The sequence below is a fragment of the Acomys minous genome (assembly GCF_964271855.1).
Source record: "Acomys minous genome assembly, chromosome: 8".
In the NCBI taxonomy this organism is placed as follows: domain Eukaryota; kingdom Metazoa; phylum Chordata; class Mammalia; order Rodentia; family Muridae; genus Acomys; species Acomys minous.
Genome location: NC_140489.1, coordinates 59,031,207 through 59,103,295, shown reverse-complemented (window position 1 = coordinate 59,103,295; position 72,089 = coordinate 59,031,207). Strand labels below are relative to the sequence as shown.

Sequence of the window (72,089 nt, the reverse complement as noted above, 5' to 3'; positions counted from 1 at the left end):
CACACTATTATCTCTAGTACTCTGTCAAGAGTAGAATGCTGTCTTGCCTTCAAAACCAGTGGGCATTTAGGGATACGGCCACTGTGAAAATAGAAAAATAGTCAAGTAAAAGGAGTACCTTGAAGTACCAATCATTTTGCAGAGTAAACAGACACTGATAGTACCGTTTGTACTAAGTATTTAGTTTTCATGGGAATGAATGCAAAAAGGGGGACAGTAAGGCTAGTGGCTAGTATTGGGTTGAGAAGTTGAAATTACAGGAATGGAATGCAAATAAAAAGGAGAACTACAGTGGCCAATTTGGAGGATAAGGAAGTTTTGGGTGAAGGTAGACTAAAAAGAGATGCAGAGATACGCTACTAGATAACGTAGAACAGCCCCATCTCTCAGCAGGGACCTTGCAAACCAGGCTACTCTGTGTTTTCTGGGAGAGGAAAGTGAAAAAAAAAAATCTAAGGGAAAATGAAAGAGTAAGAAGAGGTTGGAAGATACCTAGGGCAAGAACAGAATAGGATCGACCTGGCCTGCTGAGTTGACATTGAGTATTAAAGAAAGGAGAAATAGATGTAGGGAAGGAGAAAGAGCTAGGTGGTGATATAAGACATGAAAATTGCCTAGGCTCAATTGTTAGATTCCATTTCAGCATTCCCCGCCCCCCAGCTCCCAGAAGCCTGTCTCCCTTGAGAATTCCTCTGCAAAAGGCCTCCTGTTTTCCCTCTGAGTCTTCCACTAAATAATTAGGTTACATATTCAAGTCCAGCCCAAGGGGTATGTTTCACAGGTGGAATGTCAGATGCCACTCACAGCTCTGTGTGTTCCTTCAGGGTTCTGGCTGTTAATGGTGTTCTGACCCTATGCAGCAGCTCTCAGTGTCCCCAGCACAACTCGGAGCCCATGGGAAAGTTCTCTTGCAGACTTTGGTTCCTATCAGGTTTTCATCCTGTTGAACGTGCATGGAACTGATTCAAAGTTGGCTGTCTACAATTCTAGAAGTAGTTTGGTAGTCGGGTTTTGGTGCACAGTTCTGTGTTTAACACTTGCTCTGAGTTTCCTGAGGGTGTTGCTCAGGGAGGACCTTAGGCTGTTGAGCCACGAACACAGCAGAGTACCTTCTAAAAGAAACTTTGAAATAGTGTCTTCTATGACTTAAAAATATTCTCCATTAAACTGTGTGTTGCTAGAAATAGAAGTTGGAATTAATGGAAGTGGTATACAAACAAGTATTCAAGTCCTCGAGTGTTGTGAGGAAGCTGCCTATACAAAAGTGTTTCTGGTAAAGAACAGGCACACAGGGCCTGGGTATTCTAGAAAATTAAAGAACTGGCAATGTAGCAATCATAGCTACTACAAAATGGCAAAAGTGGAGACAATAGAAGACAGTGGCAAAGAGGAAAGGCTAGAAATAGATCTTGGTAGAGTTTGTTAGATCATAATAAGCATTCTGGGCTAACTCTAATTTTGATTAAAAAAAAAACCCTAGGAGAATTTTGAATAAAGGAGGAATATGATGCAATTGAAATATTTTGAAGATCACTAGGTTTGCTCTATGGATGGAGTATTGCTCAGTGAGGAGATCAGCTGGGCCCGGGAGTGGTCACGGTAAGAGGCAATGAAGACTCAGAGGTTGTTTTATTTGGTAACACAAGCAAACAAGAAGCACTGACTCTCAAAGCACCTTGTCATTTTGAACAAGCCTTTTATTGTCAACATTGTCCATACCTCCAAACCCTCATCTCTACACCTGCTGTAGGACAGGCCACTTGGGAGATACAGTTCTGTAATGGTGCTTTTTAACGCTGCAATTTGACTTCAGCAAACTCTGCTTCCATTAATTATTTTCAACAGTATATTTTAGTAAGTTCCACAGTCTTTCTGTTTAAGGTAATTTCTCATCTAGCTCCACAAATTACTTGGAATATATTATTGAATTAAATAGAGTATCTAGGTAGAAAGGCTGTTTATGGGCAGGGCATCGTTTATTGCACATAAGTGCCATTATTCATCATTATGCTCATTATAGTACAAAGGATTTATCTGCTTTTGACATCTTGCCCTTTAAAGTGACCCAATTTGGCTGCATGTGGAGGGTTAAGAGGAAGCACTGCCCATTTCTCTAATGATAGAGCTATAGACGCTAATGCACCATAAGCCGTTCTAGACAGCTACGGACAACTGAGTAGTACTTTTAAAGACTTTTAGAGGAAAATCTGAAAACATATCAAGTAAAAATGGAAGTTTACTTTATAATGAAAGACCTCTTACCTCCTGTTATTACCATCCTGGATGGGCAAAAATGGGAAGCATATTTTAATATGAATAGAATTTACACGTATGTGTTCATGGATAATTTCCCTAAGAGTCTCTGAGCAATGGAACACACATGCTATCACGCTATCATCACAGGTCTGAAGTTGACCTGAGGCATGAATTCAAGTTCTGGCTTAGTAGCCTCTTCTTAACGTTCTAACTGTTAGTTTATTAGTTATATATAATTAATGTATATATGCATAATGCATAATGTATACTTAATGCATATATACATTAATTATATGTAATTGCTAATACATATTAATTGCACAAATCAGTGCAGCCTATTATACTACGCTATTTCCATACATGCACTCACCATGACTGCTCATGCTTATCTAACATGGATATTAAATGGCTCTAGAGTTTCTTTTCCTTTAAAAAACAAAGGAAGTCAGTTACTAGTGGAAGGGTATCATAGTCATAGATGTGACTGTATTTCACAGCTGTGAAGGCTGACTGTACAGCTGTGGTCTCTAAAAGCGTTGTTATCAACATCTCCTGTCTGATGCTTATGCTGTTCCATAGGCTTATTTGGATCAGTGCTGAGGACCAAACTCAAGGCTTTGTACATGCCAGGCATATTCCTTGCCACTGAGCCCTACTCTAGTCCTTTAAAGGTTTTGGCAATTGTGTTGGTTTGGATGAAAATGGCTTCCATGGGCTCATATATCTGAGCATGTGTCCCCCAGTTGATGGAACTGCTTGAGAAGGATTAGGAGATGTTGCCTTGTTAGAAGAGTGTGTCACTGGAAATTTCAAAAGACTCTTGTGATATCCAGTGCTTTCCTCTGCCTTGTGGTTGTAGATCATGATATAAGCTCTTAATTGTTCCTTTTCTCTACCATCTTGGACTGTAACTGTCTGAAACCATAAGCATTTTAAATGCTTTTTAAAAATAAGTTTTCTTAGTCATGGTGTTTTATCAAAGTAATAGAAATGTAACTAATATGGTGGTGAAAATAGTGCTGATAAAACTGAGATTCACAACCTTGATATTTGTGTATTAAAAATAATCTACTAACTATTATTATGTAGTATTTGAGTAATGTTGGGGGCATGCATGTGCCACAGGATCTGTATAGAAGTCAGAGGGCAACATTGTGGAGTTGGTCCTCTTGTAACTTTATGTGGGTTCTGGGGATTGAACACACTATTAGGCGTATGCAGCGAGGAAGTACAGTAGAAACCATGGACAAATCCTGTTCAATGGTTTGCTTATAGGATTTTGCTTACCTAGCATTCTTATACAGCCCAGCACTATCTTCCCAGGGAACGGTGCTGCCCACAGTGGACCAGGACCTCATACATCAATTCAGAACACAATCCCCCTCAAGCATGCCCAAGGCCAGTTTGACTGGGTAATCTCTCAATTGAGGCTTCCTTCTTAGCTGAGTCTGAACTGTGCCAGGTGACAGTTAAAGCTAACTTAGAGCACTATTAGATCAGGGTTTTTGTTTACCTTTTTATTTTTTGCTTTTTGTCATTATTAAGGATTGAACTCAGGACCTCTTGGATACTGATTAAGTGCTCTACCAGTGAGCTACTGCTCCCAGATATTCCATTAGGTCAAATAGGATTAAGCCAACTACTCTTTTTTCCTGCAGTGCTAGGGGTTGAAACAGAGCCTTCCATATATTAAACAAGTATTGAACCACTAAAGTACACTATCTAGGCCCAAGAAATACAATTTTGAACATCCATTTATATGTCATAGTTTAATCATCCTTTATGGTTGCTGAGTTGAGTTTCTGACCTACATTGTTTTCTTTTTCTTTTCTTTTCTTTTCTTTTCCTTCTTCTTCTTCTTCTTCTTCTTCTTCTTCTTCTTCTTCTTCTTCTTCTTCTTCTTCTTCTTCTTCTTCTTCTCCTCCTCCTCCTCCTCCTCCTCCTCCTCCTCCTCCTTCTTCTTCTTCTTCTTCTCTTCTTCTTCTTTTTAGAGTACTTAACATTTCCAGCAGGATAAGTACACAGCTGACAAGCTTTTCCTTAAGCGTCAAAGGATCATTTTACTGGGCATAAAAATGTAAGTTGGTAAACTTTTCTTTTAACACTTTAAATATTTCATTCAACCTTTCTTATTTATGTGGCCTTGAAAAGGGCTTCAACACAGCCACGATCTTTTTTCTTCCATAGGTGAGGGAGGTATTTCTCTCTTGATGATGATGACGATCCACAGTGTTAGAGGTGAAATCCTACATGTTGCACATGCTAGGGAAGCCCGGTGTCATGGAGCTACAGGTCAAGTCTCTTTCGTTGTCTCCCCTTTGTTTTTCATTTATTGAAGTCCAGGTGTCATGTGTCTATGAGTAAATTTTTGGTAGTAGTATGACTTAATATTCTGTGGCCCTAGACCTTTGGCTTGGTATTTTTCATTGTGGAAATTTTCTGAGCTCTTATTGCTTTGTTTATTTGGTCCATTTTGTTTCTCTGTTCTCCTGCCATTCCCATGTAATGCTGCTTAGTTCTGAAATATTCTGTTCTATTCTGGTAAAACTATATGGCCCTTCTTATGTGAGACTGAGATGCCAAAGAAGGACAGAATTAGCTACTTGTCCTTCCTCAAGTCAGATAACACTTTAGAAGGGAAGATCCTTTTGAGAGGTGCCCTTCATTATGAAGAACAATTGGGTGAACAAAACAGTCTTCATACTTGAAAGCTTCGCAGGCAATCACTGTGACAACCCAGTGGGTCTCAGGAAGACAAAACGTGTAGAAATACAGAACCTCCCTCACCAGGGTCTAGTAGATTTTAAATTTCAAGCTAGTTCATGTCGAGAATCTAGTTCATAAGGCTCATAGTTCGAGTGTTGCTATGAGCACTATTCCTCATAAGTAGCAGTTGTGCTTATGGGTCCATTCTCTGTCCCTTCTGAAACAGTGGCTTGCTCAAGATTTCAGAGAGCTGATGGTTTTCAATGTGGTCACCATATTCTTACTGTGAGGGCAAAAGTAGCCACTTAAGGGCAAAAGTAGCTACCTGTATAGTCTTTCTGTATGTGAGAGTGGAAAATGTAAGTTTTCTGTGTGGATTTTATCCTAAGTACAATATGTAATATATAGGACTATGAAAATTAAACACAATCCTAACTTCATGACTTGAACTAGATACATATTTTAACCAATCCAGCAAAGCCTTACCAGTAAAGGGGAAGATAAAATTGAGAACATCTGAAGAGAAACCAAGTGTATTAGTTACTTATCTGCTGCTGTGAGAAGGAGCCATGAGCAAGGATGCTTGCAGAAGGAGGAGTCTGGGATTAGCTTTCCAGAGGGCGATGAGCATAATGAAAGGGAAGCGTGGCCGTGGGCCTCAGGCATGGTGGCTGGAGCAGGACGCTGACAGCGTACATCTTGAACCGTGAGCATGAAGCAGAACAAGATTGAGCTGGAAATACACTAGGGTTTTAATTCAAAGCCCACCTCTAGTGACACACTTCCTGCAGCAAGGCCGCACTTCCGAACTATCCCCAAACAGTTCCACCAACTGGGGGCCAACTGTTTAAATAGCAGAGCTCAAATGGCAAAGCAGTTTCTCTCTCAATCTGTCATACCAAGTAAATTTTATTTAGCATACAAAATAATGGCTGTCATATCTTCAGTTATCCTTGTACTTTGTTTACACCTGCCCTTTCTCCAAAGGGTCCTAAGCATTCATGTATGATATGATAGAAATCTGCATTTGAGAGGAGCCTGTGGTGTTAATCTTTTTCTTCAACTCTACATTGCCCTCTCTTATTTTCCCCTCATTTAAGATTTATTCTTGAACTCACATATCCCTCTTCTACGTGAGTGTGTGTGTGTGTGTGTGTGTGTGTGTGTGTGTGTTTGAGGGTGTAGGTTTTGATACTACATAAGAGGGAAAACATTAATCATTTCATTTTTTATCATTCTGGGCCTGGCTTATTTTGATTAACATGACCATCTCCAGCTTCATTCATTTTCCTGCAAATGACGTAATCTCATTCTTCATGGTTGAGCCAAGCTACAATGTGTACATCCATCATATTAACGCCATCCGTCCTTCTGTTGATAGGCATCCAGGCTGGTTCCACATCTTGGCTATTGTGAACCATGCTGCAATAAACACATGGTGTGCTGACTTAGGTTTTTTCACGTCTGTACCAGGGAGTGGTACAGCTGCATCATATGATACTTGTATTTTGAGTTTCCTCCTTACTTATTTCCATAGTATACTATCTGTATACAAATGGCCCTCTCCAGCCCATCTTTGCATTTGTTGTCATTTGTTTCCTTGATGATAGAGTTTCTGACTGAAGGGAATGAGAATCTCCATGTATTTTTTTTTATTTAAATGTCCCTAATAGTTAAGGATATGAAATAGTTTGTCAAATATCATTCCATTTGCTATTTCTCCCCTATTTTCCTTTATGGAAAGTCCTTGTCCATACCTAGATTTTGAACTTTTAAATCTATATTTTCCCCAGTATTTTCAGTTTCAGGACTTACATCAAACTCTTTGAATTGATTCTCAGATGGAATGAGATACAGGAATCCATTGCATTCTTCTATGTGTGGATACCTAGTCTGTTTTCTCACATTGTTAAAGACACTGCCTTCTCTGCAGTATTTGTCTTTGGCACTGTAGCTGAAGAGTCTTCTTTCTGGATCCTCTATTTTATTTATTTTCTTTTTAAATTTTTATTTAATTAATTTATTCACATTACAACTCAATTGTTATCCCATCACTTGTATCCTCCCATTCCTCCCTCCCTCCCACTTTCACCCTATTCCTCTCCCTTAGGTCTATGACCGAGGGAGATCTCCTCCCTCACTTTATGGTCATAGGCTATCAAGTCTCATCTTGGTAGCCTGCTTATTCTTTCTTTGAGTACTATCAGGCCTCCCCACCAAGGAGAGGTTGTCAAATATGGGGACCTTCTGTTTTCTATTTTATTCCACTGGTCTATGTGTCCATTTTTGTGTGGGTTCCATGAAGTGTTTTTTCCCCCTGTGGTTCTCACATTGTCCTGTTTTGTCAGGATTGATTGGGCTATCTGGAATATTTTGTGTTTCAATAAAATTTTTAGAATTATTCATGTTGTTTGAGAGTGTCTTTGGGTCATTTGGCCTTTACGTGTTGTTTTAAATTCACCTTCCCTACCAGGGGCTGTGCCTGGTCATTTGTGGATTTCTCCTTTTTGTTGGCCACCTCTTCCATTTCTCTGCATTTCTCATCTTTCCTATCACCTGTTTTATGATTTGTGATTCACATAAAGTCTTTCTGATTTTGGAATATCTTTCCTTTGCTGTCTTGACTCTTTTCATTCACTATGTCATATTTCTAATATGTCTAACCTGCCATACTACCCAGGTTGCCAGTACAACCAAATTTAAAATGTCAAATGAGTGGATCTGAGCCTTTTAGCATATGCTTGTAACCCCAGCAATAGGGAGCTGTGGTGGCTGTTCTTGGTTGTCAGCTTGGCTACATTTGAAATGAACTAAAATCCAATAGGTGGGCACATCTGTGAGGGTTTTTTTCTTAGTTAAAGCATTTAAAGTGGAAAGAACCACTTCCAATCCAGATGTTTGAGGTGACAAGATAAAGCTTTAATTCAGATCTTTTGAAGTAGGAAGATGCACCTTTAATCTGGACCAGACCGTCTCCTATCAGTCTATATAAAGGAAATGGAAGAAGGAAGCTTGCTTTCTGCCTGCTAGCTCTTACTCTCACTGCCAAGTCCATCCTTTCACTGGCATTAGAAAACACTTCTTTGGGATTCTACTGTACACTGAAGATGAGCCGAGACATCCAGCCTCATTTTTTTTTTTACTCTTTTTACTAGGTCCCAGCCTAGCTAAGAAACCAAGCAACTGGGTGGAGAGAAGTCCCCAGAATGAGAAAGAATCTTTGCCAGCTATATATCTACCAGAGGACTAATATTCAGAATATATGAAAAACAAACGAACAAACAAATGGATCACTTAAAAAATAGGCCCAGGAGTTTTCAAATTTTTTCTTGCTTTTAATAGCTGAATAATATTCCATTGCATAAATATGCCACAGTGCCTTTATTCATTCTTCAGTTGAGGGGCATCTAGGTTGTTTCCAGATTCTAGCTATTATGAATAAAGCTGCTATGAACATAGTTGAACAAATGTCCTTGTTGTATGGTGGAGCATCTTTCGGGTATATTCCCAGGAGTGATATACCTGGGTCTTGAGGTAGCACTATTCCCAATTTTTTGAGAAAGTGCCAGATTGATTTCCAAAGTGGTTGTATGGTTTGCACTCCCACCAACAATGGAGGAATATTCCCCTTCCTCCACATCCTGGCCAGCATGTGCTGTCACTTGAATTTTTGATCTTAGCCATTCTGATGGGTGTAAGATGGACTTTCAGAGTCATTTTATTTTGCATTTCCCTGATGTCTAAGGATGTTGAACATTTCTTTAGGCGTTTCTTGGCCACTCAATGTTCCTCTATTGAGAATTCTCTGTTTATCTCTGTACTCCTTTTTAGTTGGATTTTTCAAAAGAAGAAAAAATGATGGCTAAGAAACATATCAAAATTATTCATCACCCCTAACAATTAAAGAAACACAAATTTTAAAAAACTATGAGCTTGTATGTTTTATCAGTGAGGATGGCAAAGATCAACTGAACAATCAACAATAAAATCTATAAAAGCTACAGGGAAAAGGGAACCCACAGTCAGTGTTGGTGGAATTTCAAACTGGTACAGCCACCATGGAGAATTCTCTAAAAGCTAAAGACAAGTCTAAAAACACAAAGCCTAGCTAAGGCACACCATGGCACATGCCCAAATGACTTGACATCCTATTTCACAGATACTCAGCCATGTTTACTGATACTCTATTCACAAAAACTAGCAAGTGGAAACAACCTAAATATCCTTCAGCTGGCTGTGAAATACAATTCAGCTGAAACAAATAAAATAATAATCTTTGAAGGTAAATGAATGGAACTAGAAATGATCAGTTGAGTGAGGTAATCAAGAATCCAAAAGGCAAACATCATATGTTCGCTCTCATTGGAGGCATTTAATATCTAATCTTCAGACGTGAGTACATATTCTGGAGTAACTGTAGAAACCTGAAAAGCAAAATAGGACCATTGCCAGTGTAGAGCTGTGGGGAGCAATAGAAAGAGGAATAGCAGTGTATAAGTGACATTGCTGGCTGACTAAATTTAGGGTCACAGCTATAAACACCAAACAATGAACACCAGAAACTGGTATGTTGCTATCTTATGATGCAGTGAAACAATAACCTAAACAGCCTGGCAAAGAGTCTATAGAGTGTTTCTCAATACCTAAGGTATTGAGGCTAACAGAGAGTGATTTAAGGATGCATGTCTGGGCTAACAGTGATGACTTAAGCATGCATGTCTAGGCTAACAGTGATGGCTTAAGAATGCATATCTAGGCTAACAGAGGACTTAAGGATGCATGTCTAGGCTAACAGAGATGACTGAAGGATGCATGTCTGGGCTAACAGAGGACTTAAGGATGCATGTCTAGGCTAACAGAGGAGTTAAGGATGCATGTCTAGGCTAACAGAGAGAACTTAAGGATGCATGTCTGGGCTAACAGAGATGACTTAAGGATGCATTTCTAGGCTAACAGAGATGACTGAAGGATGCATGTCTAGGCTAACAGAGGAGTTAAGGATGCATGTCTGGGCTAACAGAGATGCCTTAAGGATGCATGTCTGGGCTAACAGAGATGATTGAAGGATGCATGTCTGGGCTAACAGAGATGCCTTAAGGATGCATGTCTGGGCTAACAGAGATGACTGAAGGATGCATGTCTGGGCTAACAAAGATGACTTAAGGATGAGTATCTAGCCTCTTTGTCTTTGCTAACTTTCTTAAGCTTTAGATATTTTGATAAACTGAGTCATACATGAACTACGGCATTCTTTTTTTATTAATTTATTCATATCACATCTCAATGGTTATCCCATCCCTTGTAGCCTCCCATTCCTCCCTCCCTCCCATTTTCCCCTTACTCCTCTCCCCTATGACTATGACATTCTTTAACAGTCCACTATAAAAGGACTAGAAAAGTAAAGTTACCAGTCTCCCTGTGGACTGTATTTATGATTTAAAGTTCTATTTTGATACTAAGGGAGTTTCAAATCAAAATTTGTAATCTTTTTAAAAGGCTAAACTTAACAAGGATAAAAATGTAAATCCTAATCTTATAAAAGCTACTAGCTTGTTGTAAACTGTTGAAAAAATAAGACTCACAAATTAATAATCAGTTACCTTATAAATGATCAAATCCTTTACTGTGTTCAGAACTATGCTTGTAGCCATGCTAAATATAAATGTAATTTATTTACAAGAACAAGTCTTATTTGGTCTTTTATACATATGTTTCAAGGTTAAACCTAAAACAAGTAATTAAAAACAATGTTTGTTTAGTATTGGATATACTTAATAGATGACTCTCAAAAAATGTCAGAGATCTTCCGAATATGGCATTTAAAATATTTAATTAAAAGTGTTTTGGGCCTAGAGAGATGGCTCGGTGGTTAAAAGCCCTGTATGCTCTTCCAAAGGTCCTGAGTTCAATTCCCAGCAACCACATGGTGGCTCATAACCACCTATACTGAGATCTGGTGCCCTCTTCTGGTGTGCAAGCTCACAATGCAGACAGAACACTATAAATAATAAATAAATAAATCATTTTTTAAAAAGTGTTTCAATGATAGACAGAGATGCCAGCTCCTAATGGCAACCCTAAGGTCTCCAAAGAAGTTGATGGGGCACAGATGCCACCTACATTGCAGTAATGCTAACCACTGGGCAAAGAACTGCCCCATGCTTTGCCCTACACCCAGGGCCTGCCCAAACATGGTCGGGTTGACTGGACTACTCTGCCTTGTCAAGGTGGGTCAGTTTTTCTAAATTCCTCTCCCAAAGGAACATCTCTCAAAACATCTGGGTCTGACAGCCAAAGGCCTGTGTCATCCTACACAGCAGTTGAAGATATAATGCTGTCCTATGTGACAGTCGAAGACCTATGACCTCTGCCCCCAATGAAATCATCGAGATCACGACAGGAGCCTAAGGTAATTGTCCAGATAGTTGGTAAACCTCTGTCATTTTAATCAATAAAAAGCCATGTCTCTTTCCTTCTCCTATAATTTATCATTCTCTTATCTCTGATAGTGTTGATGCTAATTGTAACTGTATCCACTTAGCAGCAGCTTCCTGGTAAATAAATATATAATCTCTTGATACAAAAGACAAACTCACAGAATGGTTTACCTTACGAAGAGGCTTCATATTAAAGGATAAGTGGATTTCAGATGTAACTTTTTACTATTCCTTTATTGAAAAAACCTTACTGTACTTTACCAACTGCTTGTGTCTTAAGATAAACAATTGGATATATAAAAGGCCAAGGATATAAAATAGTGGTTCTCAACTTGTAGGTTGAGACCCTTCAGGGATTGAATAACCCTTTCACAGGGGTTGACTAAAACCATCAGGAAACACAGATATTTACATTATAATCCATAATAGTAAAAAATGATAGTTATGAAGTAACAAAAATTAATTTTATGGTTGGTGAACTTTATTAAAGGATCAAAGCATTAGGAAGTTTGAGAACCACTGATATAAAAATCTTAAGTAAATTATGAGTCTAAAACATAATTTAAGATATATGAATACATTATAAGGATGTAAAAACAATTTAAAATAGAAGATGTTTAAGGTTTATTTCCCCCTTTATGCTTTTATTATACTAAGATTTCAAAAATTCTAAGTTTTAACATTAATCAATGACATTCTGATAATTTGGTAAAGCACTGACTACTATTATCAATCGCAGGTTCAAGATTTAAAATTTCTTCTGGTCGTCTTCTAAGTATAGGCTTAAAGATGCTTCTCATCATGGTCAAAACATCTCTTTCCAATCTACATATTCAACTCACTGTACAGAAAAATAATTTATGCATTTAAAACCCAAAGCCATAGCTTTTGCTGTGATTCAAGGGCATGAGTGTACTCTAGCTGTTTTACAGACACCTGGTATTTGCTTTTTATACAATATGGATTTCAGTACAGATTACAAATAATGGTAACATGAGCTTCTGGGAGTTGAAAAATCATACAACTTGGATCTACCTCTCATAGGTCAAATGGACTCCAGATAAGAACTCCTGTCAATCAACAGTCTAAGCTTCTCTGCCTATTTCCTATTCCTGAGGAGAAAGCTCTAAATATAAAAGTTTTCTTTAAGATCTTTAACTTCTGTCCCTAATCTACATCCTTCTTAGCAGAGTTCCATTTGGCTGGTAGACACCATGCAGAAATCAGCTGCAGACTACAAACTGCTCCAAAGGTGACTTACACCATGCCAGTCTCACATAATCTTCCAAAACTGGAAAGGCCTGGACTTGCTGAAAACTTATTTAAACCAGTCCAATTGGTGTGATGTCTCCTTGCTTCTTCAACTGAGTCAACAAACCTGATGCTTCTGATACATTGTCCTAATAATCCCTTCCTGGCCTTTGACTAACATTCCAGCCTCCCTGAGCCCTGACAATGGCATCCTAATTTCAGCTGAGAAGCAGTTACAAAGGATAACATATTGCCTCTTATCCTCAACTGAAGGCTGGAATGTTAGCCCAAAAGAGAACTCCCTAGCAAAGGGGACAAAGTGGCTACCTATAGTGCCTATTGACATACCGGGAGAAGGTAAGTACCTACTAAATAGTTCTACAGTATGATAGGGCACTCAGCCTGTTTTATATGAAAGAAAAAGATTTGTTCATTTCATACAAAAATTGGTATAATTTATGAAGGATCCATGTATATTTTGATGTATTTCAATTTTATCCCCACCCCCACCCCAGATAAAGAATGCTAAGACCGTTTAAGGATTTGACAGAGACACATGCGACAAGCTGGGAAATGATAAACAACCTGCCTCTATTTTGGGCTTGAAAGCTATCTTATAGTAAAGACAAAATAGATTTATATCTGTTTATGATTAGATCTGTTTCTCAAGGATTGGGTTATGACCCACATGTAGCCTTAAATACAAATGGTTCTGTACTTTTTGTTTCAAAATTGTTATACCCACCTTGTTATAACTACCTTGTTATGACCACCTTGTTATGACCACCTTGTTATGACTACCTTGTTATGACCACCTTGCAACCATGCCTTTGCTTCAGAAAGTTGCTATGATCTACGTGTTATGTTTATGTTCTGCTTCTGTGACCTCCTTCTATTTTCCTGCCAAAGCCCCCATTTGCAACCCCCCTATTCCTGAGCTATAAAAATGTTATCTTCCCAATGTCCAATGCTGATCTTTAGAGCCCTGCTCAGGAAGAGACTGCCTGTGTACATGAATAAAGAAGTTTTAATTTGGTAATGGTAATTTGGGTTGGTTGTTTTTCTCCTCAGATCTGTGGGATTACTGGAAACCCAGGGTAATGTCAGTATCTTAAAGCCCAGTTGTTAAATTTAATCATATAGCCACACTGTTGTTAAAGAAATTTCTACTTACATACAATCTGTATGTGACAAGTCATCTTGTATTTCTCATTTTTAGATTGATATCATTGTCTTTACTTTAGGTGAACAATTAATAACACTTCTTCAAAATTGGGTAATAACTGGATAAGTGATGGAGTGTGGCTTGGTACTCAAAGTTTACAAGTTTGATTTAAAGCTACATGATTATATGGTACTAATTTTCTTCAAAGATGTGTTTGCAAAATTTTTGTATGATTGGAATAATGGAAAGTTTTTTATCTTTTTGATGAAACATTATTTTTTATCTTCATTAATGCTTGAAGATTACAAGAAACAAGGCTGTACTCTGTAGCAAAAATGCTTGTTTCAGTTTTCTAGTGTAAATTGAGAGAAGTGAAAAAAACAGAAATAAGCATAAGAGGAGAAATATTAAAATTGAAGAGATACTGGACAATTTGTGGCTAGCCTCAACTCTTCCCTGCTGTTCTTCTTTAACTATAGCATTTTGTCTGCTTGCATGCTTGTTTTGACTTCTTTAGCTCTCCCTGTATGAAACCTAGTTTCAGCAATCTTTATAATGTTATTATTAATACTCATAATTTTAAAAATATTAGTATCGTTATCAGTGTTAATATTAGCAATGTTTGTTAGGAATGCTAACAAAGATTGTAATGTTGACAATGTTTTATTAACAACGGTCATAATGTTAGCCTTGCTAATATTAAAATATTAGCAAAGTTTGTAATGTTAATTAAGTTGTTAAAGTTAATTATGTTAATGATGTTAGTAAAGGTCATAACGTTTCCTAACAGTGTTAAGAATGGTAACAGCCAGTGTTAACAAGGTGAATAGTGTTAGCAAGGTTAGTGATCTTAATATTAGAATGCTAATTAGAATGCTAGCCATATTAATAATGTTAACAATGTTAGAAGTGTTAATGTATTAATGATGTTAACAATAAGTGGAGAAGGATAATAACTAAAAGAGAAAATAATAAATTGACCAAAGAAAGAGAAAGAAAGGGAAAGAAGAATAAAGAAAAAAAAAAAAGAAAAGGTTGAGGACTTAGCTTGGTGGGGGATGGATGGTAACTTAGCAAGCAGTAGGCCCTAGGTTTAGACTCAAGCACCATAAAAGGAAAATAAAATTATATAGAAAAGGGGAGAGAGAATAGAAAATATAGATATAGAGTCTAATAGAAGGGATCAGTATCCAGGAGTCGGGACCCTATCAGCGGATAATGTGTTTAAGCCTTGATTTTAGAGGAACAGTATATATATATTGGAAGACCTTTTACTGAAATGATAAATCCTGAGATCCTATTGTGATTGCTGAAAAACTATAAGGTAATTTTAATAATATATTCAAGGTCAAAAATGTTTCTTCTTAAAAATACATGGATATGAAACCACCTTTGCTGTAGTCGTTAACAGGGAATGGCATCTTTATTATTATCAGTGGTTCCAATCAATTAACATCTAATGCAAAAATAATTCCAGGAGCTGAGATTAAGTATTGCTTAAATCATGGGACTAAGACCCATAGTCAGACATGACCTCAATAATGCAAATGTATTTGTGAATAGCCGGGCAGACAAATTCATTTATAACAACAGACAGTGTCAGGAGAAGATTAAAATATATATGCACCACATAGATGAAATAATTGTAATCAGGACAGAAGAATTACCACAATTGGGGAATTTCACTGAATAGCTGAATTTCATGTATAACACAATCAAGTTCTCGGCCTTACTCAGCTTCACCACTGTTCATTTTCTGCATGTTCTGATTAATTTAAACTGTAGTTAATTGGATGCTGAAATATTCAGGAAAGTATAGACGGGGCAGTTTGCCGTGGACAGTTCCCCCCTGTCCTCAAGACTTAGCAGCCACATAGGTGGCGTCAGGTAGGTGATATGAATCCTACTTTCTCTAAATGTCTATCATGGGAGTAGAAGTTTTGCTGAAGAGGATGTAAAGGAAAGGGCTATAAAATACTGGGACTAAAACACTTGTCTGAGGACTATAAATGTGATTTCAACATTCCCTGGTAGAAAAGATTTCAAGCAATCTCAAAGTTGTAATCCTGGATTAGGCTTGCATTTGTGTTTTATTTCATTTTAAAGGGATTTCACCTTTTCAACAGCACCTTTAAAACCAGTCATTCTTTTCATCAAGATAATTATAAATATTTCCAGGAAAAATTTTTCAGTGAATTAAATTTAGGAATATTTCTGTAAAATGACTGCACACAGACATTTGCAAATTTGGCTCTGTTTCCTGATCTAGACTGAGGTTTTTAAGTATCAGATACTACTGTGCCTTTTTTCCTGTTACACCATATGCCCTCCCACTTCAACTAAACTACTCAGAAATTCTTCATTGCTGTCAATATGTATTGGAAATATTGTCATAATATTGTTTTGATTGAGTTACTGTTATACAACACTGTATTTCCTTAGGCAGTATGACATTATCCTTTGATCAACTTGTGAAAGCCAGTCACAGCTAGCTCACTAGCTAGCTCGAGTAGTACAATGGTAGAATCACGTTTTTCAATAACAATCTCTATAGATTTATTGACTATAGCTACCTCATAGATGAATTCACATAACTTGAGTCAACCTATTATCATTTTTATTTTGATGGTGATACAACTAAACATTATTCAGGAGCATCAATCAATCTTATACATGCTCACATATGTTGTCTGCTAATCTTGTGATCTTGCCCCAGTGGTATGCCTTCCCAATTTGCTTCAGTCATCATTAAAGAAAGACACCCAATCACCTGAATTATTGAGACAGGGTTTGTGAAGGCCATTTACAACTGCCAGTAACTACTAGGAACATTGTCAGCATGATGGCAAAAGAGTACTAAAGGTGATTAGCTGTATTGTTGGTATGTGAGATAATCCTTTTACAAAGAAAGGAAAGTAGCTAATGTTACACATGAAAGTAATCTTGAACTACTCAAGTTAATGACTTCATTTTACCAATAAGAAACCAAGAGATTCATTGACTACTCTAGGACCCTGGGGCACAGGTCAGTGCTTCTCTGTTTTGTCTATCCCTATCTCCCTCCCTACCCACCTCACCTTTTCTCAGCTGTCTCTAATTTTTTCTTCTTTCTCTGACATTATTTAAAATTTGATCACTGTCCTCATTTACTGACTCTTGACATGATGATAAAGAATTGAGACTTAAAAGCTAAACTTCTTGCTTCAATTTCTAGGTAAAAAACATTCAAAATTAAGGATGGATCAAAAGGAAAACTGGTATCACAGAGTCTTAAAGAGTTAATGCTTTAGATACTATTATCATTTCTTTAACTCAACCATGGCGTCAGCTGAGGTTAATTTAATGAAACAGTTGCACAGGTATCGCCTAAGCTATTTATTTCCCCTCTTCACTTTTACAGAAGCATGTGGGGCTTTGAGTACTGCGTCAGGATGACTGTGAAGCTAGTGATTGAGGGCAGGAGGAGAACGTACAGGAATGATGGTCCATGTTTGGTGATGAGGGACCAATTTTTATATGGATTCCTACTTTCAAAAACTCCTTTAAATCTTTGTAGTGTTCATGTGACTCATTGAGCATACCAAATGCTGAAATGTTTCAGTGAACAAGATGAGACATTCACTTTCAAGTACAGTCAGAGGCACTTTAGAAACCAAAATGACCAAGCCCATTGCAAAATCAAAATTACTGAAATGAACTGTTGTCTCAGAGTGTTTATGCTTATCTCATCAACCAGATGAATGGGGAGGCAAAATGTCTTACCATTATTGCTTTATTCACCTATTTGTTAATTACCTCCTACCAATGCTTGTATATGCATGATTTATTGCTAGGTGGTATACACAAACATCTTAGGTACTAGAAAGAAGCAACTTGCTCAGAGATGTCTTGCTCAGGAAAACCCTAAAAGCTTCATGCCTTTTCAATGAAATATAATATAGAGAATATAATGATAAAACATAGCCCTGCCAAAGCAAGGCAAAATGCATATGCATTATTAAGGTGTGACTATGTCTGAAATTATCATACCACGTGTTTTAAATTACTTTGTTTCAATGAGAGTATCATATGAACACATTTTCTTTATTCAAAATTCCACTATTCCCAGAGGAAGTAAAAGTACCATTTTCAAGCACAAGTGTTTATGGTATGTCTTTCCACTAAAATCTATGCTTTACATAGTTTACATATTTCTGAACTAATAGTGGAAAAGTTTCACTTCGTGTAGTAGTTTAGAATAAGGATGGCCCCCATAGACTCATATTTGAATGCTTAAGGAGTGGTATTAGGAGGTGTGGCCTCGTTGGAGGAAGTACATCACTAGGGATGGGCTTTGGGGTTTCAAATGCTCAAGCCAGGCCCAGTGTTTCTCTCCTTTCCTGCTGCTTATGGATCCAGATGTAGAACTCTCAGCTACTCCCCAGTCTGCATGTCTGCCTCCGTGCCACCATGCTTCCCGCCATGATGACAATGGACTAAACCTAAACGGTTTCCTTCATAAGGCGTGCATGGTCATGGTGTCTCTTTGCAGCAATAGAAACCCTAACTAGGACACTGCACCTGGCTTTCCTTTCTAACCATATCTGAGAGATGCTTCACCATTGCACTTGTTCCCACATCGCTTCATGGTTTCTAGGGACCTTTATTTTTTGTTCTTGAGTTGACAGAAGAAGGTACTTTCTGGTTGTTTCTTTTTCTAGATTACTGATCCATCCTATAGAGCCTGGAAATGTTAATATGAACAAAACTCTGAACATGGTTGGCCTGCCTGGGGAGGTCAAGAGAACATTTCTCCAGAGAGAGTTGTTGTAAGCATCAGAGAATGCTCCACCTGCAATTTATCCTAACCACTAAGCTGGCTCAGGACAGGCCGTTCAGATCCTCTGGCCTTAAATTCTAAGGCAGACAATGAAGATAGAATACTTTCTTTCTGTGGCATAGACTGGCTCTGGCTGGTGACCCCTTGCCTGAGAACGTCAACTTATTGCATGTTGTAACAGGCACCTGTGCAAAAGAGGTCACCTGAAGCCCAGCCACAGGAAGGCAGCGTTGTTTTAAGTCCCGTGGGGAAGGTAGTCTTACTATCCCCAGAAGCCCTGGCTTCTCTGTGTTATCTCACACTGCGGTCATGCTGTGGTCTTCCTTAGAAGCCTAAGGCCCCTCCTAGAGCCCAGAAGAGTGTAAACAAATCCCTTTCTCTCCGGGGTTCATGAAAAGCCAAGTAAGCCATCATCCAACACAATAAACTGAGCTGGTGAAGGTAAGAACCAATCAAACCTCTTTGATTTTGAGATTTAGGGAAAACACTTAGGAAACCTTACAGCATGCCTATCCAAGGGGAAAAAGCCGCCAATTAACTGGGAAGAGTACTCATTTTAAGCACTCTAAGTGTTAAGATTTTTAAAATACAGTGCTTAGCATTCTGTAGAGCTACAACAAAGAGTGTGCTTACCTTAGCATTTGCAGGCTAAAGTTCTGCCAAAGCATTTGCGAACACACCTTAGAAAAAACATTAGGCTTTCTCAAAAGACCCTCCCTCCTTTTTCTGCTGCTAGCCTGCCTGCTCTGTGCTCTGAGGCATGTAAGTCATGCACACCCTGTAGTTCCCGGAAGGCTGGTAGCTGGAGGAAAAACTCTTGGCTACGCTGTTGCTGCACCCAATACTCAGAACTATTGCTCTAAATATCTTAGATCTAGCTTGATAATTTTTTTCTGTGTGATAGATGAATAAGTTATCTTTTTGTCAAAGCCAGTTTCATGTATGTTTTCTGTGTCATTGAAAGTGGAATTGGCTTTCATCTACTGATGACATTTCTTTCTATAAAAATCTGTATTAGTGTTTACTCATTGTACAAAGTGATGAGTTCGTAATGACATTTTCATTTCTTATACCATGTTCTTCGACCGTATTCACTCCTCACCATCTCTCCTCCTCCTTCTCCTCTTGCTGCCCCCTCCACTCTCCTTCCAAACAGCCCTCTTCCCATTCTCACTCACCTATGCAAGCCATTTCGTCTTCACTGATAAATGGTTCTACCCTTGGCTTTCTTCTACCAAAACATTATTAGGTGTTCAGTTAGGCTACCAAGACTGATTTTATTTCATGTTTTCTAGATTTTTAACAAGGCTTCAGAAATATTTAGTTAATGCTAGATTTTGAGCCCTTTCAAACTTTTCAAAAAGTGCAATTTACTTATTTCTGTTGGGGTGAAACAATGTCAACAAAAGCTCAGAGATTAACCCAGGAAGGAAGGGAGGAAGGAGGGTGGAGATGGAGGGAAGGAGGGAGGAAGGAGGGCACAGGTGGAGGGAAGAAGGGAGGGAGGAGGGCACAGGTGGAGGGAAGAAGGGAAGGAGGAGGGCACAGGTGGAGGGAAGAGGGGAGGGAGGAGGGCACAGGTGGAGGGAAGAAGGGAGGGAGGAGGGCACAGGTGGAGGGAAGAAGGGAGGGAGGAGGGCACAGGTGGAGGGAAGAGGGGAGGGAGGAGGACACAGGTGGAGGGAAGAAGGGAGAGAGGAGGGCACAGGTGGAGGGAAGAAGGGAGGGAGGAGGGCACAGGTGGAGGGAAGAAGGGAGGGAGGAGGGCACAGGTGGAGGGAAGAAGGGAGGGAGGAGGGCACAGGTGGAGGGAAGAAGGGAGGGAGGAGGGCACAGGTGGAGGGAAGAAGGGAGGGAGGAGGGCACAGGTGGAGGGAAGAGGGGAGGGAGGAGGGCACAGGTGGAGGGAAGAAGGGAGAGAGGAGGGCACAGGTGGAGGGAAGAGGGGAGGGAGGAGGGCACAGGTGGAGGGAAGAGGGGAGGGAGGAGGACACAGGTGGAGGGAAGAAGGGAGGGGAGGGCACAGGTGGAGGGAAGAAGGGAGGGAGGAGGGCACAGGTGGAGGGAAGAAGGGAGGGAGGAGGGCACAGGTGGAGGGAAGAAGGGAGGGAGGAGGGCACAGGTGGAGGGAAGAAGGGAGGGAGGAGGGCACAGGTGGAGGGAAGAGGGGAGGGAGGAGGGCACAGGTGGAGGGAAGAAGGGAGAGAGGAGGGCACAGGTGGAGGGAAGAGGGGAGGGAGGAGGGCACAGGTGGAGGGAAGAGGGGAGGGAGGAGGACACAGGTGGAGGGAAGAAGGGAGGGGAGGGCACAGGTGGAGGGAAGAAGGGAGGGAGGAGGGCACAGGTGGAGGGAAGAAGGGAGGGAGGAGGGCACAGGTGGAGGGAAGAAGGGAGGGAGGAGGGCACAGGTGGAGGGAAGAGGGGAGGGAGGAGGGCACAGGTGGAGGGAAGAAGGGAGGGAGGAGGGCACAGGTGGAGGGAAGAAGGGAGGGAGGAGGGCACAGGTGGAGGGAAGAAGGGAGGGAGGAGGGCACAGGTGGAGGGAAGAGGGGAGGGAGGAGGGCACAGGTGGAGGGAAGAGGGGAGGGAGGAGGGCACAGGTGGAGGGAAGAGGGGAGGGAGGAGGGCACAGGTGGAGGGAAGAGGGGAGGGAGGAGGGCACAGGTGGAGGGAAGAAGGGAGGGAGGAGGGCACAGGTGGAGGGAAGAAGGGAGGGGGAGGGCACAGGTGGAGGGAAGAGGGGAGGGAGGAGGGCACAGGTGGAGGGAAGAAGGGAGGAAGGAGGGCACAGGTGGAGGGAAGAAGGGAGGGAGGAGGGCACAGGTGGAGGGAAGAGGGGAGGGAGGAGGGCACAGGTGGAGGGAAGAGGGGAGGGAGGAGGGCACAGGTGGAGGGAAGAGGGGAGGGAGGAGGACACAGGTGGAGGGAAGAGGGGAGGGAGGAGGGCACAGGTGGAGGGAAGAGGGGAGGGAGGAGGGCACAGGTGGAGGGAAGAGGGGAGGGAGGAGGGCACAGGTGGAGGGAAGAAGGGAGGGGGAGGGCACAGGTGGAGGGAAGAGGGGAGGGAGGAGGGCACAGGTGGAGGGAAGAAGGGAGGGAGGAGGGCACAGGTGGAGGGAAGAGGGGAGGGAGGAGGGCACAGGTGGAGGGAAGAAGGGAGGGAGGAGGGCACAGGTGGAGGGAAGAAGGGAGGGAGGAGGGCACAGGTGGAGGGAAGAAGGGAGGGAGGAGGGCACAGGTGGAGGGAAGAGGGGAGGGAGGAGGGCACAGGTGGAGGGAAGAGGGGAGGGAGGAGGGCACAGGTGGAGGGAAGAGGGGAGGGAGGAGGGCACAGGTGGAGGGAAGAAGGGAGGGAGGAGGGCACAGGTGGAGGGAAGAAGGGAGGGAGGAGGGCACAGGTGGAGGGAAGAAGGGAGGGAGGAGGGCACAGGTGGAGGGAAGAAGGGAGGGAGGAGGGCACAGGTGGAGGGAAGAAGGGAGAGATGAGGGCACAGGTGGAGGGAAGAAGGGAGGGAGGAGGGCACAGGTGGAGGGAAGAGGGGAGGGAGGAGGGCACAGGTGGAGGGAAGAAGGGAGGGAGGAGGGCACAGGTGGAGGGAAGAGGGGAGGGAGGAGGGCACAGGTGGAGGGAAGAGGGGAGGGAGGAGGGCACAGGTGGAGGGAAGAGGGGAGGGAGGAGGGCACAGGTGGAGGGAAGAAGGGAGGGAGGAGGGCACAGGTGGAGGGAAGAAGGGAGGGAGGAGGGCACAGGTGGAGGGAAGAAGGGAGGAAGGAGGGCACAGGTGGAGGGAAGAGGGGAGGGAGGAGGGCACAGGTGGAGGGAAGAGGGGAGGGAGGAGGGCACAGGTGGAGGGAAGAGGGGAGGGAGGAGGGCACAGGTGGAGGGAAGAAGGGAGGGAGGAGGGCACAGGTGGAGAGAAGAGGGGAGGGAGGAGGGCACAGGTGGAGGGAAGAAGGGAGGGAGGAGGACACAGGTGGAGGGAAGAGGGGAGGGAGGAGGGCACAGGTGGAGGGAAGAGGGGAGGAAGGAGGGTTCAGGTGGAGGGAAGAAGGGAGGAAGGAGGACACAGGTGGAGGGAAGAAGGGAGGGGGAGGGCACAGGTGGAAGGAAGAGTGGAGGAAGGAGGACACAGGTGGAGTGGAAAAGGGAGGCGGCAGAGGGAGAAAAGCGAGAAGGGAGGGAGGATATGTAAGGCTGTCTTAGGAGAGTAGTAAAATATCACTGTATTAGAATTATAAAAAATTAGACCTAAAATAGGAGCCCTGAGGCTAGACAATTACCTTTCTTCTACATTAACAGGATTGTATGTCGAGTATCTGTGTCAAATCATGAAATTGTCTGTAGTAAAAGGTGATGAATCTGTCATTTGATTCAAAGACCTTCTCATTTTAAATATTAAGTCTGTAATTTGATGTTTTAAAACTTAACTTGGGGGAAAAGTGCATTTTCTTTCTGAAAATTCTTTCTGAATTGCTAAGTCAATGCATAAAGTGTCCTAAATATATAATTGTAATATAGGACCAGAATAGCACTCATAGTTCTGTTTATGCCGTTTGCACAAATGATACACTTTCAGAAACATTTATCAATATGTATTGTTATTACCAATGGTGTCTCAGTTCTTTAATGAGGTGCATGCGCGCGCGCACGTGTGAATTAAATGCATATGTGTACATACACAAGTTCCTGTGAAAGAATGATAGACCTTTCAGAACTTATAGTTTATTTAATCTCTTAAGACTCACACAAGTTTGATCTTTTCCTCTAGTTGGTGATTATAGAGTTAATGGCAAGTTAAACAGTAAGTACTAATGTAGGGGATCTCAACTTTTAAAGTTCTATCCATCATTTCACCTACAGATCTAGCTGGGTTTTGGAGAGCAAAAAGGAAGAGCCCTTGCTCCTTACAGTTTCTTTATAAAAAATAAGACAAACAATAGAAGGGCCAGATGACAGCAATATGGATGGCAGAGCTCCCTGCTCTTGGAAGGACATGTCAGGGGCTGGAATAAAGCGTAATTTTAATTTATTTTTTATTTTTTACACTTTCCAAGGCACTGAGACATGACAGTAAGTAAATAAGTCCCTGGTTTGTGAAGAACTCATTGTCAAGTGGAGTGAATAGATTTATAAGCAATATTTGAATTTTTATTCAGTAAGCATTATACTATAAATGTGTACAAATAAAACCATCTAGACTCATGAGTTGTCTAATGTTGAACTATGCGCAGAAGTGGGGATGTCGATGGACGTATAGATATGAACAGTGTCTTTTGAGATTTTTCAGCTTTGTGTGTTTTCAAAAAGCTAGGCCTTCTCTGATGCTAGGCAGAAGAAGGGCAATATTCACGTCTATTTCTCTTTTGCAAATGTCTGTGTTCTTTTCTTGCAAAGACAAGGCTCTGAATAAATAGTGGACGCCCCGGCTTGAGCTCAGCACAGTTTATCAGCAGAATAAGGAAAGAAGAGCCTCTGCTCAGCACTCTGAAGGAGAACTCATAGCTTTACAACCAACTCAGCCAGCTCTTCCTGGGCAGATTGTCGTGTGCTCCCTGGAAGTCAAACCTCTGTTCCCTGAACGTTAAGATGTCCAGTTCCTAAGATGCTGCCCACTCCAGTCTTTGTATGTTCTTTACATTTCAATCATAAGCTCTGTGAGGCTCATAATTGCTGGTTTTTGTATCCTTGCAGCATACTATCACCTGCTGTTTTATTTATTCCCAGTGTATTGATAACAACCTAGAGTTTAGCGACTAGGCAAAGCCATTTGAATGAAAAATCTCTTTTTGAAGTAGAACTTCCTTAGAAACTCTGACAGAAAATTTCTTTGATGTTAATTTGCCTTTTAAAAAAAGTTGTGCAATATCTATTGTTTGGGGCATAAAGGAGGGAAGTGTCAGTTTTTGATGGTAGTCAGCTCATTTGTCTCTGAGGATTCTGCGGTAGAGAGTTTGTTTTGGGAGTGTCCTGGACTCCTAAGTGCTTGCTAAAGTGTCGGTATTTACAAGGAACAAAGTACTAAGTTGGGAGTATGAAGTACTGAGTCGGGGCAATAAAGTGACATTGGCTACTAGGTTAGCCAGTAAGAGTTTAGTTTACATTGTATGTAGTTAAAACAGCATGTATTTCTGACAGAATAACTTTCTCCTACTATAATTTTACTTCTTGTATTTTCAACTACATCAGTAAACAGGCCAGGTAGGCTAGCCCTGGAATGTAACTATCACTGAAAAATAATGTTTCCATGGAAATATAGGCTATTTTTGCATTTCAAACAATAGCATAATGAATGAAGTGTGGGGAAACCATCTTTTTTGTAGGTTAAGAATTTCCCGTGTTTACACTTTTACCATTTCTTTTTACCTTCCTCCCATTGCCTCCCTCCAGCCCTGAGGTCTAATGGAGACTGAATGTGATTATAAACACACTCCTTTGCCATCCTTCCTTTCTGGTAGCTGGGACTAAAATAGCTTGATATAGCATAATAGGAAATGGAGATGATAATAGCCACACATCTCCTACTTTTCAACGATGATAGAAAAATAATTGAGGCAATATTTCTGAATACTAGGAGGAGATGTACTGTATAGAAATCTGAATGTCATTATCCCCCCATAGGTTGTACCAGAAAGAAAATGTAAACACCATTATGGGTCATTGCTCTCTCTTCATCCCAGACAGAGTGGCCTTTCTGAGCCCTTTATTCTGAGAAATATAATTGGTCATTTCTCAAATACCTGTGGATGGTGGTTCCTATAATTTCATTGCTTTCATACCTGCAATGTATGTAACATCTATAACCAATCTTCAATATAATGTTTATTTGTACATTTAATGGTCATAAAAAAAAAAGAAAAGACTTCGACCCCTTCAGGGAATAACTCAAAAGCAAGCAAACTGCTTCCAGATAAGGAGCTGGTGAGAGCAGGAAGTTTGTTGATTAAAATATCATTTTGTCATATGAAGAGGCTGGCTCCATGGCAGGGAAGAGTTACACAAAGCTCTCCTGGCTTTCTCCCTCCATGAGCCTCTGACATGTGTGGCCAACTCCAGGGAATACTAACAAGTAGGCATGACTTAATGTGCCTTGTCTGCCTTGCTCTCTCTCCCCAGTGAGTAGCAACAGCAAGGCTCTGGTGAAGGCTAGCAAGGAAGAAAATAAAAGCTGAAAGTTCTAATCAAAACTCTAATCAGAAAGATGACAACTGGTGAAGATTATTAAATTCTCTTTGCTCCCTTGATGAATTTAATAAAGAACTAATCAAAGATCATTAGAAGGCTTTTGTGCCTGGCTTGCTCTGTAACAGGATTGCAATCTCAACTTGTGTTTTTGTGGGCTTTCAGAATTGGGTTGGACATGTAAATACATTAAAAACTATAGATGGTTAGACAGGTTTTTTTTTTAGTATTTTTAATGTACAAACCCATGAAAATGTATAAGCTATTTATTGTGCTCATCCACTCTGCCAACTAAAAATATAGAGGATTTTGATTTTGATCTTTACTAATTAGAATTTAAAAATTTTGTATCACTGTCTAGCTCAAAATTTTTTTCTAATGATCTTTGATTAGTTCTTTTCTTAAATTAACAGGAAAATAAAAAAATGGTGTCATTTAATTTCCAGAGCATAAAAATATGTAAATAACTCTGTAACTACTAGAGCCACTGGGAATTTATAGAAAATTATGGTAATAGCTGAAGAGGTTTCTTATTCCCCCTCCCCAATTCTGAGCATTTGCTTAATGTTTCTTATTTTCAAATGATCTCCCTGTAGCCTTCCAGCTACATTTTGTATTACATTTTAAGTGCTGAATTTTCAGTGTCTCATAAACTATGCACTTTGGTATTGTGTCTTATAACATCTGTATTCCATGCACAGTAGGTATTCAATTTAAAAAAGATCCCTTAGGACCCAATTGCTCCTCAATGGTCTCCTCCCAACCACATAGCATCTACCACCCCCAAAGAGATCTATCACCTCAAAGAGACCCTTACATCTCTAAATTTATGATGCTGGATTTTGATTTGTCTTCATAGCACAATTCCCTTATGATTATTTAAACATAATTGGATCTCACTAATATAAAAAGCTTAATAGTTGCTTTGAGTTTTTTTTTTTAAAGTATGGTTGTTGTATTCTTAATAACGTAGTTTTTAGTCATCCACCTACCATTTTTTTTTGAGAGAGCACAACATTACTCAGGAATTAACGGAATAAATAAAGGAAACAAAAGCAATGGGGCTTTAAAATGAAATAAAAATATTGAGCTCTTATAGTTGGCCATTTCGTCAGACTCTGCAGGTAAAGCATAATTCACTTTGTGCTGTTTAAAGCAAATTTAGATGTTTAACGGAGATGACCCACATTGAGCAGAAGAGCATTTGTTTCTCTATTGTTTTCTACATTTCTTTTCATAAGTTACAGTACTTTGTGGCTTCTTGAAAGCACATAGAAAAAATTTGTAAATGCACCCGAACAAGCTATATAAAATCAGCATCTCTTTCGCATGTGTGCTTGTTGATACGTGGGGACATTCGAGGGTGTGGGAAGGTCAGAGGACACCCTCTGGGTGTTTGTCTGTCAGCCCTCGCTTTTCCACCTGTTAGAGGCAGGGTCTCTTTGCCACAGAATAAACAAGGCTAGCTGGCCTGGGAGCTTCTGGAGAGTCTCAGGTCCCTGCCCCCCACTCCCCTGCAGCAGCACGCTGGGATGACAGATGTTTGCTCTAGGCATCCAGGTTTATACGGGTTCTAAGGATCTAAACTCATGTCATTAGGCCTGTGTGGCAAGTTGTTTACCTACTGGGCCTTGTGCCCAGTTTCCCTCCAGACCTCAGAGAAGTCAGAGTCTCTTACCCTGGTAGAAATAATCAACAGCTCAGTAGAAAGGAAACAATGCGCAAACGCTGAAACTGGGAACTTCAATTTTAGATAAAAGCTAAACATTAAACTTCAAAACACTGAAAAAGAATGCTTTCACTAAAACGCTTTCCCCATTAACTTTTAATACTTTCCTGATTACGAGAGCCAAACTGACTCAGGTAGAAGCAACTGGAAATTAAGTTCTTAATCTTTAACATGGCCCTAAAGCTATTTGTTCAACTTTTCAGCTTTCTAGGTGATCATTTCTTATTTACAAATTTTGGTGACCTTAGCTCCTCCAGGGGTGAGCTTCCTTTGATGTAGAGACATTTTTCAGGTAGAGAATGTGTGCTGGAAACAAATCTCATCAGCTAGTTTTTTACTCAAAATGATGTTACTTAACTCTTAATAACTGGTTTTCTTTTTTCTCTTATTTATTTATTTGCCATATATTTGATCATGTTTTCCCTCCTCCAGTTTATCCCAGATCTTGCCCATTTCCCTAACACTCAAATTCTCTCTCTCTCTCTCTCTCTCTCTCTCTCTCTCTCTCTCTCTCTCTCAAATGAAAATCAAAGCAAGCAAGCAAACAAACAAACAAATAAACAAAACAGTGAGGCAAAAAATGTCAAAACAAAACAAAAAGTCCCCTGTCCCTCAAACAAAACCCATGGAGTCCATTTTGTGTTGGACAACTATCCCTGGGCATGAGGGCTGCCCTGGAGTGAGGGTGACACCCAGTGACACCACATTGAATAAAGCTGATTTTTTTTCTTTGCCAGTGGGCATTATTTGCAGACAGCTTCATGGTTCAGGGTGTCCACTTGCTCTACTCAGTGCTGGGACCCTGTTTGATTCGAACCTGTGCAGATCTGTATAAAATTACATTTATTTATTTGTCGATCGATTGATTGATTGATTGATGTGGAATGAAGAAGATATGCAGAGATCAGAAGACAATTTGCAGAAGCTGATTCTCTCTTTCCACCTCGTAGGTCCCAGGTATTGAACTCAGGCAAGCTCCTTGAACAGCCAAACCATCTCACTGGCCCCAAAACTGTTTTGGCTGAATGTGAAGTGCTACATTGCGAGCAAATTTTGTTCTGTATCTTAAAAAAGTCATTTCTTCTCGTATTCTAGGATCCATTGTTTCTGAGGAAAACTTAGTGATAGTATTATTCTTTGCATATAAAATTTTTTCTCCTTTTTACTCTCATGATTTTCTCTTTAGAGTTGGTTTTTGTGGTTGTGCATTGGTGGTTTTCCTTATATTTATCCTGGATGGGTTCCCTGAAATTCCTACCTGTGTCAGTTGGGACCTTTCCAAGTCCCCGGTGCGAGGGCCTTACGCCTCCGAATCATTTTTATGTACATTGTGCTCCTCGATGGGACTCAGCTACCTTGACGTAAGTTGTCTGACACTGTTTCATAGGTCCTTGAGGCCCTGTTTTTTTTTCTGTAATCCTTATTCTCTTTATCCTTTGGGGTAGGTATTTTGTGTCTACGTTCACTGGCTCTTGGTCCTATTAACCCTGATATGTTGTCAACTCATCAATTTTTATTTCAGTTATTATACTTTTTATTTCTAGGATTCTCATATGTCTATATTTATAGTTTCCACTCTTCTGTTGTTTCCTATTTGGTCTTTCATTAACAGCTTTTCCCCCTTTTTTCTTTTAACACAGTTTTCTGTCAATTATTCTTAATTAAAATTGATAGCATGCCATAGAGATCCTAACTTCTGTGGCTTTCTCTGGAGAAGGTGTATTTTATTTAAGGCGATGGTTGCATCCTCTCTTATAAACTATTACACTGTTTACTGGCTGATTATTTTAACACGTGGGCTTGGTGTTTTGCATTGGGTGCTGAAATGACAAGAATTTGGCATCAGGCCTGGATCTTGGACGATAACTTTGCAGTATTTCTCCCAGTCGCAGAAAGAGCTTTTATGCCTGTAACTGAATTCAGTTCACCCAGAAAGGAGCCAGTGACAGAAGGAAAATCTGTGCAGCAAATAGCAGAGACAGGAAGAGGCTGTTCATGAGAAAATGATTTAAGCGTCTGTGTGCGTGGGTAATGCAGTCTGAGTGGTTAAAGTGTTTCTTTCTCTAGAGATCAGTGTTAAGATCTCAACAGGCTAAAATGGTAAACTGATACAGTGTAGTTCTACCTTTAGGTGAAACATAAAAGACACAATGACTGCAAACCAGGGAGGCCACACTGAAATGCTGTTGTCAGCAGAAGCATGGGCACAGATATGGTCTTCCTAGTGTAATGTCTATATATATACATACATATACATATATACATATATATATATGATTTATTTATTCATATTACATCTCAATTGTTATTCCATCCCTTGTATCCTCCCATTCCTCCCTTCCACTTTTCCCCTCCTCCCCTCCCCTATGACTAGGATTGAGGGGGATTTCCTCCCCTGTATATACTCATAGGGTATCAAGTCTCTTCTTGGTAGCCTGCTATCCTTCCTCTGAGTGCCACCAGGCCTCCCCATCCAGGGGACATGGTCAAATATGGGGCACCAGAGTTCGTGTGAAAGTCAGTCCCTGCTCTCCACTCAACTGTGGAGAATGTCCTGTCCATTGGCTAGATCTGAGTAGAGGTTAAAAGTTTACTGCGCGTATTGTCCTTGGCTGGTGCCATAGTTTGAACAAGACCCCTGGACCTAGATCTGCCCATCACAATGTTCTTCTTGTAGGTTTCTAGGACCCTCTGGATGGTGAGAGAAGCATGGGAGAATGGGGAGATAGTTTCTGCCTGATACTTCAATCTGATTCCTCTTTCTCTCCCTCTCCATCTCCCTCTCTCCCTCTTCCTCTTTTTCTTTTCCTTCCTCCATTTCTAATTCCCTCCCTCCTCCTCTTCCCCCATTCCTGTACATGTGTATACTGACACATGCTTTCATGTGTGTGCATGTATGTGGAGGCCAAAGGTTGTCTTGTGGTGTCAATATTTAGGTGATATTGACCTTAATTTTAGACACAGGGTCTGTCATTGGGCTGTAACTCATTGATCAGTCTGGGCTGGGTGGTCGATGAGCCCCACAAATCTTTCTGACTCCACTTCCTCAGGGGTAGGATCGCAACCATGGGACAGCATGCCTGGCTCTTACATGGATGCTCTGTGTCCAATTCAAGTCCTCATACTTGTTTGATAAGCACTCTGCTGACTGCACTATTTCCCTAGCCCTCAAGCTGACTTTCCCAGACAACTTTCTTTCACAGGCAGAGTAGGTGCCAGATGGAACTAAACACACTAGGGCCTTTAGTTGTCTCATTGCTTTAGCTAGGACTTCAAGTAGTATATTGAAGAGATACAGAGAGAGTGGATAGCCTTATCTTGTCCCTGATTTCAGTGCAGTGATTTGTTTCTCTCTGTTTAATTTGATGTTGGCTATAGGCTTGCTCTATATAGCCTTTATTATGTTTAGGTATATGCCTTGTATCCCCAATCTCTCCAAGGTGTTGGATTTTGTCAAATGATTTTTTAAAAAATATATTTTATTGATTTATTCATATTACATCTCAATTGTTATCCCATCCCATGTATCTTCCCATTCCTCCCTTCCTCCCATTTTCCCCTTATTCCCCTCCCCCATGACTGTGACTGAGGAGGACCTCCTCCCCCTGTATATGCTCATAGGGTATCAAGTCTCTTCTTGGTAGCTTGCTATCCTTCCTCTGAGTGCCACCAGGCTTAGATCCTTTTTTGGCATCTTTGAGATTCCATCTTATACCTATTGGAATGGTGAAGATAAAAAACTTATATGACAGCACATGCTGGTGAGGATGTGGAAAAGAGGAACATTCCTCTATTACTGGTGGGAGTGCAAACTTGTACAACCACTTTAGAAATCAACCTGGTGCTTTCTTAGAAAATTGGGAATAATGCTACCTCAAGACCCAGCTATACCACTCCTGGGAATATGCTGGAAAGATGCTCTACTATACAACAAGGACATTCGCTCAACTATGTTCATAGCAGCTTTATTTGTAATAGCCAGGATCTGGAAATAACCTAAATGTCCCTCAACTCAAGAATGGATAAAGAAACTGTGGTACATTTACACTATGAAATACTATTCAGCTATCAAATACAAGGAAAATTTGAAAATTTCAGACAAGTGGATTGAACTGGAATCCACTGGGTGAGCTAACCCAGACCCAGAAAGACACATGTTGTATACTCACTTGTAAGTGGATATTAGCCAAACATAGATGTCCTCTGAGAGACTCCACCCAGCAGGGGAATGGGACAGATACTGGGATTTGCAGCTGGATTTTTGGCAAAGCACTGTGAGTTGTATGGGGGGATGAGGGGCTGTCAGGAGCTCCACAAGGAGACTATCAAGGCTGGTGGATCTGGACCTAGGGGGGACCTGCACAAACTGATGCACCAACCAAGGACATTGCAAGCAGAGAACCTAGACCCCCTGTTCAGGAATAGCCTATGGACAGCTCATTTCCCATGTGGGGAAGTGAGGAGGGGAGATTAGGCGACTGCCTCTGACATGAACTCTGGTGATTTGTCACTGCCCCTTGGCGGAGAGGCCCTGTGGCAACACAGAGGAAGGGGACATAGGCTATCCAGATGAGACCTGATAAACTGTGGTCATATGTTGGGGTTGAGGATCCCGAACAAGAAGATAAGATGGAGGGGATTGCATTTGGGATGTACTGTGAATAAATTATAATAAAAAAGAACGAAAAAAAAAAAAGCAGAAACCACACCAGGTCCTAGAGTTTTCTCTCTTTTCCTTTGTCCCCTCCTCTTTCTTTTATGAAATTTGTTATCTCTGGAGATAGACTTTACCCCAAGGCAATCAACGATGCATCCTTCATGTCAGTATTTCACAACTGACTGCTGGAAATTTGAGATGTTGTAGGCTCCAGTGAAGTCTGAGGAGGAAGTTTGTACTGGAAAGCCAGCTTCTGTTGTTTCTGCTGGACACGCTATTTCTCCATGCTTGAAGGTGAGTGCACATCGCTGGTTTGCTTGGTGAATTTCTGGAACAGAGCCTACGAGGCTCTTCCATACTAGTACAGAAAGATGCAGGTGGCCAGGTATACAGCTATGCTATAAAGAAATAAAGCAACAAGTGGCAATATCACAATGGATGGCTACAAGGAAGCCATTGGGTACAAATTAGAATTTACATATTGCACATTCACTTCTTGGCAAGTTTTTTCATCACTGTCCTATATGTAGCGTGTGTGCACTAACACACACACACACACACACACACACACACATTGTATGTTATTGTTTCTGCCTTCATTGTCTCAATGTAACAGGACAGACTTTAGGTACAAACTTTAGTCCTGCCTCATTTTCTATACCTATAATTCTGGATAGTCCAATGTTAGTAAATATCAAAGCCCTTTGGTTCTAAGCAATGAAACTGTATTTTATGTAAGAGCTGCCCACATACCTCTAAAGTTCTCATTACTAACCCTTTCACACACATCCTCTAATTTCTCTGCAGATTTTGGAGTTGTGCCTTGGGTCTTACTATTGCTTTCTTGCTCCTAGCCTGTCTCAATTCCTTCTCCCCAACTCCTTGACCACTACCACAGGCTGCTTCAGCCTCTTTTAGTTTTCTTTGCTTCAAGATAAGGACTCAGCACTGTCTTGTTCATACCAATTACCTATGATTAGCAATGTTTGATTGACTTTGTTGTCTTATATGCTTGACACAGAGGAATGGTGGCACCAGCTTCATTATTGCTAAGGTCTCTATGGTATACACTTCAGGAGTCTTTTTTTCTGCTTTCCTCTCACTCAGCATCTTTGGTAGCTGCTATTTACTCTTGAAATTCTAAGAAAGCTTTTTTGTTTCAACCTTCTTTCATGGTCTGATTCTCCTTAGCCTTGTAGTGGTAAAGAGAGCACACTCAAAATTCCTGTGACTTTCTGATGCAGAGAAACTTGGCTTTCGCTTAGGCTTATAATTCCATGCCTAGGCTCTCCTGGTGTTTACCCATGCCCATTAAAAAATTACTAACTTTTCTCCTAAACAAAAGAACAACTTCGTTAAAGTGATTTGATTTTTTTCTGCTTACAATTTCTCTAAAAATGTTTAGAGCAAAAGTTATAACTTCCAACAAGGTGACTTGACAAAATATTTAATGAAGTGACAGACACACAGTGTGTCCCAGTTTTTAAGAGAGAAGATGATTTTATCTGAGACAGGAGAGAAAAATATAGATAGATGGATAGACAGACAGACAGACAGACAGACAGAGACAGAGAGACAAAAAGAAGGGAGTGTTATCATTTCTGTCTCTTTCTCTGAGTGGCCTCAGCAGTGTGTGGAGGAAGATTGATTAGGATGGACCGCAATAACGGTCACTTATTGCTTCTGAAAACCTGGTAAAGGAAGGTACATTAAGAGTTCGAGGCCAGCCTGGTCTACAAAGTGAGTCCAGGACGGCCAAGGCTACACAGAGAGACCCTGTCTCTAAAAACAAAAACAAAAACAACAACAAAAAAAAGAGTATCTAAAGGAGGAATGGAAGCCCATCAGAAGAAATGAAGGCTCAAGTCAAGGTGTGGAGGTATAAAAGAAATCTCTGACAAATCCCATATGCTGCTGATTTGTCATAAGGCTTCATTTGGAGCTGTGGGAGCAAAACCAGTGCTCTGAGAGGCAAGACTCTACCCAGTGTCACTTTAGGACTCTGTTCAGGATGCTGATGGCTACAGAGGAGCAGAAGGATGTGTTTTGCACATTGCCCACAATGTTGTATAACATTATAAATTATGTTTGTTGGGTTGATTTTTTTAAAACTTCATGTTAAGAATGCTTAAATTTCCCCTTCTGAGTGAGATTTAAGCATCCTCCCTTGGGTTTCCCTCGTTACTTATCTTCCTTGGAGCTGTGCATTGTAGCATGTTTATCCTGTACAATACAGCTAAAATCTACTATCAAGTGAGCACATACCAAGTGTGTCTTTCTGGATATGGTTACCTCACTCAGGATGATATTTTCCAGTTCCATCCATTTGCTTGCAAATTTCATGATGTCCTTGTTTTTAATAGCTGAGTAGTATTTTGTTGTGTAAACGTACCACAGTTTTCTTATCCATTCTTTGGTTGAGGGACATCTTGGTTGTTTCTAGATTCTGCTGCTATGAACATGGTTGAGCAAATGTCCTTGTCGTGTGGCGGAGCATCTTTTGGGTATATGCCCAGGAGTGGTATAGCTGGGCCTTGAGGTAGAGCTATTCCCAATTTTCTGAGAAAGTGCCAGATTGATTTCCAAAGTGCTTGTACAAGTTTGCACTCCCCCCATCAGTGAAGGAGTGTTCTCCTTACTCCTCATCCTCACCAGCATGCAGTAGTGGATGAAGAGAGGGAACAAGGTAGGAGAGGAAGCCCAGAGAGCGATGAGGGTGGAGATCAGACCTGGGGAGAGCAGGGCTAGGAGGACAGGAGGCCTCCAGAGAAAAGAGAAACTACAGGTGGTGACATCTCTGTGACAAGCTGGAGACCTAAGTCAAGGGAGGCTTCGGGGAGGATATGAGGGGGCCTCTAGCTGAGACTCCTAGTAGCAGGGGCCATGAAGACGGATGAGGACACCTCTAACTGGACAAGTCTCTGGATATAGAGAGGGAAAACCAACCCCCCCACAAAAACTTTGGCCCCCAAATTACCCTGCCTACAAGGATAAAGATAGAACAGAGATTGAGGAACTGTCTAATCAATGCCTGGCCTAACCCAAGACCAATCCCATGGAAGAGAGCCAGCCTCTGACACTACTAAGGATACTCTGTTACGCTTACAGACAGGGCACTATCAGAGTTGTCCTCTGAGAGGCTCCACCCAGCAGTGCTTTGAAACAGATACCGAGACTCACAGCCCAACATTGGATGAAGTATGGGGAGTCTTGTGGAAAACTGAGGGGAAGAAGAAAAGGACCTGGAGGTGATAGGAGTTCCAGAAGAAGACCAACAGAGCCAACTAAGCAGGGTCCACAGCAGCTTGTGGAGACTGAAGCACCACCCAAGGACCATGCATGGACTAGACCTAGGCCCCCTACACAGAAGTAGTTGATGGGCAGTTAAGGCTTCATGTGGGTCCTTTTGTAAGGGGAGCAGGGGCTGCCCCTGACATAGACTTGTTGTCTGCTTTTTGATCATTTGCCCCTGGCGGAACTGCCTTGGCAGTCCACAGGGGAAAAAAGACATGTTCAGTCCTGATGAGTCTTGGAGAGCTATACCACTCCTGGGCATATACACCCAATAGATGCTCCACCATACAACAAAGACATTTGCTCATAATGGACAGAATCTGGAAACAACCTATATGTTCCTCAACTGAAGAATGGACAAAGAAACGGTAATGGAACTTTTGGTTTCTTTGTAAACTCAGTTGTGCTATGTAAACATGTTTTTGTTTTGATCCCAAGTGTGGGATTTTAGTTTGGGCTTTAGATTGCCCACACCTGCTAATTGTCTTGTGTGGGGAGTGGCTTTGCCAACTGGTAATGGTCTTCTTTGTGAGGCACTGAGGGGGCTGTAGTCTAGGGCTCTGAGGATATAAATAAGAGCACAGAGACAGAGTGGCCTGGCCTGCTGTGTTGGTGTGGTGTGTAGCAGTTTGAAAAGATCAGAGGCAGACGGCATCACAGTTTGGAGTGGACAGATGGAGAGAAATGCTTCAGGGGAGCAGTGGCTTGGAGGAGATTGCTGGACGGAAATAGGTATAGCCCCCTCAAACCTTAATTAACCCTAAACAGATGGGCGAAGTAAAGAGGCCCCCTCTCCCTACTAACCTTCTTTCTCCTACATAGAGTTTGGAGGTTGAGGCCTACACACCTCAAATAAAGTAAAGTTAAAAAAAAGAGCACTATAAGAAGCTGTGGTACATCTACACAATGGGATAGTATTCAGCTATCAAAAACAAGGACATCATGAAATTTGCAGGCAAATGAATGGAGTGGGAAAAGATTATTCTGAGTGAAGTAGCCCAGACTCAGAAGGATATGCGTGGTACATACTCACTTATAAGTGGATATTAGCTATATAATACAGGATAACCATATTACAAACCACAGACCTAAAGAAGCTAAGTAACAAGAAGACCCAAGGGAGGACACTTAATTATTATTCAGAAGGGCAAATAGAATAGACACTGGAAGGAGTTGAAGAGAGGGAACATGACAGAAACCTACCATAGATATCCTCTGAAAGACTCCACCCTGCAGGGAATCAAACCTGAGACTCACAGCCAAACTTTGAGCTGAGCACAGGGAGTCTCATGGAAGAGTGTGTGTGTATGGCGGGGAGACAGAAGGACCTGGATGGGATACGAGCTCCACAAGAAGACCAAGAGAGCCAACAAATCTGGGCCCAGGGGTAGGAGGGGGCAGAGACTGATGCACCAAACAAGGACTGTGCATGGAGAGGATCTATCCCCATTCCTCCTGCCCCCCCCCTACTCAGATGTAGCCAATAGGCAGCTCAATCTCCATGTGGGTCTCCTATTAAAGGGAGCAGGGCCTGTCCCTGCCGTGAACTCTGTTGTCTGCACTTTGATCACTTCCCCCTGGCAAGGTTCCTTACCATTCAACAGAGGAAGAGGATGCAGACGGTCCTGATGAGACTTGACAGGCTGGGGTGAGTAGGTAGGGGGAGAAGAGCTTCCCCTCTCTGAGGACTAGGGGAGGGGCATAGAGGGAAGAGGGAGGGCGGGTGGGACTGGGAGGAGACAAGGGAAGGTTTGGCATGTAAAATTCAATACATTTTTTTTAAAAGAAAAAAAGAATATAGCCAAATGCTTTGCCATAATGTGACATGAATGTCCTCTACTCTAACCAATAGAAGATTGCTTATTACTTTCTCAAGCTTCATGAGCAAAGTTCCTGCTGTGTTTCACCTTGCTACAAGCATTCTGTGTTTATGTACTTCCACCAGAATGGCCCATAAAACTGTGTTCATAGCATCCTAGGACTTCTCTTGTCTGAATCTCCACATATTCCCTCTCAAAACCAGTTCAAAAGACCTAAGAGCCACATGATTTATTGTAGCAACAACTCCACCATTGGTACCAAATTTTTGAGTTAGTTATATTTCTCATTACTATACCCAAATACCTGAAAGAGGCGATTTGAATTGAAAATGGAGGAAGGATATATTTTGCTTATGATTTGAAGGGGTACAATTTAGAGAAGGTGTGGCGGCAGAAGAGCAATGCAGCTGCAGTGGTGGGAGTGTGAGATAGTTTATTACGTTTGGTCAGCATTCAGCAAGCAGAGGTCTAGGGTTAGAAGTGAGAATGGGCGGTAATCTATAAGGCTTGCTCCCAGAATCCCTTTCTTCAGCAAGGGTTCTATATGGTTGGTGTCAAGCCTCACATGAAGAACTGTTCTGGCTGGATTAGTGTGGGCAGGGCCAGCTCAATTGTGGGTGGTACCTTCTCATAGGAGCCTTGGAGGGACAAAAAAGAGTATTTCCAAGGGAAGACTAGTTGTACTTTTGCTTACTTGATTTTCCATCTTGCCACTGAGTTGATTCTTCCTGGTTTGCTGTTGCTGCTGTTGATTCCTTCCTTGATAGCAGAACCAGGGGAGAATGGTGACAAGAACTTCAAGTGAGTATCTAATGCCTCATATGAGAGTATACTAATTGGCCTGATGGTAAAAGAGCCTCGTGGGTGGGTAATCCCAGATGCTCACTGTAGACTAGAGACCAGTGGCTCTCCAGGGACCCTCCAGGCTTCTGGTACCAGGTTAGAAAGAATTATTTGCCAATGAGAATTGCCTAGGTGAACCTCAGAATTTAAAGTAACAAGCATCTAAACTTCATCAAATAATTCAAGGACTTTAAAGAAGATAAGAACAGTTTAATTTATGTAACGAAAAAGAATTTAAAGAGAATATATACCTAAGTGATGCCCCAAAAATATCCATAGACATAAAGCTGAAAATAGTCCAGGGTTTGCAAACAGAATTTAATAATAATAAAAAAAAGGTAGGAACATTGAGAAGGACTCACAATGAGATGAAGCTGAAGCTGAAAAAATCCAATAACCCAACTAAGAAGCTGACAAGAAAGACTTACAAATAGAATGAGTCAAGCATAAATTTGATGTCAGAAAACTAAAGGATCTAGATGAAGTTATCAAAAAAATTCATCTATGTGTTGTCTACAAGAAACACAGCTTTAAAGAGAAATACAAACTTTGAGTAAAAAGATGTATAAAAGTATGTCAATCAAACAGGACCAGGAAATAAGAAGTCATCATTATTCTAATTTCTTACAAAATAGGCTTCAAACTAAAACAAGTCAAAAGAGATAATAAATGGCATTTCATTCTAATAAAGGAAACAGTTATCCAGGAAGACATTACTATTTTAAACACATAAGCACCAAATTCAAATGCACTCAATTTCATTTTAAAAATGTACCACTAAAATGAAAAGCAATACCCTACTTCCTACAATATACAGGTTGTCTAGGCAAAACAAAGCAAACAAATAAACCAAGAAGAGAGACATCAGAATTTAATGACATCATACATCAGATGGGCTTGACAGGTATTTACAGAATATTCTACCCAAACACCAATGAATACACATTCTACTCAATAGTACATGGGTACTTTTTGAAAGTATTCTACATTCTAAAGCACAAAACAAATATTTGCAGATTCATAATACTTGAAATAACTTGGTACATCTTATCTGATCACAATGAAATAAAATTTAAAATTGACATCAAACAACTCTCTAGTAAATTCACAAACTTAGGGTAATTAAACCACTCATTACCAGATGATGAATGGGGTCAAAGAAGAAATCAAGAAAGAAGTAAAAAAGTTCATGGGACTAAATGAAAATGAAAACATAACACAACAAAATCTCTGGCACACACTAAAAGCAGTCTTACAAGGGAAATTTAGGATTAAGTGTCTCCATTTAAAAAAAATCAGAAAAAGCAAAAATAAATGACTTAATGATACAATTTAAAATATTGGAAAAACAAAGACAAATAAAATCCAAACCCTGTTGATGGCAAGAAATAATAAGAGAAAGAAGAAATTAATTTAAAAATAAAGAGTACAAAGAATTAGTGAATCTAAAAGCTGTTTTTTAAAGGAGATCAACAAAATTTATAGAACCTTAGCTAAGTTAACTAAAAGAATGAAAGAGATAAAAATTAACAGAACCAGGAAGGAACAGATGCAGTGTTTTAAATGAGAACTGTCCCTATAGGCTCATATATTTCAATGTTTAGTCACTAGAGAGTGGAACTGTTTGAGAACAATTAGAAGGATTAGGAAGTGTGGCTTTGTTGGAGGAAGTGTGTCAGTGAGAGTGAGCTTTGAGGTTTCAAAACCCCATGCTAGACACAATCTCTTTCCTTTTGCTTGTTGCCTGAAGATCAGGATGTGATGCTCTCAGCTACTGCCCCAACACCATACTTGTCTGTTCTCTGCCATGGTGACCATGGACTAATCCTCTAAAATTGTAATAAAGCTCCCAATTAAATAATTTTCTTTATAAAAGTGTCTTTGGCTGTGGTGTCTCTTACAGTACTAGAACACTAAGATAACAAGAAAGCATTATAACGAATGCCAAAGTATTCAGAATGTTATAAAGGAATATTTTATTGTACTCCATTAATTTGTACTCCAAAATAAGTTGATGAATTTCTAGAGTCAGCCAAACCATCAAAATTAAACCAAGATTTCAGCAACCTAAACAAACCCATAACAAATGAAGAGATTTAAACAGTAATAAGACTTCCAACTATAATACAATCCAGGGTGAGAGAGATTCAAAGCAGGATTCTATTAGACTTTTAAAAATTTACAGTCAATCCTGTAAAACTATTTTTAAAAATAGAAACAAAAGTACTTCCAAACTCTATGAAGACAATATCACTCTAATACCCAAATAAAACAAAGAAACAACAACAACATCAGAAAACTACAGGCCAATATCCCTGATGAATATAGACTCAAAAATGCTCAATACATAATTGCAGACAAAATAAAGACGTACATCAAAAAGATTATACACCATGACCAAGTTGGCTTTATCCCTGAAACGCAAGTGTCATTCAGCACAAGCAAGCACAATAAACTACACAAATGGATTTAAAGACAAAAATTACTTAATAGATCAGAAAAAGCCTTTGGCAAAATCCACATGTCTTTATAATGAAAAGTCCTAGAGAAAAGAGGACCAAAGGGAGTATTCTTCAAAATAATAAAAGCTACATATGAGAAACCCATGATCAACATAATCCCAAATGGAGAAAAGCTTGAAGCAATTCCACTAAAATGTGTAGGAACATGAGAAACTCACCAGTGACGCCTTCACTGAAGGCAGTCACTTCCTTTCCTCAGTAGTTCCTGACTGATACTAGCACCCTCAGATCAGGCAGGGTCCCACGAGCTCCCCACATCTATGACTGAATGTTCAGGGGTTCAGTCTGGTGTAGACTCTATGCAGGCAAATGCAGCTATTTTGAGTTTAAGAGTGCAGTGCCACCCTATGCTGTGCAGATAAGATTTCACATCCCTCCTCACTGTTCTAAATCTTGTGCTTTGAAATGTGTCCTGAGCCTTGGAGGTGATACATGTATCCCTTTTAATGTGGGGTGCTCAAGAGTCACTTGTTCTCAGCTTCTTGATCAGCCATGAGTCTCTGCATTAACCACTGTTTGTTGCACAAGTAAGCTTCTTCGATCAAGGCTGAGAAGAGTGCTGGGCTTTGGATATAAACAGGACAGAACAATTGATACAGTTGATGAGCGCTGCTCCTGCTGTATTATTAGACGTTGCTAACTTGTATCATCCTCTTCTCTGCACAATCCCAAAACCAATTGGCACTTGATTGGAATGGGCTGTCGGGGATCCTTCCTACCTTTTGTAAAATAGGTTTCTTTATAAAATGCCAACCTCTGAGTATCTTACAGATTTAGAAAAGCATCTAAAAGGCAAGTGAGTACAATTAAATGAATGAAGATGGAAACACAACTCTTACAAGGTGCAAGGTCCAGGCACAACTTATAAAAGTCCCAAGACTTAGAGTTGGATAAGGCAGATGATCCTTGGGAAGGTATTGGGAAAATCCATTAACAGCGTGTGCCTGCAAATATAAAACAGCTGTTAAGCCAGTCAAAGGCAGAAGGCAACCTGTGTGGATCGGAAAAGCATCCCTATAAAACATAGGTTATTGAATAAAATATCCAAATGCTGGGGTAGATCACCTCTCTATTGAGCTGTTGGCCAGGAAGTTTTCTGAAGCCACACATACACTGTAGGTTATTGCCACTGCTATTGTTTGAATATAGTGAGAATTCTGTAATTTTGGTTTCTTTAAAAAAAAAACACATTTATGTTATGGGAACATATTTTTGTTTTAAACCCAGATGTGGGGATAAGGGACTACCTGATTATGATTTGCCTTGGGCTCTGGCAGAGGAGTGGTTTTGAAAGTTGCAAATAGATTCTACAAGTGTGTGACATGTGGTATTTTGGAGATTTTTCAGGGGATATATAAATACGAGGGCCCTCGTAGGCTGGTGGCTGGTTAGGGTGAATGCCATGGGTTGTGGTTTGTCGAGAAACAACAAGAAGAAATTAGATGTCCTCATGGCAAAGATCAAACTTGCCCCCAAGGAACTCAGTGCTCCTAATCAGTAAGAAGTAGTCTAATGATAACAACATCCCCTTTCATTTTTGTCTTTTTTTCTCTCCTATCTAGCATTAGGGGGCTGGAAGGGAAGAAGGGATGGAGAAGGGTGGAAGAGAGAAAGGAGCCCACAAAGTAGCAAACATCAGTGACAGTTGAATGCAAACATTCAATGGCAAGTCTCTCTGGCTGAAAACACTGCGTGCTTTGATTGCATGACACAAAGAAAGCAAGCAGTGACTAAACTGGAAGTCCCGTCTTTGTTGGATAGCATCTACAGTATCAGAAGGTGTTGGGGGGAAGATTTGGATCTGTGTTAATACCATCATATGTGCCTGCTGGAGATACTGGCATAAGACTGCTTCTATGTACTGTCAGTGACTTTCTAATTGGACTTAAGGCCTGTTTTACAGGAGAGAAGCCTTATCAGGTACTGTAAGGCAGGGTAACAACTTGTATCCAGAGAAACCGTAGGCCTCAACTGGGAAGCTCCTGCCATTATCACTTTAGGTGAATATGATCATTTTTCAGATTATCTTCTAAATATTTGTGCTTGTATGTTGGATTTCTGCTGCTGCTGTCCATAGCGGAAGGAAACTTAGTTTCATGGTGGGCGGTAGTTCTCAGCAGAAAGTCACAACTGGTCAAACCATTGGGAATAAATATCTGCTGCTGTACTCTACACTGTTTGTGGTGGTTTGAATGAGAATGCCCCCCACCCCCACCCATGGGCTCATGGGCTCATGCTTGGTTGGGAAGGATTAGGAGGTGTGGCTTTGTTGGAATAGGTGTGATCTTGTTTGAAGAGGTGTGTTATTGGGGTGAAATTTGAAGTTTCAGAAGCTCATGCTGTCTGGGCCCTCTCTCTCTGTCTCTGTCTCTCTGTCTCTTTGTCTCTGTCTCTGTCTCTGTCTCTTTGTCTGTCTGTCTGTCTGTCTGTATCTCTCTCTCTCTCTCTCTCTCTCTCTCTCTCTCTCTTTCTCTCTCTCTCTCTCTCTGTCTTCTGCCTGGATGAGGATGTAGAGCTCTCAGCTACTGCTCCAGGGCTATGCTTACTTGCTTCCTGCCATGACAACCATGATCTAACCATCTAAAACTGTTAGCAAGCCCACAAGTAAATGCTTTCGTTTACAAGTTGGCTTTGTCATGGTGTCTCTTCACAGTAATATAACACAAACTAAGACACTGTATATAATTAAATGTATATATGTGTATATATATTGCTTTCAAGACTCAGGAAATATCACGGAAGAAGAGGAAGTGAGAATGTAAGGGCCAGGTGAAGGAGTGGAGTCGAGTGTGTATGACATCATCGAACTGTGAGTGTACTCCCATGCGAGTGCACCTATTGTCATCCTCTTGTAGAAGGGGCAAATTATCATTTGATCCTCACTCAAAAGTCCAGTCGCTACTCACTCATTCCTGCATGATATGCATGCAATCCTAATCTACCTTCGTGTGGCCTTAGGGAAGGATATAGAAGGTAAAAAGTTTGCTTGGGTAAGGGGTCTAGTAGTGCAGCTTTTATGAGTCATTACTTATACAGGGGTAGAAATTTTTAGTACTTAAGTTGCCTTACGTGTCGTTAATGCGCCTTTAAGTAGAACCCCAAATCTATTGGTTTATTAGGCTGGGTTCTGGATCTGGATAGAATAATTTCTTTGCCCCATTGAAGTCCTTTGCTAGCATCCCTCTCATATCCCCCTGGGAGCTTACCATGACTTAGGTCTCGAGTTTGTCACAGAGATGTCCCTGCCCACAGTTCCTCTTTTTTTCTACGGGCCTTTTGTTCTCCCTTTCCCACTCTCGCCGGGTCTGCTCTCCTCCCTCATGTCTCCCTGTGTTTCCTCTCCTACTTTCTTCCCTCTCTTCAAGCACTACCTCTGTCTATTCTATTTCCCCTTCAGAGTAAGGGTTAAGCATCTTCTCTTTGATTCTCCTTCTTACATATCTTCTTTGGGTCTGTCCGTTGTAGTATGCTAATCCTGTACTATACAGCTAAAATCCACTTGTAAGTAAGTATAACATGTGCGTCTTTCTAGGTCTGGGTTACCTCACTCAACATGATTTTTTTCTAGTTTCATTCATTTGCCTGCAAATTTCATGATTTCCTTGTTTCTAATAGCCCCGTAGTATTCCATTATGTAAATGTACCACAGTTCCTTTATACATTCTTCAGTTGATGGACATCTAGGTTGTTTCCAGCTCTAAAGCAAACTTTAAAAGAAACTTGCCTTGAGAAAGTTTGCTAAAAGTCATATTCTTAGGTAGCTACAATAAGCATATTATTCTCCACTAGTCACAGAGTGAGAAAAGGATCCTTCTATTTTCATTAGCACAGTGATATGTTTCTAAGTTCCATGTTATATTAGTATTATTCATATATGATCATGTAGGTGAAAATGACCTAAAATCGCCTAATAGTGATTTGTAGCAAAAATATTAGAAAATCATAGACTTCTCATTGTTTCTTTGTTTGCTGCTGAGAGCAAAGGAGAAAAGGAAACCATTGTTATTAAACTCGTGTGACAAGAATAATATGCTGTGCGCAGGCTGGGGTCAAAGGAAGCCCATGAACAATGAACACAATAATGAAATATTTAATTTATTCTGTTCCTTTCATCAAGAACACGGAGGTATTTGTAAGTGGTGACTGATTGGGCCTGACAGAAGCATCTCTGTATGTTAGGCAGCAAAGGGAGAGAAACCAGCTCTATGTTTTTCTCCCAGTGGAGAAATTAAAGAATAGAATATTTTATAAGGATAGGTATGGAGGATAGAACCAAAGACAAGAATAACACTAAGGATGGGCCCAGGATTCATAATTTGTCCTCTTGCATATTCCAGTTCCCAAGCCATGCTTGGCAAATCCAGTCCTTCTCTGAACACATCTTGACCTTCAAAATCCATCTGAAGTTGAGTGTCCAGAAGAGGTTTTCAGATTCAGCTGAACCCAGGTGAACAATATAGCTCTGGTGTGTAGCTGAAAGATGCTGACAAGGAGGCTTCTTCTCTTTAAATATCTAGCTCATATTTTTCCCTTTAAAGAGACTCAGAGTAAAGAGGACTATTTGAGGAGAGCAAAGTGGAAACCATCATTTTTCAGATCTCAAGCCTTTACAGATAAGTATCTTAATTAAACACAAAGCCTAAACTTCCGTTTCTGCCTTGAGTGACTTCTTTCTCTTCCTTTATTAACCATGTGTTAGTCACACTTGTCTGGCATTATGGACAAACTGTCCTGTTGAGGGCTGAATGCCACTACAGTTATATTTATTGAATTCTCAACCTGGATCTGGGAGCCTTGTCAGCTCTTGGACATCTATGGATGTCTCTTTAAAGGGAAAAATATGAGCTAGATATTTAAAGAGAAGAATTCTCCTTGTCAGCATCTTTCAGCTACACACCAGAGCTATATCGCTCACCTGGGTTCAGCTGAATCTGAAAACCTCTTCTGGACAGCTAGAAATACCACTATGAAAAATTAACCCCAGATTGCTGAGAAGAGAGGCCTCACTAGGTGTTTGGTTTGGACAGGAAGTCAGTCTTCAGCCTTGCTGTAATTGTGGGTGAGTGAGGGATCATTTACCAGGGCTCTGCACATTCTACTTGGCAGTTTGTATAGAATGGACAGCTTAAAGAACGAGCTGCCTCTCCCATTTGAAAACTTTGGCCGTCCTTCTTGTTAGTAAACCCTTTAGCCTTTTTTTTTCTTACCTTCTTCACCTTTATAGTTTTGCTACCTTGACTCTTTCCTTTTCTTATAACAAATAATATCTTTATTTTCTCTATTTAACCATGTGTTCCAATCGAAGCTCAGGAAACACTCCATTAGGCATGGTCTCTCCTCTCCCAGGTAGAAAGAGGAACACTGGATTTCCATCTTCGGTATAAAGCCTCCCAAGGCCTCCCTTTCTCCCCTGTTCTTCAGTCACCCTCTTGCTCAATAGTGAATCTCTCCAGTTCACCTTGACCCCTTTAGTATGAAGAGTTCAGAAAGAGTGTGCCTGCCTTGTCGGAGTCTGGCTTTCAACATCACGTATTAAAAATGACTTTGGTATATAGATCACCATATAAATACAATCAATTAATCTCAAAGGGAAAAAAAAATAAGGTACAGCCAGCTCCTCCTTCAGTACCCTCTCACCTTAATCTCATTTCACTGACTATTGGCCGTTAACCCTTTTAGAAAGGAACACCAACTTAGCACTTCCGTGATCAATTATCTTTGACTTTCAATCCAAACCGAACCATTTACTGAGTGAGCGTGGAAGGAAACGTTAAAAGCAAAAGCTATTAAAGAATTATAGACTGAAGGAGCCACACAGTACCTGTGAATTTGCTCTGTAGTCGAAGAACTTATAAAATTGTACACACATTAGGAGCAACGTTCCTGCCCAGCATGCATTGATTTAATGGCCTAACACCCAGTAATGTAATGTATGAACCTTGGTTGTTAGGGCACATTTGGTTGTTATCCTCTCTTCCTTAATAGGACAGGGTTTAAAAATATGCTACTGTGCATACACAATAGCTGCTTTGCACGTACGCTTTTATCTGTGAAGAAATTATTCTCTTTAGCAAGAGATTAAAATAAATGCATAACAGCTTGTCAGAATCACTAATCCCAGTAAACTCCAAGAAAATTTAGCCTTTGACAAAGTCATCTCAAACTTTGACCTCAACTATAAACACTAATCAAATTTATTTCTTCCTGGAATGGACAATGAGAAAAATGAGGCAGATGTTAACCCCACCTCCCCCGCCCATACACACTAGGATGCCAGGTTGGTGCTGGAAGGAGCCAGTATATGCATTACTGCTTGGTAGGATTTCAGACAGGAATGAATTCATATGTGTTTCAAACCAAATCAGGAATGAAAATCAGATTGATATTTTGAGTCAAGTGGGCAATAGATGGGAAGGTAAATGGGTGCCGGCTAGTTCTGTTGGAAAATGTTTCTGCAAATGTGAAGACTGGTGTTGGGACCATCTGTGCCCTGAGGCTTTGGGTGAGGTTTTATGGGGCTGAGAAGGAGAAAAAAGGAAAGAGATTCATTGTGCCAAGAACTGTGCTAGAACCCTTTTGTTGTTGTTGTTATAGCCTTGACTACGGCTATCTCCTCTCCCTCCCCCTCTTTATCCCTTTCCTCTCTCTGAAAGTCCCACAGGGTCTGTGAACTTGTCAGATAGTGCTGGAAGTCTTCATTATTTTTTCCACCTAATTTCTTGCTCCCATCTTACTTGTTCTTTTTGTCTTTGGTTATTGTCTTTGAATTTGGGAATCTAAGGGAATCTCTAGCACTGATGAATTGAAGTCCCAGCTATAAAGCCTGTATAAAGAATAAGGAATTATGCCCTAAATACATCACCAGTCTTTGACATATATTTTTCTAATAACTCAGATTATTCCCCCAAGTCTTTCCTAAAAACACCTGACCCTATTTTTTTTTTTTAAGAATCCCTTCTAATAGTGTGGCTTCATATAAAAGTATATGCATATACATGTGAGTGCATCTCTCTCTCTCTCTCTCTCTCTCTCTCTCTCTCTGTGTGTGTGTGTGTGTGTGTGTGTGTGTGTGTGTGTGTCTCTCTCTCACTCACTCTTGCTGTGTGTGTGTGTGTGTGTGTGTGTGCGCGCGCGCGCAGATACATTTTCCTGGGTATAAGCACATGAGTACTGGTGCCTTCAGAGGCCAAAGGTGTTCGATTCCCTGAAGTTAGAATTATAGATGATCATGAGCCATCTGACATGGGTCCAGGAAACCAAATTCTGGTCCTCGGAAAAGCAGTTGAGCCTTCGCCCCAGATCCACTATTTTTTGTAATAAAACAGTCTTGCCTAAAGTCATTTATGCCTACCCTCAATACCATACCATCTGCAGCTCTTGTAGTGGCACCACCCCCTACCTCGTCTAGTCCAGTTGTGGCCAAGCTTTAGTGTGCACTACTAGCTAGAGCACTGATTCAACAATTTGACTGGGGGACTGAGTTCATCTCCTTAGCAGGTGCTTGCGGCTGCTGCTGTTACTGGTCTTAGGCCATTCTTTGAGATCTACTGTTTATCTAAACAGCTTCCCTCCAAACTCTCAGCTCAGAAGCAATTCCCCTTCTTTGGGAATGAGTGGTCATTGATTAGTTCCAACATCTGATAGAGAGATTAGCCAGTAAAGATGGAAAGGAGACTATAGAACCTAATAACAGTATAAAAGAGAGGAAAAGAAGGAGATAGGAGAAGAGGGGAGGACATGGGAAAGAGGCGAGGAGAAGGGAGGACACGAAAGAGGAGCAGAAGAAAAGACACAGAATAGACGACACCAGTTTGCTGGTAGATGGTATCAACTCTATTTTTAAACTTTTTAATATTTGTTTTATGTGTATGTAGATTGTGTGTGTGTGTGTGTTTGTATGCTCATGACCATGCAGGTGCTTATGTATATGTGAGCATTTACCTGTTTAGGCCAGAGCATGATCTCCAGTGTCTTTCTCTATTGTTCTCCACCTTGTGTTTTTTGAGATAGGGTTGGTCACTGACCTTGGGGCTTACCAGTTGGCTGACTGGCTGCAGTAAGCTCCAGGCATCTGCCTGTCTCGACTCCCCTTCTCAGTGCTAAAGTTAACAGATGTAAGCCACCATATGTGGTTTCCAGGTGGGCGCTAAGCATCCAAATGCAGACCCATACACTTGGGCCATTGTTTCATTATCTTTCCATTTAGTTAAGCTATCAACATCTTTTATATTTTTTCAACATAACTTTTAGGAAATCTTGTTTTGTTTCTATAAAGGGAAAAACACAATTACAATCATGATATTTTTTTTTCCTTCTGTATGCTTCTCACAGCATCAGATGATGCTGTTGACAAATGAAAATCCCGCTAAATGTCTCAGCACCATTAAAGAAATGAGCAAACCGTGATGGTGTGGAGGGGAAATCTATCCTCCAGAGGAACAGAGTAAAAGAGGGAAACAAACCCAGCTGAAGCTGCCATATGTCCAGAGATGATTCTGTGTCATACCATGTGGCGACAAGAATAAGCTTGGGCTGCCAATTTTTACACAGAAAAGCATGAAATTGATTTCAGATAAAGATTGATCTAGGAGTTTCGAAGTTAAGAAATGATGGGCGTAATGCAGAACGCAAGGGTGGTGCAGACTACAAATGCTAGCTGACAGATTCATTTGGCAACAAACTGCTGAGATTGGCTTCTCTTATTTCCAGCAAGAGTCAGTGCAGCAAGCCCTTCTGGAATTCATTATTATTTCCAGACTGAACATATCAGAAGGGGTTGATTTGAGCCGGGGAGGGGTGTAAACCTCTCCAATGTGCTTTCTGAAATCCATGGACTTCGTTATCTTTTCTCTGGTTTCCACTTTTTATTGCAAGGCATCATCAGTCTTTTGGGAAATACTGGTGATTTGCAGTGACAGCTAAAAACACACATGGAAAAAAAAGTAAATAGGAAAAGTACTTAATGTTTGTGGTAAATCAATGAAACCACCACAATTTCACGTTTTTGAGGGAACAAACACAATTCACTCTAAACTCAGACAAATGAGTTTATTTACGGAAAATCACAAGCAAACAGCGAAAGCCTGATATTGTTTGTTTCTTTCGGACTGAGCAAACGATTCTCTACAAACAAGCTAAACCTTCCTTTCATAAGAACTGCGGTCACTTAGTCCCCATTCCTTAGCTCAAAGGTCGACCTCTGATGTCATGCTTAAATGCGCTTTGCTGCTGCTCTCAGAGTCAGAATTTGGGAATAGACTATTCTTAGTGACAAATAATTTTTAAAAGCCTCTTGGTCCTGGGCTTTCCAAATAAGGGAACCATGAGGAGAGTATAGTCAGATTTGGAAAGGATAGACACAATAGCATGTCTAAGACGGCTCTCTCTCTCATTCCCACCTGAGCATGCTGCCAGCAGGGTCCTACCATAGTTCCCCTCTCTCTCTCTCTCTCTCTCTCTCTCTCTCTCTCTCTCTCTCTCTCTCCCTTCCTTCCTTCTTTCTTTCTTTTTTAATCCTAGGATGTTTATTACAAAAGTAACCCCGATCCTTGAGATGGGCTTATCAGTAGGATTTCTGGTACCGAGCACGGGCCCCAGGACCTCCCAACTTTTTGGACTCGGAGTGACGGAGGTCACCTACAAGCAAGGTCCGATCATACCGGATGAGGATACCTTTGATCTCCTTCTTAGAGGCTTCATCCACATATTTTTGGTAATAAGCCACCAGGGCTTTGGAGATGAATTGTCGGATAGCATACATTTGGGCCACATGACTACCACCCTTCACACGGACACGGATATCCGCACCTGCAAACCGCTCCTTGCCCCCAAAGCAGAACGGGCTCCAGTAGCTTGTACTGCTTTGTGCGCGGCTCCATCATCTCCAGGGGACACCCATGCAACCTTGACGAGAGCCTCGTCTGCAGTGCACCATGGCTGTGGCTGTCTTCTTGTATCCGAAGACCTGTACAGACTTCAGCGGAACCTTGCATGGCATAGCTGCGAGTATGAGCACGGGGTCCTCACTGCTCGGCGCCGGCACCGAAAAGCCCTACAATAGTTCTGAAGTTGGAGGCACAACTGCTTGAGCCTTTGTTCTTTTTCTTTTATGACTAGGGAGAAGGATGTGAACACATTTCACAATGTGTTTTGACATCTGCTTATATCAACTCTGAAATTTTCTTGTTTTTTGCAATTCTATTTTCTATCCTCCTCAACACAAGCACACCACTATGGTACCAGGCAAGGGCTATCTCGGACCCTTGGAACCATAGTGCACAAATGGGGCATAGCACTCCTGAGATGGCTCCTGAGACAACCTAAGACACTCAGAGACCCCAGGCGCCTCTTAGAGGAGAAAAACATTGGTAGAGAAATGGAAGAGAAAGAGAAACAGAAGTATGTGGACATAATGAAGAAAGGCAGAGCTGGAGACTCGAAGATAGTGAAGAACATCCTCATGTAAGTAGCTGATGATGCCATCCGAGGTCATTGTGGGTTCCTGGACTGTGTTGCCACCAGGGCTCCACATCTGGGTCTAATGGCTTGAAGCAGCAGGGTTCTGTTACCACCAAAGGTCAGGCAGATGTCCCTGGTCTGGGCTGCTGCGCGTTACATGTTGATGTCTTAGGACTAGGCAGGGCTGGCCCCACCCTCACCTGAGCATCCTGGGAGAGCTAGCCCTTGGGGCATGAGAGTAGGAGAGCTGACCCAGCCCTAGCCAGTGGGAGTTGCAGGTGAGCCAGCCCCAAAGACTACAAGCATGGGAGACCTGGTCTTACCTTCCATGCAGTGGTACGGATGTGAGAGAGCTGCCCTCCTCTTCCTTCCTCCTGCACTCCTGCAGCAGCAGGAGACCTACCTGGTCCTGTGGTCATGAGAGCAGATCTGACCTGGCCCTCACCAGCTGTAGTACTTGGGAGAGCAGGCTTTGCACCTTGCCTAGGCAGCACAGTAGAGCTGAGCTGGCCCAGGTTGTAGGAGTTGCTGGTGAGCTAGCCCCAAAGGTAGGTGTGTGTGTGTGTGTGTGTGTGTGTGTGTGTATGTGTGTGTGTGTGTGTTTGGGGTGGAGTGGGAGAGAGAGAGTGAGTGTGTGTGTGTGTGTGTGTGTGTGTGTGTGTGTGAGAGAGAGAGAGAGAGAGAGAGAGAGAGAGAGAGAGAGAGAGAGAGAGAGAGAGAGAGAGAATGCTCAGGCCCAATCCAGGGCTTTGAATTGGCCCACCCCTACATGTACCCAATTGATGAACTGATGGAGTACATAAAGAGGCTAGTCTTACAGATCTGAAACTACAGGATCTCCATCACACAGGGCAACAACAGGATGTCTGAGAGGAGTCGCCGTGAGATTCCAGCATAGAGACAGAGTAGCAGAAGCCAGAGGCCTCACACCAGACCAAGGACTCATTGCAGTAAACATTTACATGCATAGAAGTGTGGAAAAAGGTGTGCTTTGGGACACACTGTGACATACTACTGCTTCCACAGCAAGGTTTGTCTTCTTGGGGAGGGGGTTGCAAGGGTGCAGGGCAGGTATGAGGGGAGAGGAAGAGGAGGGGGGCATTGGAGTACATGACGTAAAATTCACCAAGAACCAGTAAGAAGTCTTTAAAAATTAAATGAAGCCACAGAAAACCTCAAATAGCTACATCAATCTCCTAAGGGAAGAACAAGGCTAAAAGTATCAAATTTCCTGCTTTCAAAATATATTACAAATGTAACATAAGCACAATATTGACATGAAAATAAACATAGATAAGTGGGACCAAGTAAAGAATACAAAAATACAGATATATATATATATATATATATATATATATATATATATATAGTCAGTTTTCTCAATTTCCACCAGTAATGAAATTGGACAATTGTATTATATAGATAAAATAATCCAAATGCTTTAATGACATAAACCTAAGACCTGAAGCTGTGAAACTCATTGAAGAAACTTCTCATGGCATTGATCTCGGTAGTAATTTCCTGGAAATCCTGAGACAATCCTGCAAACAGGACAACAAGAGCAAAAATAGGTTAAATGGAAACATGCCAAATCTAAAAGCTTCTGCACAGCAAAGGACAAAGAAAAGATGGCTTACAGGGTGTAAGAAAATATTAGCAACCTATATAGCAGTTAAGGGGCTGCCTGCCAAAATATGAGACTACTTATAACTCAATAGTAAATACAACCCGTTAAACCCAGTATCAAACAGCAACAATAAGATCCAATTTAAATCTGGGCTTTGACTTTGAGGAAGCATTTCTATAAAGCAGATACCACTGGCCGACAATACTCTGATTTCCTTTCAGGGTTTTTTTTTTTTTACAAATGACTGACAAACGTATTAAAGATGGTCAAAGTCACAAATCAGATGATGATACCGTCTGCTAGGATGGCTGCTATCAAAAGCCCAGAAAACTCAAGACTTAGTGATTGGAACAAACAAACAACGGGAAACAGTATGAAGGGTCATCAAGAAACTAAAAAAGCAGAGCTGCTAAATGACCTTTCAACTTCACTTCTAAATATCTATCCAAAACTTTGAATCTGGATCTTAAAGAAGGATTAATACTCACATGTTCACTGCAGCTCTATGCAGGACAGCTAAGCTGTGGAAACAGGCTAATTTCCGTATTGGCAGATGAATGGATATTCACCACTTAAGAAAAAACAAATTCTATAATATGTGGCAACATAGATTGAATCTGGAAGACAATAAACTAATTAAAATAAGTCAGTCGCAGAAAGACAAATAGAACAGGGGTCACTTATAGCATGGTATCTAAAGTAATCATACTCCCACAAACATAGCAAATGGTAGCTGCCAGGAACTAAGAACTGGGGGAATGGGGGAGTTTCTAATCAATAAAGATAAAATTTCAGTTATGCAATATGACTAAACTCTAGGGGTCCACTGTACAGCTCTGTGCACCGTCAGCAGTATTATATTGCATATGAATGATGCACTAAGGAAGGAAATCTCATGTGAGACATCCTTACCATAATAAAATGCTTTTTAAAGCAAAGAAAAGCAAACAGCCACAAGAGTAGTCTGTGTATAGCCGGACGTGGTGGTGCACGCCTTTAATCCCAGCAGTCGAGGCAGAGGCAGGTGGATCTCTGTGAGTTCAAGGCCAGCCTGGTCTACAAAGTGAGTCCAGGACAGCCAAGGCTACCCAGAGAAACCTTGTCTCAAAAACCAAAAGATAGATAGATAGATAGATAGATAGATAGATAGATAGATAGATAGATAGATATGCACTCACATGCATATACACATACTTGACACAGACCTGCAGACTCCTGTGAAACATCTGGGGGGAAATTTCAGCTGTTAGGGCTTTTCACAGTAATAGCTGACACTCACCAGCTCTATGGCCCAGACTCAGAATCTTACGCCTTTTTCCAGATGAGGAAACCAAGATATTGATAGAATAGTAAATGGCAAAGCTGGGGCTCATCACAAGGTGGTCTTGCTTAACCCTGAGTTACCTCGCCTTTCCTCTGCCCTCTCTGTTGTTGCTGGTTCGTAGGAGAAGGTCTTCAGGACTGTGAGCACATCTGGCAAGTGAAGACCCTCAGAAGTGCAGACACCACATCGCAGTATTGCATGGAGGATTGAGCCCTGCCCCTGACTTGCTCTAGTAACTTTACTGTCTTTGATTCATGTGTTGACTGAACTGTTACCAATTCAGGAGGAAGAAGGCATATGCAGATGACAGGGAAAGTATCATCCCAAGGAATGTGGAGTGCAAGTCCTACTGAAGCAGTTACAGGCAAGGCGGAAGGTAATTGACAAGACTTTCACTTAATTCATAAGGCATCTGAGCATTAGGGAAAATAGTCATTTTCCTTTAATGTTTAATTATTACTGTTATATGTGTGGATTAATATGCAAGTATGAAATGAGCTCTTCCCTAGAGTCTGTGATGGCTAATTGGAGTACATATGTTACAGCTTACACATCGGGGACTGATTGGCTCACACGTTAGCAAAAGCGTTTGGTTACTTTATTTAGAATTTGCTGTTTAATCAGTCTGTTTTACAAAAATAAAAATAAAAATAAAATAAAATAAAATTGCAGGGCTCACTGAAGAGACCCTAGCTTTTGCTGTATTTCTTTATCTATTTCTTCTCCTCTCCTCTTTCTCTGTAGCTCCTGCACTTTAATGGAGGAAACAGACTCATCCATCTCTTGGTCTAATGAGCTTTGATTGTACAGTGTAAGGAAACTGTAGTCTGGAGAGGGCATTAATGTTTGATTCTAAGAGCCATGGCATTTGTACTTTTGACTCCACAATCTTTTATCACGCAACAAGAGACACAAATGAACAAAATGTACTCCCTATACAAAATACCTGCAACTGTTTTGTTAACCCAGGAGCTGACCTCTTCACATGTAGTTTCAGACTTCAAATCCAGATCAAAGGCCGCACTCAGCGCGCTGTGTACACAATGACCTCCTCACCACCTCTGAGCTGCCTGAGGGGGATGGCTGGGTGTTTCATCATTGGTTATCTCATGCCCCAGAAAGCTGCTGACACCCTGTTTGAGTATGAATCGCCTGACCACGAAGCCATGGAAGATGGTGTGGGGCAGCCATGCCTGAGCTGGTAAAGTGGCCCTTGGCATCTGCAATGTGCCATCGAAGAGTCTGGGTGTCTTTCTGGAATGGATGGTGAGCATAGCACCAGGACAAGTTCATTTGTTGATGCTGAACCCCTGGCTGTACTCCTGCTACCTGAAAAAGGAGAAAGAGTCTTTGTAAAGGAAAACATGCAGGCTACTGTCCTTCAGTATCTTTCATCTTCAAAAACATCTTAAAGTTCCAGAAAGAGTATCTAACATTCTTTTTAATTTTAAAATAGTTTCAAACTGACAAGCAAGCTACAAGGATAGTACAAACTACTCTGTTTGGGTTCTTACTAGGGCTCACCAGTTATTAATCTTGTGTCTGTATGTCTTGTCATCCTCCTTTTTTTCTGAAGCATGCTTTCCCCTGCAATTAGCTTTAGTCTTGGTCTATGTGTCTTTCTGTTGCTATATGCTTGCAGAATGTATCACAGTGCTATATGCTGCAGAATCACAGTGGTGTCTTCTCGCATAATGTGTCAAATTCAAGAGCGTCCACATTGATTTGATGCTCTACGATAAAGATCGTCTGTGTGTCCTAGATGAGTTTTTCTCCTCTTCCGAAGGCTGACCCAGGATCACACGCTGCGGGTACTTATCATTTCTCTTCTTAGCCTCCTTGAGTCTAATACAGTCCTTCATCTTCGTCTTACACAATGTTGACACTTTTGATAGCTGCTTCTCCAAGCCATGTTGAGGTTCTGTTATCTGATGGGAACACTGTATTAAATGATGCTGTGTTTGCTGCCTCAGTGCCCATACCAGGAGGCATGCTAAAAAGAATCACCACATGATCATTTCATAGGTAGAATTTTTTCCCCATCTCATCAGATATGGGTTTTACCAACCAGACTGTAAGCAAGGAAATACCAAATTACCCACATGCTGGAGTTTTCCAGATTAAACAGATATGAAATTATATATTTTAGTTTCTACCTAGAAATTTGTATTTGTGTGATATAAATCAGCCTAAAAATTCATTATTCCTGCTCTTAACTAAAGAAATCTCAGAAAAATTGAAAGATATGTGTCTTCACTTGGGAGCCCATGTGTTGACGTGAAAGGAAACCCTGTCAATCATTTCGCTAACTTTGTAGCAGGCAGGATGGTGCAGCCTAACCAGAAAATGAGGTCAAACAATGCTAGATCAACAGTACAGCCCTCCTCATCTTTGCGTAGGTCATTTTCGCTATGCTGTACCTCATAGCAAGCAAATCTGAGTTTTTTAAATGAAGAAGGAGTTGGCCCATAACCATATGTATAATATGTATATGTATAACATATGTATAACACATCACAGTGCCTTCAGAACATCATGCAGATGCCCCTCGTTCAGAAGACATTGGGCGCTGTAGTGTTAGTACTAAACAGTAGGTGGCGCTGTGAATATACATTGATTTTATTATAAAATCTGAAAAAGGGAAGTGGTATTCCTTAGATTTACTATGTGGTTGTTCTAAGGGAAGGCAGATACTTGCTTGTTGAAGTTCTACTGAAAAAAAGTGTTTATTTCCAACTTCTTAACAGCACTGGCTGTAGATTTGTTTGGGAGCGTTCCTCTCTCGTGCATCATCTGTGCAACTTGGCGAACTTATGGCTAAGGTTTGCTACTTTCTTGGGCCCGGGGAAACCATTTCTTCAAGGGATGCTGGGATGGTAGAGACTCTAAGGACACAGGGTCTCTCTGAGAACCTTTGTGTGTTTCTTAGCCAAGGAAACACATTTTGAAACCTTTCTTATTTTTTACTTACTTTTATGATGCTTAAAATTAAAAAAATGAACATACTCAATTTCTCTAAAATTTGATTTAGTTTTAAATGCTAGATGGTTGGGTGTTGTACATCTTAGACAAAGTATAAAGAGGATAAGAGTTGTCTATAGTTACTATCACCTTTAATGGTTTTGGAATGAATAGGTGAGATGTGTCATCACACACACACACACACACACACACACACACACACACAGACACACACACACACACACACACACACACACACAGACACACACACACACACACACACACACACACACCTCAAAAGCCTTGCAAACAACAGCATCTGCATAATCCTTAATGAATTCAGGCCTTGATTATTTGCATTGGGTGCAAACCTTTACTGGCTGATCAGCACCTTGAGGCACCTTAAATTATGCAGATAAAATTATATTCTTTTTATTTTTTTAAAGAAACTTGAAGATATCATTAAAACTATGTTTAACCGAATCCTTTAGACGAGAAAGAGCATAAGTAATGAAATGGTATTCACATTTGCTCCTTTAAAAAACTAGTTCAGTTTTCCAAGTCTAGGCTAAGAGGAGGGACACTTCCTAGGACCATGACATCATATGAGATGTTGACATCTATTATCAACCCAATTAACTAGCTGCTGTTCAAATTGTGGTGAAAGCGCACAGAGACTTCCTTTGTACTCTTATCAGTTGTTTAACAGTGAACTGCCGGGCATCTGTGTGTCCAGCCTTTGATCTGCTGCTCCATCGTCAGTTGTTGGCTCCAGCACAGGAGCCTGTGTGGTACACAGAGCCGTCGCTGCAGACCCCAGGGACCATGGGGCTGTTGATACAGTCAATATTTGCATGATGCCATGATAATGCTGTCTTTATGTTATATTCTGGTTTCACCAAGACATGTAGAAAGCTTCCTATTCAAGAGTGTGCTGTAGTTTTTTTTTTTTTTTTTAACAAATTCTTTTTCCCTCTCAGGTTCATACATGGCATATTTTCTTTCATCTTCCTGTTCCCCGTCCTGCTTTCAACATTTAATCACATATAAATGCGACACAATGAGTCTCACCTTTGAGTTCATACTGTTTCCTGAAATTTATGTGTACAGGAATTTTGTTAAAGTTATCTTGCTGGCAATTTATCGAAATCTTACAGTCAGAATATTCTGCTTGGGTTTTAAGTGCTTTAAATAATGTTTTTAAGTGGAAGTTTTAGCCAGGTGGTGGTGGCGCACACCTTTAATCCCAGCACTCGGAAGGCAGAGGCAGGTGGATCTCTGAGTTTGAGGCCAGCCTGGACTACAGAGTGACTTCCAGGACAGACAGAGCTACACAAAGAAACCCTGTATCCAAAAAGTGGAAGTTTTATTTTTATATTCTATTCTGTAATTTTTAGCTAATTCACTTAGAAATGAAGAACACTGTTTATTATATAGTTTTAAAATTGGCATATAGTAATTACACACGTGTATGAAGTTCAGTGACATATAGTAATTACACATGTGTATGAAGTACAGTGACATATAGTAATTACACACGTGTATGAAGTTCAGTGACATATAGTAATTACACATGTGTATGAAGTACAGTGACATATAGTAATTACACATGTGTATGAAGTACAGTGACATATAGTAATTACACATGTGTATGAAGTACAGTGACATATAGTAATTACACATGTGTATGAAGTACAGTGACATATAGTAATTACACATGTGTATGAAGTACAGTGACATATAGTAATTACACATGTGTATGAAGTACAGTGACATATAGTAATTACACACGTGTATGAAGTACAGTGACATATTTCAGTGCATGTATACAGTGGGTGATGATGATATCTGGGCAGTTAACACAACAGTCTCCTCAACCACTATTTCTATGTTGAGTAACTTTGAGGTCCTTTCTTCCAGTCTTTATAAAATATATGATAAAATGCTGCAAGGGCATTAGAGCAACCATATCATGGTCGATTTGGAAGCCATTGCTCAGTCATCACATCTCCTTCCTTTTATCTACCCTTCCTATCTTTACAAAGAATTAATGCCTTTAAAAATAAGTCCATTTTATTTATGTATGTACACATGTGGGTGTGTATCATAGTGTGTGTGTGTGTGTGTGTGTGTGTGTGTGTGTGTGTGTGTGCATGTATCACAGTGTGGGTGTAGAGCTGAGCACAATTCACAGAAGTTGGTTCTCTTCTACTGTGTGGCTCCCAGGGACTGAACTCAGGTCATTAGACTTGAGGACAAGCACCTTCCCCAGCTCAGCCGTCCTACCAGCCATCACTGCTGTTTTGAGTCTAGTTTTTATATAGACCTCATACTCACGTGTCTTTTAACATCACTCAAAGGTTATGCAGAAGAATCATACTAATATTCGAACGTAAGCAACAGAAAATTACATGAAGCTCTCACTGAAAGTTGAAATTTTCTCTTTCACTTTTTATTTCACATTATTTGAGAAATTTGGGCTTTTTGCAATAATGATTTATATTAACAGGGTAACTTTACATCTAGAAAATATTTCCAACTATATATTATTATATGAGATAGTCCTCCCTTATGCAATCATTCTTTGACTTAGGTTTTCGGAATATGAACAGAAGTAGATAGTGATGAAAAGCCAGGCTAGTATTTCATTTAAAGTCAATCAACATTTATGAAGAAGCCTTCTGGGCCAAGCATTGTGATGGTTACTGGACAAAACCAAACCAAACAAGACACGGTCCTTACTCAGGAAGCATGCCCTTTGGGGATGAGCACCATTCCATCGGGAAGCAGCACACAGGACACGGGGATTGAGAGGCAAGGCATTCTAATGTGTATTCTAGGAAGATGAAAAGGCGTTGGTTCTTTGTGCTAGAGTTTGACAGGCACAGGAATGCTTTGTAAGGCACAGCCAGGCAATGAAATTAATGCAAGGAAAAGGGGACAACCAGGACATTAGGAGAAAACTCAAGTACTGAAACTTTATTGTGGAAAAAATAGAAAGGCCTGTAGAAATTGGTAGGTAATTCGATTATATGGAACCTTGCAAATACATTGGGGGTTTATCTTAGAGTAATCACTGCAGCATTTAAAAACAGAAGGGCAAATCAGAGAAACACAAATCAAAACTACGTAAGGTCTTCCTTAATGTAGTCACTCTTCAACTTATGTTCTTAGTGGATGAGCAGAAGTGGATAGTAACGAAGAGCCAGGCTGGACTCGCATTTAAAGTCAAACGACGTCTGTGGAGAAGCCTTCCCAGTTAGAATGGATATTACTAAAATTTGAAGAATAATGAATGCTTGTTGGGAATGTGGGGAAAAGGGAACTTTCATATACATTTGGAGGGAATGAAAATTAGTGAAGCTACTCTAGAAAACAGGATGATGTTCCACCAGAAAATTAAACATGATCTGGCTACCCTCTCCTGGGTATATAGCAAAAAGATAACCTAAGTGAGATAACTGCATACACTTGAGGTGATATTCACAATAACTAAGATATAGAATAAACTGAGGTACCCATTGAGAGACAAATGGATTAAAAAGAGTATATATGCACAATTGTATATTCAGCTGCAAAGCAGTACAGAATCGTTTTATTTGCAGGAAAAGCAGAGTGAGCTAAAAGGTATCCTGGTAAGCAAAATAAGACAAATAAGGAAGAATAGTATCACATGTTCCTTCTTATGTGAACATTTTAAAATACATTAAACTCAAAGTTAAAGATTTCTGGGGAATTAGGGTACCAGCGTGGAGGCTGAATAGGAAGATAAATAGACATTATGACTATGTAGAAATATCACAGGGAACACAAATAATATGTACAATTGATATGCATTATACAAATGAAATAGGAAGGCTATGGCCAGAACTGTCATTTGGAAAGGCATTGTGACAACAGGATGAAGGACAAGGTAGAAGAATGAAATTAGACTCGGGGACTGTAACAGAATCTAGATAAAGCTAATTGCTCTTAACATTGTGAAAACCATAATGGTTCCACACATACATCCTCTATATGTAACAGTAGGTGGTTGACAGGTCTCTTGAGGTCACCTCTGGTTTCATGAGAGTGTAAGTGTCAGAACCTCTTCAGCAGGCAATGAGGATGATACATAAGCAGAGGGGACAGGATAGCTATCCAGTAAAGTAGGTCTGAGAGGGGTTCAAAAGAAAAGTATGGGGCTAGGGAGATAATTTAGTCCATAACCTTGCAGGGAAGGAACTCAGTCACTAAAACGCACATTTTAAAAAAGGCGTTGTGTCTGTCTGTAATTCCAGCACCATGAAGCCAGATGTGGTGGTTTAAGTGTTTGCAACCCCAGCACCAGGGAGCCAGATGTGCTGATGAGTGTCTGCAATCCCACACCAGGGAGCCAGATGTGCTGGTGAGTGTGCAATCCCAGCACCAGGGACCAGGTACGGTGGTGTTTGTAATCCCAGCACCAGCGAGGTAGATGTGGTGGTGAGTGTCTGCAATCCCAGCACCAGGGAGCCAGATGTGGTAGTGACTGTCTGTTATCCCAGAACCAGAGACCAAGCTGACTCACAGAGCTTGCTGGATAGCCAGACCAACAAACTTCGTGAGTTACAGGCCAGTAAGAGACCCCTTATCAAAAAAATATTGACAATTTTCAAAAGACGCAGCCCATTTTATCTTTTGACCTCCACATGCATGTGTATACATGCACACATTCACCATTGTACAGATGTATACCCCCCCGTAACACGCAAAGAAGACAGAACACCCCCCAACACACATATGCAAAACAAAGAAGACAGAAAAAAACAAGGGTTGGAAGAGTTAGATGTGAGAAGTGAGGTATGTTAAAATGTCTGCATCAATTCACTTTTTGTCACAACGATTAGTTCCTGTCAAACTCAAAGGAGAAAATATATTGTGGTTCAGTTTCTGATTCTTGGTAATTGTCTCTGCTGTTTTAGGGCAAGACAGAGCATCATGGCTGGAAGTATACCCAATGAGAGAGGCGCTCCAGTGATGTCACTCCCTCTAAGGGCCCACTCTGTTGACTTCTTTCCGCTGGGCTCTGCTTCCTGAAGGTTCCACCCCATTCTAATAATAACACAGGCTGTGGACCAAGCCTGCAGCACATGGACCTGTGGGGGACATTTCATATAAATCATGATCGGCTCCCAGATGAGTCTTGGGTTTTAGCCACAGTGATCAAGTAGACAAGGAGCTTTCACCAAGACAGAACCCAGAGGCACTGATACGCAGCTGAGAGTTTTGGGGTGCCTGTATCTTGGCAGACATGTTAAGAAGGAACCATAAGGATCCAGACAGTCAAGGTATCTATTCTGAAAAAAAAATGTCTTATTTTAGAACTTTGAGCCTGTTAGAAGAAAGTCATTGGTTGAGTTTCTCTAATGGGATCATACTGAATGAGAAAGAAGCACAGGGGAGCGCCAGCTTTGAAGAGCCAAAGGACAGGGGGTAGCAAATGAGGCTGAGAGTCAGGACGTGGAAGAGGTGACGCATCTTAGAGGGTCAAGAGCGAAGGAGACATACTCTTAAGAGATTTCACTGCCAGCAACAATTAGGCAGTTATCAAAAAACTCCTGTCAGAAGAGTTGCCGTGGAATTTGGGTGGGACTAATGTAGCAAGACCGCCACTGAAAGTCAGCGGGTAAGTAGGGGATGAGGAAGTAGCTAACGAATATTCTTTTGACTTTGTAATGATGAGTGGCAGAACTTAAAAAAAAAAGTAACATTTCATATCAAAATGCATTGAATATTCTCAATATGGATAGAGCCATATGGGTTCTTACAATGGATAGTTCAACTTAAAAATGTTCTACTCTACCCTGGTGAAAGAGGCAGGGGAGCTTTCCAGTTTTGAGTTTCGGCTTTTCCTGGTATAACAACGCAGGGCAGACTACTGCCTTAGTCACTGTGAAGAGGCTGTAACAGAGAAAACTTGTATAAAACAAGGCATTTAACTGAGGGTTTGATTACAGTTGCAAGTTAGTCCATTATCATCTATCATCCTGATAGCATTGGAGGAAACATGGCTGGCGTTGGAGCAGTAGCTGATTCTGATTCACAGGCAGAGAGAGAAGGATTCACTGATGCTGCCATGAGCGTTGATACCTCAAAGCCCACCCCTAGTGACACACTTCCTCCAACAAGGCCACATCTCCTAATCCTTCTAATCTTCAAACAGTTCCACTCTCTGGAGACTTTGCCTTCAAAAGCGGAGGCAATGGGAGCCATTTTCATTTAAACCACCACAGATACTCTACACTGGGCAGGACTCTGCACGCACTATCATCACTGGGTAAACAACCAGTGCCCTATGGCACACCATGTTCCCGAGCTAAGATGTTCAATAGCTTAGGTGTATTAAATACATGTTTGGTGTTTAATGTTTTCAGTTCAAAATGAGTTTATGGAAATGCATATGACCACAAGTCAAGAAGTATCTGTGTATCTGATTGCCTTTCCAAAAATGTTGTAAGCGTTTATTTCCACAATTGTATAGGATGATATCTAAGTTTGAAACCTAGGCCACTACATGTGGACATGGTTTTCACTTTTTGTTAATATAGTGGGGGAAATTCTCTTTAATTTGACACTGCTTGGCTTTTGAATGTGGTTTAACAGGCTATGAGTCGGCTCCTCTAATCATTCTTCATGGCAAAAATCAGAGTGCCACTGCAGAGTGATCATTGTCCCTGCCTGGAAACACACTTGCTTACCATATTTTATGCACTCCTTGTCTGTTGGAAAGGTCTGAGGTGCTCAAATTCTGCCCTTGTCCTTTTTCTTGAGGTAGTTGCTCCAGGGATTGCTAAGTGCTTTGAGGCAGATGCTTCTGGAAGCTCTCAATACTTCAAGAGGAAAGTGGGTCTCCCGAGAGCCTGTGCTGTCCTTAGGACAGTTCCCTAGTGAACCCGTTTCTTGCCCACCAGGAAAACCCCATCTGCAGCGCTGGGCCACGTCACACTTCTACTTCCGGTTCGAGTTGTGACTCTTTGCATTTGGCATGTTCTTCATCAATACCATCTCGCTAGATGTTCTACTTTCTAGGATTTTTTAAAAAGAGAGGCTTCAATCTGTTGATTGAAATACATATGTTTAATAAGCACAAGAACTTACTTTTTAAAAAATCTGTCTTTTTGAAGGTTGGAACCGGGAAACAAAGCATGTTTTTGTCTGCTTTCTTGATCTATGATCCCCTAAAGGGACATTGGTACAGTAGTTTACAGATAATTTATATACACTCAGAGTTGTAGCCAGAGAGCAATCAGGTGTACATCTGTGTGAAACTCATTGCTAAGTTGCCACTCTGTACTCTTGAAATATCATAATGAGGAAAATACTGTCTGTTTGGTGTATAGTCATATATTTTGTAGGCTTTATTTTAAAGAAGTAAATGTTGATCTTCCACAACATCTATTTAATATCTTTCTGCTGTTGTCTCTCCATCTGCTACACACATTGAATCATTGTCTTTCTATCTGTATTATTTACTTATGTTGTCTTGGAGACTTTTAATTTTTTAGTGTGATATTTGATAACATTAGTACTTAGAAATCATAAAAGAAGTTTATTTGTCTTGATCTTGGTTTTTTTTTTTCCTTTTAAGTAGAGAAAGATGGTAGAAGATTTGTTTTTTCTGTTATTTTCTAAAACTAAAGTTTTTGATTGTTTTTCAAGATAGAGTTTCTCTCAGTAGCCTTGGCTGTCCTGGACTCGCTTTGTAGACCAGGCTGGCCTCGAACTCACAGTGATCCGCCTGCCTCTGCCTCCCGAGTGCTGGGATTAAAGGCATGCGCCACCACCACACCCAGCCTGAAATGAATTTTTATTAAAGAAGTTATAATGTGGCTATATAAGCCTCGTTTTTAAAGTCATTTCTACCGCAAAGAGAGACAATACGTTAGCAGAAAAGCCCTGAAACTCAGCTAGCGAATAGACTGATACAGTTTACTGAAAGCTTAATATCATCTTGTTTGCCAGCTGAGGACTGTAGAACACAGACTCTAAATCTCTGCCACCTCCAACTCATCACTCCTGTACTGGTGTGGGATCTAGTTTCTCAGCCTCAAAAATATAGAACTAATCACATGAAAATGCTATAAAAATGGTTCCAAGTAAAGCAAATATCCAAAGTTCTAAACAATCTCTGCACCCTGAAATTGGCAGAGTAGTGTCTGTAATGCACATTTGCCTAACGGTGCTGAATAGGACTGTCAAGGGCTTAACAAAATGGAATGGCTTCTTAATTCCTACTTTATTTACTCATTTTATCTGGAAGTGCAGTAGAATTCCTGCATGTGAGACACAGAAAACTAGGCAAACAATAGTGGTGAAATTGTTCCATACCTCAGTACCTGATACTTCAATAAAATATGTTTCAAATAACAACAATGTTTTCCTCTCCATTTCAGGAGTCTTTAGGAGTGTGCTATCTTATTTAGAGACGTTTGATGCTAGCTTTCTGTTCCACGTTCTTCTTTTCGGTCCCTGTGTTCCTGGGCATTATCCTCAGAAAAAAAGATGCTACCAAATAAACGGGTATGTCTTAATTCATTCGTGCCCTAGTTTGTAAGCTAATAACGTGTGCAAGAGAAGGAGTTGGACTGTTTGCTAAGTGGTTCTTTGTACTATTCAAGGGGAAGCAATTTCGTGTGTAGCTTTTTCTCCAGCCACGACATCTTTGATCATAGTTTTTATATTTGCTACCAAGAGCTTAACCTGCTTACAACTATGCATCGCAACTTCTGAGAGAATGGGAAGGTCTCTGGACAAACATGCCAGCTGGGCCTGAAATGTTGTTTAGAATTTCATTTCTTAAAAGAAAACCTACCTCAGTGTCTGTCTTTATTCTGATTTAAATCAACAGTAATTTGTTAAGGCTTTAGAATGCAATTTAATCCTGTCCAGGTTCCAAAAAGAGGGGGAACATACAATGAGTTGAGTTAACAAGGCAAACCGTAATCAAACACTGCAGAGCGCTGGGCAGACCCAGCAATCGCCAAGGGTGTTGCAAACAGATCTCACCCTGCCTGGGAAACTTAACACTCGCAGAGGGAGGAAGAACCTTGCTCCCTGGAGAGGCCTGTGCAGGAATGGGTTCCCCCCTCAGAGCATTACAAATTGATACTGTATTTCTTCTGGGGCTGATAAAACAATGCAACTACTCTGCAGACAAATTCTTCTGAACCCATATATCGGCTAAAGGTCTGCCTGGATCCTCCATCTAATAAAAAGACTGGGGCTCTGAAACAATCCTGAGTCATTCTCTGCTCAAGCTAAGAAATTCTCCTCCCTTGGCAGGGCAGCCATGTAGTGTAAGAACACAGGGTCTTGAACAGGGCAGCATAGCCCTGTGGGCAGCATTGCTACGTACTAAGCCTTGGAAGAATCACCAAACCTTCATTTTTTCCTTATCTGTAAGGATGAAACCATCATGGTACTGGTGTTAGCATAATGTGAGATAACTGGGGCAGAGTGTTGAGCAAATTGCCTGGCACATTGCAGATGCTCAGTAAACAATGGCAGTTATTAATATTACCATTATTATTTGTTATGTGGGGTTTCCTGTAGCTCAAGCTCAAGCTAGCCTTGAACTTGCTGTGTCCCTAAGGCTTGATCATCCTTGATCATCCTGCCTCTACCTTCAGAGTGCTCAGTTTACAGCCATGTATCGCAATGCCAAGTGCTGCTATTATTGTTAGGGCAATAAAAATGCAAATATTTTCTCTCTGTGCAGCAAATGTCCATTGTGTGTTTTGTATATGCCAAATTGGCCAAGTTCTAGAAGTGGAAAAAAAAGCCTTATTCAGTAACTAAGATTAGAATTTCATCTGTTTGCTAATAACGGTAGGCTCTGTTTCCTGGCTTTAAGTTTCTGTTGTTGTTAGGAGTGGTTTTCCTGGTTTGTTTTCATTTTGTATAAGGTGGTTGTTAAGACTTACAAGTAGAAAGCATCTTCAATGTGCCTTGGTAGTAGCCAGCCTCCTAGCACCCCACTGAAGCCACCTGGCTTAGATTCTATCTCAAGGACCCGCATACTGGCTGGAAACAGTGGGACAAGCACAGTGGCCCTGAGACCCACTCCACTGAAATCCTCTGTGTACCTCACCTGCCAAGAGAGTATGCTCAGTGCACATCAGACCCTGTGTGAGGTCCTTCACGCAATGCTGTCACAAGGGTCCTCTCCTGTGATGCACACTGACCACTCTTGAGGATGTTGGTTTTATGCTCATTTTCATGGATGCTGAAAGGTCCGCACGAGGGAAACTGCAAATGAACAGGAACAATGCCTGTCTTCCTGGCTTGCAGGAAGGAGTACAGGCTCCATGCTTAATGCGCCGAAGAAGGGACATAGCACAAAGATTCAGGTAGAGGATCGGGGTTCAGATCTCTCGGGTTCAATCAGATTCTAGGTTCCCTCTCTGCTGGCTGGATGGCCGTAGATGAGTTATTCCACCTTCTAGTTGGAGTTCATCGCTAGCAAACTGGACTTCAATTCTTGAAAGGCAAAAATTTACAGTCAGGTAGGCGGACCAAGATGATTGCCGCGTTGTAAAAACTCAAACGCTGGTGTAGTTATGCTTGGCGGAAAAACGATGGCATTTGACTGTTATCACAAATCAATAAAGTACGTGCCTAAGGCCAGTATTTAAAAGGCCTGCTCCTACAGTGCTTTCTCGAAGATGACTTTGTTAACTCAGGTGAGTGCTGAGGACACGGTTCTGACTCTCTCCAGCGTGGAGTCCCTCTTGCAATTCTGTTTGCTCTGATACCTCTGGAAGGGTTAGGGGTCTGAGCATGTACACCCGAGACTACCTTCCTGGAAAAATGGTCTCCAAAACAAGGTAGACTGTGGCCAGGGAACTGTCAAGGCTTTCTATTAATCTCCGAAGAGGAGAGGAAATCCCTCCACAAATACGAGAATGGGGGCTTCTCTGTGGATGGCAAATAATAAACAATGATTTTTTAAAAAATCCTGATCCTCCCGTGTGCAGTCCTCAGCAATAACTTAGCCCTTGCTGTTTGTCCTCTCTGAAGGATTTAAATGGAATGACCTTAATTCTTGCTTTGTTTGCACTCTCTCTTCTAAGAAGCTGCAGTGAAGACCAAGGCAAACAGTAGATTAGCAGTGGTACCTTTGATATGCCGAAAGGAAACAAAGCCCAAAGCGGGGAGAGAGATGTGGAGTCCGAGCGAGGCCGAAGCTTCTGCTGGGGGAGTTTGAAACCTCTCCTTCCTTCCCGTGGTAACAGCTTTCAAGCTTCGGGTACCGCGGTTTCTTTGTGTGAAGGCTTTGCCAGGATAGAGTTTATGGTATTAAGCAGGTGACTGGTAAGTGTTTCTAAGCAAATATTATCTTGCTGCCTAATTTGAGGCTAAGACGAGAGTGATGCTGGGGATGTATTCAGAAAACATTTGATCGTGGCTCATCTGCCTCTCCGTATAGCACGGGTCTATCAAGTGGCTGGCAGGCTCCACATCAGCATTCCAAGGATGCTGCCATGTGGAGTCATTAAGAGGGCCATAGCTTCTTAGAATCTCCTTCAGCTCCCCTGGATTTAAAGGAATTTACAGGGAAACTTCCAAGACACCTTAGCCATATCCAAATGAAAGCCAAGGCATTAGAGTTTGGCAGGGCTGAAAGTGTGTCTCTGCAAGGGTGAAAAAAAAAATTGTATGAAGCTACAGAGAAAACCGTCTGGGCATTAGCTTCTATTTCCTTTAAGGGATGGGAGAGTGGTCCTTGGATTGCTCCATTCGATTTAAAGTTAAATGCAAATGTGAAAGGCTGGGATACATTAATAAGATGATCCACCTGCTTGGAATAATAGGATAATTCACATCCTCATTGTCAGAGCAGTAAGGCTCCGGACCAGGTCAGTCATTAAACTCGATGTGTCTCATTCTTTGGTTCCATTTCACGTAGATTCTCAGCACCACTTGTCTGCCCTTCTTTTCCACTGTGCACCTATCTTGCAAATTTAGTTCCATTAGGTAGATACTTGCATCGTTATGAAGCCTGATTCCATCATTTTCAAAGTGCCAAGCCATTTAAATACAGTGCAGCCCTTGGCCATATTTAGTCCAAACATTTACACACATCCAAGCTCATCCTTATCTTTTTAAATAGGAGGCAAGGCTTATTTTTAAATTACCTTCTCATTCATGCTCCATAAAAGCATCAAGAGACACCATCCATGGGATTTAAATTCTGGTCCTCCGGTGCTTTCAATTCCTGGCATGGCTGTTACATCCCAGCTCCAGCATAATTCTCTGTGTGACAGTCTCATGTCAAGGCCAAAAAGGTAAGACAGAAAGCAACCATTTTTAACCTCTCCAGGAACTATGCTCCATGGCAGCGGACCACGTCTCCTGCTTTCTCTGTATACACTTAACACTAGGTGCTTTTAGATAAGGATCCCCCAGCAAAGCAACGTCTATAAGAAGTTGGGGTGCTTGAAATGAGCCCAGTGCTCACCGTAATCTGAGCCATGTGTGGTATCTTCCCCTATGCCAGTTAGGTGTGCTACCATGACAAGCCTTGCCGTGGCTTGAGTACTGTGTCTCAAAGTAGAACATTCTCACAGTCTGGGATAACAGGGTATTTCCACAGACCCTTGGTGTCCCTGCTCTAAAAACTCCTTTCTCTTTCTATAAGCACAGTCTTCTATTAGGCCTCTTGTCTTTGGACATAGGACAAGATCCCACCCCACCCCCCTCCAAAGAAGCCAACGCTTGAACCCACGTACTACCCCTCCGTGAAATCTATCTCCCTCGTCGGTTTGAAAGGATGTGCATCAAACTGTTTCTTATGCTTTTAACTTAATAAAGCTGATACCTACTCTCCCCTTGGCTTAATGCTATCTTGTCTCACTGTGTACTGGGAAAAGAAAAGAAAGGCGGGGGCAGGGGAGAGCCAATGTGGTAGGGCCCGCAGGAGAGTGTGGGTAGACTCCTCAAATGATCACAACCGTGTGATTGTTCTGGGTACACTTCTTTGATAGGCTGCCATTTGTCCCCACTCACCTAGAGAGCTTGTGGATAGCCTGAGAGGTTTGTGTGCGCGTGTGTGCGTTTTAACAAATTTTCAAAAGTTGCCATGGGGAGAGGAGAGCGAGAAAGCTCTTCAAAAAAGAAAATTATTTTCACAGCATCATCACAAGAAAAACACCCGTGCAATAGATATATCTGAAGGTCGACTGCAATCTGAGCTAATTGGGGCAGGGGCGGGGAGCGAAGAGAGAGCTCTCTGTTTGCTCACCTCCTGTAATGGGCCTTGGAGAAGTGAACGGTAGCCAAACACTTCCTGCAGTGAGTGGTTGGGACACTCTAGGCTGAAGGGAAGACTCTTCCAAGCTGTTTCTTGCTCATGTCACTGAGAGAGGTCACTACCTGTCTTCTTCCATTTGCCTCTTCTGATCCCTGGGTGGATTCTATTCCAAAAGCCATCTTCTGTCATGAGGGCATCCATCCCCCCCACCCAGCCCCAGTGTTAATAAGAAGAGGGGAGCTAGAGGCAAGAAGCTGATCTGGAGTCCTCAAGATCACAGCCAAAGAACAGTGTTTATAGGCTGGGACTGCAAACTCAGCGCCAATCTGAGCGAATGTACTACATTAAGCCACTAACAGACAACGAGCCTGTGGATGTTCAGCATGGTGATGAAACCGGCCGAAGCCCCTGTGCTGCTGCGCCGAGGAAGGGAGCACGATCCGAGGAGTGCTGGCACTGCTCTTTGAAGTGTGTCTGTTGTGATTGCTAGCCGCTTTCCACAGATCCTTGCGGAATATTATGCCATTAAACAGTGTGAAAGAAAATCAAAATATATGTTTACTGGGTACTAAATAGTAAGTGCCTTTCAAATGCTCTTTAATGGACAGACTTTAAAGTCATTGTACAGCGCCCTCACAATCCAAGAGCAGCATGCTCCTCGCTGTAAACCACCTCGAGGGGGCTGAAGGAGTGTGGGCTGTGAATTGCAAACGCCCTGCAACTCTGGTCCCTTAAAGGCATCTGTAGAGCGGTAATTCTTTCAACCATGCACATCGGCGTATAGTTTTAATAGAAAAATTAGTCATCTCTGAGCCATATCTATTCAGAAACTGAGTGACAGACAATGTGCAGTTTAACGTGATAGACAGACATACTTCCTCAAGGAACCAGGGAGGGAGTGTTTATTTTCAGAGGGTCTATATGTTTAATGAAAGGCTAACCACGACAAAATCCTGGTGGTGTCAAATACAGAAATGATAAAATAAATTTATACATTAAGTGCAGTTCCAGAACTTCTCTGAACATAGTGGTGACTTTGGAAGCTGTAAGTCATAGGAAACCCAGGATAAAGCAAAATCATTGTGGACTTTAATATCTGACAGAAGGATGATCACAAATCAGTAGCAGGAAAAAAAGTGATATTATAGTTGAAATTAAGGGATAAATGAATAACTATGTAGGAAAGCCTAAAACTGAACCTATAGCTCATATTTCTTTGGGGAAAAGCTCAAGTGTTAATAATAAAATGTAAAAGATGCCATCAAATAGTAGAAAAACCCATGAGAATATCCTTTATATTTGTATTGCAACAAAATGAGACAAAAGCCACAAATATACAAGAGAACACTGGTATGATACTATTAAAACCGAACTGTGGCCTAGAAGGAACTCAAGATATTGAAGAGTTAGATGACATATTGGGAAAAATATTTGCAACTCATAACACAATCAAAATGTACAATTTCCAAAATATAAAAGTTAACACCCCTCAAGAAATAAGAATGAAATCCCTATAAAAAGTGTTGACATAAACTTGGCTCTACAGGACAGAAAAAGACATTTGATATCACTAACAGCAGGGCTTAAATGATGATGCAATAGTGTTTCTTGCTATCAGGCCAGCAAATTTTCAAGCGTTTAATTTATTCTTTGCTGGTAAGGAATTGGAAAACAGGTACTTCCTACACCATTGATGGCAGTGCGAATTGGAATGAACCTCCACAGAAGTGAATTTAACAATTTTCATCAAAATTACAAATGCAAATA

At 41.2% G+C, this 72,089-nt stretch overlaps 1 pseudogene across 1 annotated transcript; it reads right to left on the bottom strand.

Moving 5' to 3' along the window:
* Positions 1 to 50,196: 50,196 nt before the first annotated feature.
* Positions 50,197 to 51,184, bottom strand: LOC311602968 (small ribosomal subunit protein uS9-like; annotated as a pseudogene). The gene has a single exon. The product of its transcript is annotated as a small ribosomal subunit protein uS9-like (transcript).
* Positions 51,185 to 72,089: the final 20,905 nt, after the last annotated feature.